At 42.1% G+C, this 65,296-nt stretch overlaps 1 protein-coding gene across 2 annotated transcripts; it reads right to left on the reverse strand.

Moving 5' to 3' along the window:
• Nucleotides 1-21,119: 21,119 nt before the first annotated feature.
• Nucleotides 21,120-60,620, reverse strand: FBXO9 (F-box protein 9). Of its 2 annotated transcripts, XM_051854634.2 has the most exons (14): nucleotides 60,229-60,598; nucleotides 55,471-55,559; nucleotides 55,164-55,250; nucleotides 53,080-53,238; nucleotides 47,794-47,851; nucleotides 46,353-46,452; nucleotides 43,922-44,052; nucleotides 43,073-43,187; nucleotides 25,341-25,459; nucleotides 25,076-25,166; nucleotides 24,351-24,446; nucleotides 23,937-24,030; nucleotides 22,452-22,603; nucleotides 21,120-21,782 (listed from the first exon to the last, which is right to left on the reverse strand). In XM_051854634.2, exons 2-14 carry the CDS (start codon nucleotides 55,537-55,539, stop codon nucleotides 21,674-21,676), a joined length of 1,380 nt encoding a protein of 459 aa, XP_051710594.1. In that variant the 5' UTR covers nucleotides 55,540-55,559; nucleotides 60,229-60,598; the 3' UTR covers nucleotides 21,120-21,673. The 2 variants fall into 2 exon arrangements, with proteins under 2 accessions (XP_051710594.1, XP_017200691.1); XM_017345202.3 differs by lacking the exon at nucleotides 55,471-55,559 and having other exon boundaries at nucleotides 60,229-60,620.
• Nucleotides 60,621-65,296: the final 4,676 nt, after the last annotated feature.

Genomic DNA, 65,296 nt, shown 5'->3' on the forward strand with positions numbered 1-65,296 from the left:
ATTTCTCACTGAGATCATGAATTGTTTTCCTGCTTTTGTTGAATTATTTATTTTATTCTCATGTATCTTACTGAGTTTTCCTAAGATCATTATTTTTTTTGAAATATTATTAATTTTATTGAGAGCTCATTATTCATATTCTTTTTTTTTTATCTTTTATTTAATGAATATAAATTTCCAAAGTACGACTCATGGGTTACAATGGCTTCCCCCCCCAATACCGTCCCTCCAACCCACAACCCTCCCCTTTCCCACTCCCTCTCCCCTTCCATTCACATCAAGATTCATTTTCGATTATCTTAATATACAGAAGATCAGCTTAGTATACCTTAAGTAAGGATTTCAACAGTTTGCTCCCACACAGAAACATAAAGTGAAAAATAATAGATGATTTTTTTTAAATGATGATGAAATCAGATCAGACCTATTGTCATGTTTAATCCCAGTGAGAGTCAAGTTGGGAATTGATAATTTCTTTTTTTTTTTTTTTTACAGAAGATCAGTTTAGTGTACATTAAGTAAAGATTTCAATCGTTTGCACCCCCACAGAAACACAAAGTGAAATATACTGTTTGAGTACTCATAGCATTAAGCCTCAGTGTACAGCACATTAAGGACAGAGATCCTACATGAGGAGTAAGTGCACAGTGACTCCTGTTGTTGACTTTACAAATTGACACTCCTGTTTATGGCATCAGTAATCTCCCTATGCACCAGTCATGAGTTTCCAAGGCTATGGAAGCCCCTTGAGTTCTCCGACTCTTATCTTGTTTAGACACAGTCATAGTCAAAGTGGAGGTTCTCTCCTCCCTTCAGAGAAAGGCACCTCCCTCTTTGAAGACCTGTTCTTTCCACTGGGATCTCACTCACAGAGATCTTTTTGCCAGAGTGTCTTGGCTTTCCATGCTTGAAATACTCTCATGGGCTTTTCAGCCAGATCCGAGTGCCTTTAGGGCTGATTCTGAGGCCAGAGTGCTATTTAGGACATCCGCCATTCTATGAGTCTGCTGAGTATCTCACTTCCCATGTTGGATCACTCTCCCCTTTATTTATTCTATCGGTTAGTGTTAGCAGATACTAGACTTGTTTATGTGCTCCCTTTGACTCTTAGTCCTTTCATTATGATCAATTGTGAACTGAAATTGATCACTTGGAATAGTGAGATGGCATTGGCACATGCCACCTTGATGGGATTGAATTGGAATCCCCTGGTATGTTTCCAACTCTACCAATTGGGGCAAGTCAGCCTGAGCATGCCCCAAATTATACATCTCTTCCCTCTCTTATTCCCACTCTTATGTTTAACAGGGATCACATTTCAGTTAATTTTCAACACTTAAGAATAACTGTGTGATAATTACAGAATTAAACCAGTCATATTAAGTAGAACAGACAAAAAAAAAATACTATGAGGGATAATGTATTAAGTTGTCCATTAGCAGTCAGGGCTATGCTGATCAAGTCACCATTTCTCATAGTGTCCATTTCACTTCAGGAGGTTTCCTTTTTGGTGTTCAGTCAGTTGTCACCGATCAGGGAGAACATATGATATTTGTCCCTTTGGGACTGGCTTACTTCACTCAGCATGATGTGTTCCAGATTCCTCCATTTTGTTGCAAATGACTGGATTTCGTTGTTTCTTACTGTGGTATAGTATTCTAAAGAATACATATCCCATAATTTCTTTATCCAGTCTACCATTGATGGGCATTTAGGTTGGTTCCAGGTCTTGGCTATTGTGAATTGTGCTGCAATAAACATTAGGGTGCAGACCGCTTTTTTCTTTATCAATTTAAACTCCTTTGGGTAAATTCCAAGGAGTGGGATGGCTGGGTCGAACGGTAGGGTTATATTCAGGTTTCTGAGGAATCTCCAGACTGATTTCCATAGTGGCTTGACCAGTTTGCATTCCCACCAACAGTGGGTTAGTGTCCCTTTTTCCCCACATCCTCGCCAGCATCTGTTGTTGGTAGATTTCTGAATGTGAGCCATTCTAACCGGGGTGAGGTGAAACCTCATTGTGCTTTTGATTTGCATTTCCCTGATTGCTAGTGACCTTGAACATTTTTTCATGTGCCTGTTGGCCATTTGGATTTCCTCTTCTGAAAAATGTCTATTGAGGTCCTTGGCCCATCTCTTAAGTGGGTTGTTGGTTTTGTTTTTGTAGAGTTTCTTGATCTCTTTGTAGATTCTGGTTATTAACCCTTTATCTGTTGCATAGTTTGCAAATATTTTTTCCCATTCTGTCGGTTGTCTCTTCACTCTCCTGACTGTTTCTTTTGCAGTACAGAAACTTCTCAATTTGATGCAATCCCAATAGTTGATTTTGGCTTTGACTGTCTGTGCCTCCCGGGTCTTTTCCAGAAATTCTTTGCCTGTGCCAATATCTTGAAGGGTTTCTCCAATGTTCTCTAATAACTTAATGGTGTCAGGACGTAGATTTAGGTCTTTAATCCACGTTGAGTGGATTTTTGTGTAAGGTGTAAGGTAGGGGTCTTGCTTCATGCTTCTGCACGTGGAAATCCAGTTTTCCCAGCACCATTTATTGAATAGACTGTCCTTGCTCCAGGAATTAGTTTTAGTTCCTTGATCAAATATAAGTTGGCTGTAGATGTTTGGGTTGATTTCTGGTGTTTCAATTCTGTTCCATTGGTCTATCCATCTGTTTCTGTACCAGTACCATGCTGTTTTGATTACAACTTCCCTGTAGTATGTCCTGAAGTCTGGTATTGTGATGCCTCTGGCTTTGTTTTTGTTGTACAAGATTGCTTTAGCTATTCAAGGTCTCTTGTGCCTCCATATGAATTTCAGCATCATTTTTTCTAGATCTGCGAAGAATGTCTATGGTATCTTGATTGGGATTGCATTGAATCTATAAATTGCTTTTGGGAGAATGGACATTTTGATGATGTTGATTCTTCCAATCCATGAGCATGGAAGATTTTTCCATTTTTTGGTATCCTCTTCTATTTCTTTCTTGAAGGTTTTGTAATTTTCATCGTAGAGATCTTTAACGTCCTTGGTTAAATTTATTCCAAGGTATTTGATTGTTTTTGTAGCTATTGTGAATGGGATTGATCTTAGCAGTTCTTTCTCAGTCATGGCATTACTTGTGTATACAAAGGCTGTTGATTTTTGTGCATTGATTTTATATCCTGCCACTTTGCCAAACTCCTCTATGAGTTCCAATAGTCTCTTAGTAGAGTTCTTTGGATCCTCTAAGTACAGAATCATATCGTCTGCAAAGAGGGATAGTTTGACTTCTTCCTTCTTGATTTGTATTCCTTTGATTTCTTTTTCTTGTCTGATGGCTCTGGCTAAAACTTCCAGAACTATGTTAAATAGCAGTGGTGAGAGTGGGCATCCCTGCCTGGTGCCAGATTTCAGTGGAAATGCTTCCAACTTTTCCCCATTCAATAGGATGCTGGCTGTGGGTTTTTTATAAATTGCTTTGATTATATTGAGGAATGTTCCTTCTATACCCAATTTGCTTAGAGTTTTCATCATGAAAGGGTGTTGAATTTTATCAAATGCTTTCTCTGCATCAATTGAGATAACCATATGGTTTTTCTTCTGCAGTCTGTTAATGTGGTGAATCACATTGATTGATTTGCGAATGTTGAACCATCCCTGCATACCAGGGATGAATCCCACTTGGTCTGGGTGGATGATTTTCCTGATGTGTTGTTGTATTCTATTGGCCAGAATTTTATTGAGGATTTTTGCATCTATGTTCATCAGGGATATTGGTCTGTAATTTTCTTTCAGTGCTGCATCTTTCTCTGGCTTAGGGATTAAGGTGATGCTGGCTTCATAGAAAGAATTTGGGAGGATTCCCTCTTTTTCGATTGTTCTGAATAGTTTGAGAAGAAATGGGATTAGTTCTTCTTTAAATGTCTGGTAGAATTCAGCAGTGAATCCATCTGGTCCTGGGCTTTTCTTTGTTGGGAGGGCCTTTATTACTGTTTCAATTTCTGTTTCAGTTATGGGTCTATTTAGGTTTTCGATGTCTTCCTGGTTCAATTTAGGTAGATTGCATGTGTCCAGGAATCTATCCATTTCTGATAGGTTTTCCTGTTTGCTGGCATACAGGTCCTTGTAGTAATTTCTGATGATTCTTTTTATTTCTGTGGTGTCTGTTGTTACGTTTCCTTTTTCATCTCTGATTTTATTGATTTGGGTCTTTTCTCTTCTTTTTTTAGTTAGTTGGGCCAATGGGGTGTCAATTTTGTTTATTTTTTCAAAAAACCAGCTTCTCGCTTGGCTGATTTTTTGTAATGTTTTTTTGGATTCAATCCTGTTAATTTCTTCTCTGGTTTTAATTATTTCTCTTCTCCTACTAGATTTGGGTTTGGTTTGCTGCAGTTTTTCTAGGTCCTTGAGGTGCGCTGAAAGCTCATTTATTTGGTACCTTTCCAATTTCTTGATATAGGCACCTATTGCTATAAATTTGCCTCTCAATACTGCTTTTGCTGTATCCCATAAGTTTTGATATGTTGTGTTGTTGTCTTCATTTACTTCCAGAAAGTTTTTGATTTCTCTTTTGATTTCTTGAATGACCCAGTGTTCATTCAGGAGCATGTTGTTCAGTCTCCATGTGTTTGCATACTTTCTGGGGTTTCCTGAGTTGCTAATTTCCAGCTTCATCCCGCTGTGGTCTGAGAAGCTGCATGGTATGATTCTAATTCTTTTAAATTTGCTGAGACTTGCTTTATGGCCTAGTATGTGGTCAATCCTAGAGAAGGTTCCATGCGCTGCTGAGAAGAATGTGAAGTCTGTAGATGTAGGGTTGAAAGTTCTGTAGATATCTGTTAGATCCATTTGGGCAATAGTGTCAATTAAATCTGCTGTTTCCTTGTTGATCTTCTGTCCGGATGATCTGTCTATTTCTGAGAGTGGAGTATTGAAGTCCCCCAGTACTATTGTATTGGAATCTAAATCTCCCTTTAAGTCCCTTAACATATCTTTTAAATAGACCGGTGCCCTGTAATTAGGTGCATATACATTTATAATAGTTACATCTTCCTGTTGAATTGAACCCTTAATCATTATATAGTGTCCCTCTTTGTCTCTCTTAACAGTTTTTGTATTAAAGTTTATTTTGTCTGATATTAATATGGCTACACCTGCTTTTTTTTGGTTTCTGTTGGCATGGAATATCTTTTTCCAACCTTTCACTTTCAGTCTGCATGCCTCTTTGTTAGAGAGATGTGTTTCTTGTAGGCAACAAATAGTTGGGTTGTGTTCTGTGAGCCAGTCAGCCAAACGGTGTCTTTTAACTGAAGAATTCAGACCATTAATGTTCAATGTGACTATTGATACGTAGTGACTTTGCCCTGCCATTTTCCTGGAAATATTTTCTAGTATATGCTTTGAGCTTCCCATGCTCTTTTACTGGTAGGTGTTCTTCCTTTCCCTTCTTTCATATTGATGGCCATGTTTCTGTGTTTCTGAGTGTAGCACATCTTTAAGTATCTTTTGCAGGGCCGGACGAGTGGCCACAAAGTCTTTCAATTTCTGTTTGCTATGAAAGGTCTTTATTTCACCTTCATTCACAAATGAGAGCTTGGCAGGATATAATATTCTGGGCTGGCAATTTTTCTCTCTTAGCACCTGTGCTATGTCTCACCATTCCCTCCTAGCTTGTAGGGTTTCTGATGAGAAGTCAGCTGTGAGTCTGATTGGAGATCCTCTGAGAGTAATCTGACGTTTCTCTCTTGCACATTTTAGGATCTTTTCTTTATGTTTCACTGTGGTAAGTTTAATTACCACGTGTCGTGGTGAGGATCTCTTTTGGTCATGTTTATTGGGGGTTCTATGAGCTTCCTGTACTAGGATATCTCTGTCCTTCTCCAAACCTGGAAAGTTCTCTGCTAGTATCTCACTAAAAAGGCCTTCCAATCCTTTCTCTCTCTCCATGCCTTCAGGAACTCCTAGAACTCGAATGTTGGTTTTTTTAATAGTATCCTGTAGATTCCCAACAATATTTTTTAGATTTCTAATTTCCTCTTCTTTTCTTTGGTTTGACTGTATGTTTTCCTGTGCTCTATCTTCTAAGTCCGATATTCTCTCTTCTGCTTCACCCATTCTGTTTTTAAGGCTTTCTAATGTGTTTGTCATTTGATCTATTGAGCTCTTCATTTCATTTTGATTTCTCTTCACTATTACACTTTCCTGTTCTACTAGTTTCTGAGTTTCATTTTGACTCTTCCTTAAAATTTCATTTTCACGCGAGAGATTTTCAATCTTGTCCATTAAGGATTTCTGTAGTTCAAGGATTTGCTTTTGAAAACTTCTAAATGTTCTTATCATAAATTTTTTGAAATCCGTATCTTGCATTTCTTCTATCTCATCATCTTCATACTCTTGGCTTGGGGTGTTTTGCTTATTTGGAGGCATCATAGTGTCATCGTTGATCTTGCTCCCTCTATTTCTGTGTTTGTTACTCGGCATAGTTAATTCTTCTTGCGTCACTGTGCTTTTTTTTTTTTTTTTTATACTGTGTCCGTGTTAAGTGGACTGCCTGCTGTTGGAGGAGCCTTGGAGGCTTGAGATGGGTGCGGCCTGAGAGCTCTGCCTGGTTCTTCCTGGTTAAGGGTGTGCAAAGGTGACACCCTCAGGTTATGCGTGGTAAATCTCTCTCTTTTTATTTATTTATTTATTTTATTTATTCAGGGGGTAAGTAACACCGCAGGGCAGGGCTGTGCAGAATTGATGGTATTTAGCTTCCAGTCTTTGGCTCCTCTGGACTCCCACTGGGCTGCCTAGGCTACTGAATTGTAGTGACTCAGTTCCTTAACTCTCCCCCATTGATATGTAAATCCAGAGAGGAGGCCTGCTCTTTGTCTCTTGGGAATTCTTCAAGCCTTGCAGCCTTGTAACCTTTGCAAGGTTAGGGGGAAGAGAAACCCCGAAGCTTTTTTTTTTCCTTCTTTCCGGTAGTGAGTTTGCTGCACTTTCCGGCCCCCCTCTAGATTCTGACCCCCGTTTCCCCACCAATGTCTCGGGTTATTGAGCTCACCTCCCCTTCCAGCGCCGATGTGTGGACTCGGAGCCCTGAGCGTCCCAAGTGTCCCCGCTGTTGTCTGTGTGGCATGCACTCCCCTTGGAGCACTGGCGCGCAGACCCTGGGGCTTCTGCGGCTCGGTCCCGTGACTTGGCTTCCGCGCGGTGGGCAACCTTGTTCTCCCAGTAGGTCCTCCGATTCACGGCTGCTCCATCCAGAAGGGTTTCCCCTGCAATTTTTTTTTTTTTGGTTCTTTTTTCTGCGGCTACTGTAACTCCCCTTTTATTAAACTAAATTTTCCCGGACTATCGGTGCGCGCCCTCACTATTCCGCCATCTTGGCTCCGCCCTAAGTTCATTATTGTGAAATCCTTTTCAAACACTTGGAATCTTGAATTATTGTGTTCCTTTAGTGGTACCATTTTCTTTGTTTTTTGTTTTTTGTGTTGTTTTTTTTTTCATGTTTCTTGTGTCTCTATGTTGACATCTAAACATCTAATGGAATAGTTGCGTCTCCCCATTTTATGGAATAGCTTCCAAAGAGAAAGACTTTATCCTGTGGATGTGTCTTAGAGTTTCAATTAGGTGGGATGTGTTGGCTTTGGTTATGGGTGGGTACAATAGAATGGTCTTCATGCAGTTTCTTCAGATGTAAACTTTAGTGATTACCACACATGCCTCAGTGGCTCCAGGAGTTAATGTGGCAGCAATGTAGGGCACAGGACCCAGTGTTAGTGGTTTACAAGCTGAGGGAGCCATGTGCCCAGTCCATTCAATCAGGCTCAGCCTCCCTGATATGCAGAACTGCCTCTTTCCTAGGGGTCAGGGAGGCAGGTGCTTTGTTCCCCCTCTCTACTGCCATCATGAGTGTCTGTGTTTCACTGGCCTTCGCCGCTCCCTTGCTGTACCAAGGCATTCTCCTTTAGACACGCTAATTGAAATGCAGTTGTGTTACCAGAACAAAACTAGGCCCCAGGCTGCTGGACGCAGGATAGTCAATACATGAGAGACCAGAATTTATGCAGGCCATGATGCATTTGTTAGAGGGGCTACCTGGGGGGAACACAGACTCTGTGGTCCCAAATGTGCTCTTCCTCAGATTGTAAGCCATCAGGAGGACTTTTAAAGGAGAAAGGGTAGTTGTGGGAGCTCAGGGAAGAGCATGGGTCTAATGAATTGATTATTGGGCAGATTTTCAGGAGTGTTCTGATTGGGTGAGGTTTCTTTGATATGGGGCAGGGCTGTTTGTGGTGGGAGGTTGTAAGTGTCCTCGACATCCGAGGCATGAGGTCTGCTGCTCTGGCCATTTCCTTGCAGTAGGTTCCTGAACTCCTTGGCAACCAGTGCTCCTCAACCACTGTTTGAATGGACATTTGGTTAGGCACAGGATTAGTAGCTAGTTTTTTTAGGGTGTGATAAAAGGGTAAGGGAAGATGCATTCCTTATGGCTACAATTGTTTATTCACTGTTTGGAGCCTTTAAACATTTATTTATTTGAAAGGCAAAGTGACAAGGCAGCAGGGGTTGGGGGTTGGGGGTGGGGAAGATCTTCCATCCACTGGTTTGCTCCCCAAATGACTAAAACAGCTGGGGCTGGTCCAGGCCAAAGCCAGGAATGCAAAGCTTCACTCAGTTCTGCCACATGGTGGCAGTGGTCCAATACTTGGGCCATCATCTGATTCCTTACCAGGCAGGCACATTAGCAGGGAGCTGGGTTGGAAGCAGAGCAGCCAGGACTCGAACCAGCACCATGATATGAGATGCCGCCATTGCAGGTGCAGCTTAGCCCACTGCACCACAACACTAGGCCCCTTTTTAGGTCCTTTTTGTAGAGGTGGGAGGATAAGTGTTAAGCAGCTCTAGTGAACATCTTACTCACATGAGAAAACTCTAACTTCTTCTTCTTCTTCTTCTTCTTCTTCTTCTTCTTCTTCTTTTTAAAGAATTATTTATTTACTTGAAAGGCAGTCACAGACAGACAGAGGGAGAGATGGAGAGAGAGGCCTTCCATCCACGGGTTCACTCCCCAAATGGCTGCTACAGCTGGAGCTGGGCCAATCTGAAGCCGGGAGCTTCCTCTGGATCTCCTACATGGGTGGAGGGGCCCAAGTACTTGGGCCCTCTTCACTACTTTCCCAGGTCATCATCAGGGAGCTGGATTAGAAGTGGAGCAGCTGGGACTCAAACAGAGCCCACATGGGATGCCGGCGCCACAGGCAGATACTTAAACTTCTATGCTACAGCGCTGGCTCCTCTAATTAATTTCTTTCTTTCCTTTTCCTTTTCCTTTTTTTTTTCCTTTTCCTTTCCTTTTCCTTTTTATTTTAAATATTTATTTATTTGAGAGGTAAAGAGAGAAGGAGAGCCAGAGAGAAAAGTCTTTCATCCGCTGGCCTCAATGGCTGATGCTGAGCTGATCAAAAGCCAGGAGCAAGGAGCTTCTTCTGGTTCTCTGATATGGGTGCAGGGGCCCAGATACTTGGGCTATCTTCTACTGATTTCACACACCACAGCAAAGAGCTGGATTGGAAGAGGGGCAGCCGGGACTTGAACTGGATGCCAACACTCTGCGGGCAGAGGTTTTGTCTACTACACCATAGCAGTGCGCCCTGTCCCCAAGCCAAATTTCTTCTTAATGTCTCTCTGCATTATCCAAAATGGGTATCTTTTTTAAAAAAGATTTATTTATTTATTTGAAAGTCGGAGTTACACAGAGAGAGAAGGAGAGACAGAGAGTGAGAGGTCTTCCATCCGCTGGTTCACTCCCCAATTGGCTGCAATGGTCAGAGCTGCGCACATCTGAAGCCAGGAGCCAGGAGCTTCTTCTGGGTTTCCACACAGGTGCAGGGGCCTAAGGACTTGGGCCATCTTCTACTGCTTTCCCAGGCCATAGCAGAGAGCTGGATTGGAAGTGGAGCAGACGGGACTCGAACTGGCACCCATATGGGATACCAGCACTGCAGGCAGTGGCTTTACTTGCTACGCCATAGCACCGGCCCCAATTCTGCATCAGAAAAAAGTTTTGAAGTTCATATTCCCTAAAAATAATATGGGAAAGAGAAGAGTCTAGGGGCCAGTGTTGTGGCGTAGTGGGTTAAGCCACCATCCCAGTTTGCTCATGTGTCTGAGAAAGCAGCAGACAATGGCCAAACTACTTAAGCCCCTGCCACCTATGCGGGAGAGCCAGATGAATCTTCTGGCTCCTTGCAGCCATTTGGGGAGTGAATGAGCAGATGAAAGATTGCTTTCTCTCTCTGTAACCCTGCCTTTCAAATAAATAAATAAATGAAACTGGAAAAAAAGGTAAAAAAGTAGAATCTAGAACCAACAGTTTCTCAAATTCAGGCTTTGTACATGTTTGTTTTTGGCGATATTTACTGAAAAGTTTGAAAATTCATGGGTGCTTCCCAGTCTGTTGTGCCATTGGAAAATGTAGGAAGAGAAGGCAAAGGAACATGGGCTTTTCTAGAAAGACTAGGGAGTGAGCCATGTGCCCTGTCCCCTCCATGAATGCTGACCCACAATGGGACCAGCAACATGGCAGCCACAAGGACAACTGTTTCCACACACAGAGAAAGCTGCTAAAGGATAGGCCCCGTAAGAAAAGAAGAAAAGCCTGTCCAGAAGTTTTCTTTAAAAAAAAATCTACCTTTTAATTTTTTCCTCATTCTTCAACTACAGGATTATTTTCCTTAACTCAAGGTCTGTTTTGATGCTATTATTTCTTTGTCAAATGTTATTACTAGAAGAGGCAGGAGGTGGGCACAGGTGGGAACAAGGATTTGCTATTTATAGTCTCCATGACCCTTATAAAGGTCTTCTGTATTCCTCTGTTGCATTTTCAGCTTTTTGTTTCCTTAACTAGAGCTTCTTGGGAAGGAAAAGGTTTATTTTGCTTACAATTTGGAGGTTCACAGTTCAAGATTCAGCAGCCCTGTTAGTCTGGAGTCAGGTGGAGACTGGCCATGACAGCGTAAGTGTGGAGGAACGATCACACCGTGAGGCAGGAAGCCAGGCCAAGACCTGTCTCAATAGCTCACCCTCTTGCAGGAAAAGCAAGCCCCCAGTGACCAAAAGACATCTCACCAGGCTCACCCACCAGAGACCATAAGTACATCAACTCTGCACCCTTAACCCATTAACCATTAACCATTAAAAGAGGAATCAGGGTTTAAACAATGCTTGAGGTGCTGAATCCGTTTCAGTCCACAATAACCGTTAAGAAAGAATCAGAGTACACTTCTCTTAATTTATCTCAGAGTCCTCACAATAGATGTATTCAAACATCATTTTGCAAGCATAGCAATGTCATCAGATTTTGGAAGGGGCAGTAAAATTAGAGACATTCAAGACTTTCTTGCTTTTGACCCTTTTGCCTATTTACAAACTGGTGTTTCATAAAGTAGTGTGTCCAATTACAAGATTGGGCCTTTGCTTTACTTTTATCTTGTATTCCTTTTTGCCTCCCCTCTCCTCCTACTATTATATCTGGCTCTGCAGACTTACTTAGGGTTTCCCAATATTCACAAATTTCTCTTAACTCTTCTGGACAATTGCTCAGGCCCTCCTGGGATGATCCTCGTGGAGTTAGGAAAGCACTGACTTTCCCCAACATACTATCAAAGACTTCCCGTGATCTTCTACACGTTTCCTTTGATATAAGCCTTTGGAGCATCATTACCCCTAAGCTTCCCAAAGCCTAAGTATTGCTCGAGACTTCAAGTTTTTATCTATATTAAGGGTAGTTTCAGCCATTGGTCAATGAGAAACAAAGAGTAATTATGTAGTATACAACCTTTGGTCCCCAGTCCTGTGCTCAGAGCAGACATCACTAATCAACCCATCATGACATAGTTCCCTGCTGAGTTTAGAGCCATAGTCAGCATCTTTCCCTACCAGCATTTCATATACTACCAATTGATTAAACTCAGGTATTGATGTGATATCAGTTAAGCCTACTTGACCTAGTATAAAGATTTCTGGTGTAAACTCTATCCAGTTGATATTTGTCACAAGGGCAGCACAGTGCTCTGGTTTTGGTTTTTTGTTTTTGTTTTTTGAGGTTTATATCTTAGAATCTTCTTTCTGGGGACTGTCAGTCATTGAATCCTTTTTAGTTAGAGCTATCTTCTCTACTAACACCAAGTAGCTCTGTTCTTTGCAATAGTTCTCTGTTATATGCATAAAGGGGGAAATGATCATTTTTGTCATTATCCGATGTTTGTAGTTAGGGCAAATTCCAGAAGGAAAGGAGATTGAAAAGAGAAAAAGGGGCTGTTGCTGTGGCATGGCAGGTAAAGCTGCTGGCTACAATGCTGGCACCCCATGCAGGTGCTGGTTCGAGTCCCTGCTCCACTTCTGATCCAGCTCTCTGCTATGGCCTGGGAGAGCACTGGAAGATGGCCCAAGTCCATGGGCCCCTGCACCTGTGTGGGAGACCTGGAGAAGGCTCCTGGATCCTGGCTTCAGATCAGTTCAGCTCCAGCCATTGCAGCCATTTGGGGAGTGAACCAGTGGATGGGTTTCTCTCTCCCTCTCTCCCCAGCATCCATATGCGATACCAATGTCACAGGCAGCAGCTTTACTCACTATGCCAAAACACCAGCCCCGAAGCCAATACATTTTAGTGAAATGATAGGACAAAGGAAAGGAGTCCCAGGCTTCAGAGATGGGAAAACTGTGGGGAGGTAAATTTATGGGAAGAAAGTCTGTCTGCAGATTCCTCTGGTGCTGCTGTCTCCAAGCTGATAAGCAGGTATCCTATTCTAACTTGCATCCTATCTGCAGATGGGAAAGCAGGGGGGAGGGGGAGAAAGCTCATTCTGTCTTGTGAATCTGTGCCCTGCATTTATGCAAACAGGGAAAATAGAGTGTTCTCTGGTAATTTTAAGAAGATTGATTTATTTGAAAAGCAGAGTGATGGTGGTGGTTGGGGGTGGGGGGGATGAGAATATGAATCTTCCATTCACTGCTTCACTCCCCAAATGGCTACAACAGCCAAATGTGGGCCAGGGTGAAGTCAGGAGTTAGGAACTCCATCCTGCTCTCCCACATGGTGGCAAGCGTCCAGTCACTTGGGCCATCTTTTGCTGCCTCCCCAGGTGCATTAGCAGGAAGCTGGATTGGAAGCAGAGAAGCCAAGACTTGAACCAGTGCTCCAATATGGGATGCCAGTGTTGTAAGATACAGCTCAACTTTACCACATCACAATGCCAGCCTCTCCCTTGAGTAGTGATTATCTTCAGCTCAACAATCCTTTATACTCTGGGGAGAAATACTTTGATTTCCTTCAGTTACTTCCAAAGTGTTTGGGTTAATATCTATTTTATTGCAACAGCAACCCTGCTGGTGGTAATCATTGTTCCTACTTTACAAATGAGGCTTCAAATGTTAAGTGATTTGGGCTAAGGCAATCGGTGCTGGGGAGGGTGGCAGTCCAAATCCAGAGTGACCTAACCTCATAGTCAGGGTCTTTCTACTATTTTACACTATTTCCTAATCTTCCCGTCACGTTCTGAGTAGAAGGCCTTCCTGCTTCATGTCTGGGTGGAATAAGATCTGCTCTTTCCTACTCAGGTCCCCAAGAGACCTGAATAAAGGATTCAAAGGAAGCACATTTAAGACTGAAAGGATCTTTAGCTCAAAGAACCATCATCCATAGAGGCCCCAGTGTTTTTAGTTCTCATTTGCCTTGATGGCACTGCCATTTGCAGCTAAATATCTACTGTATTCACAGGAAGAAGTGCGGATATGGAAGTTGTGTGTGGATTTAATACTGACCCGCTAGGGTCTCTGCCCTGAGAAGGGCTTGGGGCTTCCTGAGACTGTCATAAACCAGGCCATTTGCTTATGAAATGGAGACAGGTTGCTCTCTTCTGGTTTTCCTTCCAGCTACCCTATCCCAGATTAGTCACGCCAGGGTCCTTAACTTACTTTTTCTTTCTTTCCTTCTTTTTCTTTTTTTTCTTTGCCTTTAAAATAAATAAATCTTTAAAAAAGAAAGAGTTACAGAGAGGCAGAGGAAGAGGCAGAGAGAAAGGTATCTTCCATCCTCTCGTTCCCTCCCCAAATGGCCACAGCAGCTAAAGCTGAACTGATCTGAAGCCAGGAGCTTCTTCCGGGTCTCCCACACAGATGAAGTGGCCCAGCTCCTGCTGCTTTCTCAGGCCATAGCAGAAAGCTGCATTGGAAGCGGAGCAGTCGGGTCTCAAGCTGGCCACCCATATGGGATCCTGGCACTGCAGGCGGTGGCTTTACCTACTATGCCACAGTGCTGACCCCCAGGGTCCTTTTCTTTTTCATTCTATTCAATTTCCTCAAATAGCCAAGACAAACCAGACATATAAAAACTGGCCAAGAAAAGCGGTTGAAAACTTTCTAGTTGAAAGTTCAGCATGGTAGGAATTACAGCACTATCAAAATGGCATGTCCTTTTGGATATGCACTTTAATTAGATCCTATTAAGGCCATCAAAAAGATTGAGTACATCTTTTATATGTGTGAAAGCCACTCCTCCTGCAACGCTGCAGAGCAGCGAAACATTGAGATGAGAGTGCCACCTGGTGGCAAAAGCTGGCCTTTACTCATTTATTTGAATAAAGCATGTATCAAGAGCTCATGGAATGGGCTCCAAGTACCTCATGTGGATAACTTAACATTCACAACACAGGGGTGTTTTGGAATTGAGGATCCAAAAGGAACCTACAGTTTACAGAGTACATTGATATGTGAAAGCAAACATATTGGAGTGTGTTGACTGCTCAGATAAAGGTAATAAGGATATTAAAAATTGGACATACTAGGGACACCTTCTAGTGAAGTCAGAGAAACTGTATTAAAAGGTACTGAGCCTTAAAACTATGTGGGGAAAGCTCTGTGCTTGCATAACCTATCCTTGTGCCAATTACACAGAGAAAAACCATGAGGGTTGGGCAGGTCTTTGGTAGTAGCTGGGATGTGCCTGGTTTATGTCCTAGCTGCTCCTCCTCCAATCCACTTCCTGCTCGCTGGGAGGTAGCATGTGAAGGCTCAAATGCTTGAGTCCCTACCTCCCTCACGGGAGACAGGGCTTGAGTACTGGGCTCCTGGATTTGGCCCAGCCCAGCCCTAGCTGTTGCAAGCATGTGGGGAATGAACCAGTAGATGGAGAGAAGAGAGACCTCCCTTCTCTCTCCCCTCAACTCCCATCCATCCCTCTCTCTCATAAGCACATTTGAAAAAAAATGAAGGCTGAACTTGGCACACATCATCCACTTACTCACTCTTGTCACTCCATAGTTGAAGGCTGCACTATTACGGTAGCCACTGGCTATTGAGCACTTAAAATATAGCTAATCCAAACTTAAGGTGCTAGAAATATAAATTATACTCACATTTCAAAGCTTTAGAATTTCGAAAAGAATATAAAAACCTATTAATACTTTTTTTTTGACAGGCAGAGTGGACAGTGAGAGAGAGAAAGGTCTTTCTTTGCCGTTGGTTCACCCTCCAGTGGCTGCCGCAGCCGGCGCGCTGTGGCCGGCACATTGCGCTGATCCAATGCCAGGAGCCAGGTGCTTCTCCTGGTCTCCCATGCGGGTGCAGGGCCCAAGCGCTTGGGCCATCCTCCACTGCACTCCCTGGCCACAGCAGAGAGCTGGACTGGAAGAGGGGCAACCGGGACAAAATCCGGTGCCCCGACTGGGACTAGAACCCAGTGTGCCAGTGCCACTAGGTGGAGGATTAGCCTATTGAGCCGCGGCACTGGCCCCCTATTAATACATTTTAATATTGGCTACATGTTTACAACATCTTGGATATATTTGGGTTAAGATAAAATATTAACTTGACCAATTACTGTGGTTTGAGAAACTTTATAAATACACATGTCGTTTAAATTCTATTTCCACTGAGGAGGACTGGTCTAAGCCATTGGTTCAGCTCCAGTGGGATTACCCCATTTGTGAGTTTTGATAGGATTTCTTCAGAGCTACACTCCACTCCTGGGTCTGGCTCTGAGCAAGGGTTCTGTGTGGGGAGCAACTCTGACTAGACTAAGTTACTGGAATTAAGACTTATTCTATGCATCTGCTCTCCCACAATATGGCGCTGGGAGAGGAGGAAACAGCTTCTACACAGCTGCCTCCAGTTCGACCAATGACCTGCAGGAGCTGATCCTGCTCCTGATTGGAGGAGAGCAGCGTACTCGGCGTGTGGGTAGCAGAGTTGGGATTGGTGGAAGAGGACTATAAAGGAAGAGAGACACAACATGCACAGGGAACATCTGAGGGAACACCTGAGGAACATCTGAGCAGCCCCCAAGAGAGCCGGCCGGCGGTGTGCCGCTCCCCCGCGGAAGTGGGGAAAGTGGCAGGGGGAGCCGCCCTTCCACGGAGGTGGAAGGACGGTAGCCAACCTGGGAAGAACCAGCAGCAAACCCGGGGAGGGCCGAGCAGACAAAAGAACAGCGCAGGGTCCTGTGTCGTTCCTCCGTGAAGAGGGGGAGCGACATAATGGTGCCGTGACTCGGATATGAAGCCTAGGCAGGGTTTAGTGTCGTTCCTCCATGAAGAGGGGGAGCGACAGTTCTGGACTAGGATCAGCTCCACCATTTGGTAACCTTGGGTGACTTTGAGCAAATGTAATAACTCAATTTTCTTATTTATAAAATGGAAGCAGTACCTGTGAACATAAATCACTCTTATAAACAAAGCCTTGTCTCATAAAAGCTCTTAAACTTTTGAAATTTTAAATAACTTTACTATTACTCATAGGTAAGTTTTTTTTTTTTTTTTTAGATTTATTTACTTGAAAGTCAGTGACACACAGGAGAGGCAGAGAAAGGTTAGTCTTCCATCTGCTGGTTCATTTCCCAATTGGCCGCATGGTCGGAGTTACGCCAATCTGAAGCCAGTAGCTTCTTCTGGGTCTTCCACAAGGATGGAGGGACCCAAGGACTTGGGCCATCTGCTACTGCTTTCCCAGGCCATAACAGAGAGCTGGATCGGAAGAGGTGCAGCCAGGACCTGAACCGGTGGCCCTATGGGTGCCACCCTGTGGCAGCTTTACCCTGCAATGCCACAAGCACCAGCCCCTATATTCATTTTCTAATTGACAATTTTATGTATTTATAGGACACAACATGTTTTGATGCACGTACACATGGTGCAATGATTGATTTGTGAAGACCCTAGTTTTCCACCTTAATTTCACTTTCCAAGAAGCTCATTTCCACCCTTCCACAGAGAACAGTGGGCCAGTAAGTGACAGGTAACTTCCAGGTTTTACATCTTAGGTTTCATTTGAAATTAAAAAAATTTTTTTTACCTCTAATGTTTACAATATCCAAAGGATCTGTCTTGCCACATTTTCTTCTTCTGCTCTTATTGTTTCATAGATATGTTTTTTCTTTCATCTCTCTGAACGTATGTAATCTTATTTTAAAAATGTCTTCTATTACCTGCATTTTCTATTTCCTCTGTCCTTTTTCTCCGTTTGGTAAATTTGCTTCCCTATCTTCCACGCTAAAGACTTTCTTTTCAAATGTCTAGCAATCCTTGCTTGTCCATTGACAGCCAAGAGTAAGGCGCTAAGATATGAATTGGAAATTGACTGAGAGGCATGGGGTAATCAGTCTCAGATTTTTCTTTTTTTTTTTTTTTAGGGGGAGGGTGCAGTGTTTTCCAAGAGGGAAACCTCCACTTTCCTGTCTGATGGACAGAAGCTGGGCAATCTGAGCTCTGGGATCCTTCCTCTGGTTGTTCCATCTGGGGGTGCTGCCTTGCCTGCAGCTGGAAGCAAGTTGAGTTGGTTTTTCTCTTTTTAACTTCCTGTTTCTGTATGAGGTCTCTGGAACAACAGGAAACACATGGTGGCTGCTACCTACTGAGCATCAACTTGCTCACTGTGCTAATAACACGGAGGTCATCTTTCACTCCTCTCGAAGATGTCTGTCGCAATACATCAGAAGTCACTTGCTCACACTATAACTTGCCTGCTGTTAGCACCTTGCCGCTCTACTTGTCATGGAGGACCTAAGTCTTATTTCTTTACTGCCATTATCGTGGGGTTTCAGGAGAGCATGGAGACAAATGTGCAAGTTTTGCTCACTGTACATCACTGAAGATTGAAATCACTTTTTGCATTAGGTGGCTATCTCATGACAAGTCACTGGGACCAATGTATGGTCACCATGACACTGGGATCCCAGCGTATTACCCTGGCTTGTTTCTGTCCTGATCCCAGTTAGATTCTCTACAAACACAGGAGTCTCAGCCCATGTCATGGTTGCCAATTTACCTAGAGCTGCTGCTGATGCTCTGTATCTCTGGGGAAACGACCGGCCAGGTTGCAAAGCTGGGGCCAGAACTGAAGTGTCTGACCACCTGAGTGAAAAATCGCACACAGATGTGAAGGGTCAAGAGCCATTAGCAGCAAAAGGCAAACAGTGGGTGTTCTTGGGTCAAATGACTACAGGTGATTTATGTTATCTATTTCCAGTTTTTCTGTAACATTTTATGAAAAAATCTGGATTTAAAAAAATCCAGCACTTCTACTTCTTGAAAACCTCCTAAGGAAGTAAAGACTTTTACAAAAATTTAGCCACAGGAATTTATTTCAAAAACATTTGTATAGTCTGAAATGCTTGGAACCAAAGTTTCAGAATTTATTTTTTTGGATTTTGGAATATGTGCACAGACTATAGTCAAGCATCCATATTCCCAAATCTGAAATGCTCCAAAATCTAAAATCTCTAATTGCCATTATTCAAAAACTTTGATTTTTCAGATTTGGGATGTTCAACCTGGACTAGCATTAAATTTGAAAAACCAAAATATCTGAGGATATTGGGTTATGAGGTTGGGTTATGAGGTCATTAAAACTGAACAAAATGATGTACACAGCATTATTATGTCAGGGGAAAGCAAGCTTATAAATCACTGTGTGCAAAATAACCCCACATTTAGGAGATGGACAGAACAGAGTCAAATGATAAATAAAATACAGATGAGTGTGGTTAACAACAGAGCCAGAGATAAAGGATGTAAGGCTAATGCTTTGTCCTGGACGTGGGAGGATTAAACCCACATCCCTTGCCCCCAAGGCCCAAAGCCCAAGCACTGTCTAGGAAGGGAACTATGCTGGTGCTTAGGAAAAGCTCCCTGTGAGGACATCTTAACAGTTCAAACATGATACACAATGAAATTTCTGGCATACCCTTCTGTTGCTTTTTAAGAATCAGTCCAGGTACTGCTGCACTTTCCATAGTATTGGTTTCTATAATGTCCAAATAGAGCAAAGAAAAGATATTCCTGAAGTCAAAAAGCTTCTATGTAAGGATTTGCAAAGAACAGGAGCAAAAATATGACACAGCAAAAACTCCTGCTGGTTAGTTATCTGTGGGCATATTTTTCTTCTCTGTATATGCTAGTCTTCTCACAATAAATGTACATTGCTTTTGTATTTTTAAAAATATACAGAAAATATAATGTAGTAAAATCACTTTGTAGCTGCAAGTAAGTAAAAATTGTTTTAGTGACTGCAAAGAATTCCTAAATTTGAATTTAGTATTCACTAGATGGCTGTAGCCAATCATCGAATCCTGGGATGAGTGGCAAAGCAAAAACTCCTCAAAAATTCCACTTTACTTGGAATATACAGGTATTGTTCTACATTTGACTATATGCCCTAGTCATGTTTTATCTGTTTATCAAAAATAAGTTACACTGGGGCCGGTGCTGCGGCTCACTTGGTTAATCCTCTGCCTGTGGCGCCGGCATCCCATATGGGCACCAAGTTCTAGTCCCGGTTGCTCCTCTTCCAGTCCAGCTCTCTGCTGTGGCCCAGGAAGCCAGTGGAGGATGGCCCAAGTGCTTGGGTGCCTGTACCCACATGGGAGATGGGGAGGATTTGCCTGGCTCCTGGCTTTGGATCGGCGTAGCTCCGGCCGTAGTGGCCATTTGGGGGGTGAACCAACGGAAGGAAGACCTTTCTCTGTCTCTTTCTAACTGTCAAATAAAAAAAAAAAAGTTACACCAAATTACTTGAACCTTCACCACTGCCTTCCGGGGTCTGCGTTAGTGGAAAGCTGGAATCAAAAACAGAGAACTGAACCACCCAAACCCTCTGTGGTGTGGGCACTAAACAGATACACTTATTTTTATATGTTCATGGAAAAAAATTATTATATTTGAGAGGGGTAAAGAGTGCAAGAGCCCCCATCTGCACGTTCACTCCCCAAATGCCCACTACAGCTGGGGCTGGCCCAGATCAGAGCTGAGATCCGGGTACTCAGTCTGGGTCTCCACATGGGTGGAAGGTACCCAAGTACTGGAGCCATCGCTTGCTGCCTCCCAGGGTGCACATTAACAGGAAGCTGTTATTGGAAACACAGCTGAGAAGCAAACCCAGGCAATTCAGTATGGGATTTGGGTGTCTTAAGTGATAGGCCAAATATCTACTCCTCCATGAAATTCTGAACTATTCTCAAATAGCTTTATAAAGGGACTGCTTCCTATGGAATTGTGGGAACTTACAAAAAGTGTCATTTAACATAAGAATACTTGACTGTAGCTATATAATCACCAAAACTGAATCTGATATAGGCCCACCAGATACAAATTCTGAAATTAGGGAGGAGGTGTGCCTTTAAGTAAAAAGGTAGCACACTGGGCCTGCACTGTGGTACAGCAGATTAACCGGCAACACCAGCATCCCATCAGAGTCCTGGCTATTCTACTCTGATCCAACTCCTGCTAATACGCCTGTGAAAGCAGATGATGGCCCAGGTACTTGGGCCCCTGTCACTCACACGAGAGGCCCAGATGGGAGTTTCTAGCTCTGCCCAGCCTGTCTAGGAAGTTAACCAGCAGATTGAGGATCTCTTTCAAGTAAGTCAATCTTACTCCGTGGCTGGCTCTCCCACCTTCCATTCCAGAACAGGAGTTTACATGATCCTTGTTTGATTCTGAGAGAAGAAAAAGGAGTCAATTGGTTGAGCTTATTGAAGAGTTCTAGTACTGAGATTCACTCTTTCTTTCCCCCTTCACATTTGTAAAGTGCCTGGATAAATACAGAATATAGGTGTTGATTGGTTGTGCCTATACATAAAGAATAATGATGAAATGAGGCAATGATTGGTCAGCCTCTGGACTGTTTATTAAATATATTCTGACACTTTTAAAAGGCCATCCAAATATATTTTTCTTCAAAGAAATATTTACTTATGATCTTTATTGGTCAAACAGTTTCAAACAAATCCAGAACAGGTTTTCACATTTTGAGCCTTTAATGCAAAGACACTATGTCATGCAGGAAATAAAATAATTACCCACTGGAGCACTCCCCCTGACACCTTTAAATAGGAGGATGATCAGGCAGAAGGTGACTTATGGGACAAGTATCTGCTCAAAATCTGCTTGAAAAAGGACATGATTCAAACTCATACTAAGGTTTTTTACAACTTAAATGTGTTTAAACAACTTAAAATTAACTGCTTAATTTTAAAACATCCCGAGAATCAACTATTCCCTTAAATAAAAAAAAATAATCAATTTATACTCTCCTTAAAAGAACTCCGACAATTTAAAATAAAGTTCCAATTCCATATATATGTACATTTATAACTTAGGTGCTCTTGCACTATGAACTTTTATTCATGCAACAGTGACAGAGGACTGGACTTGAGGTTCTACAGAGGCCTTTCTGAGAATGCAGTGTAGCTCCTCACCCTGGCGAAGAACAAGGGTGTGTACATCTTGTCAATCTCAAAAGCACTGACTGCCGTCTCACCAGTTGACCTGGAAAGCGAGCATAAAAACTCTTAACCTTCCTGCATGTTTGTAAAGGGAACTTATTTTACGCTTTCACGTTTATTTATGACTTAGTCATAAACTGACTTAGTCAATTCTAAGTAATACAGGCAGGCACATTGTAGAAAACTTAAATTTCAGAAAATATAAATAATCATCTCTTATAATTCCAAACTACCAGAGACACCCCTACAAATACTCTCTAGAGTGTTTCTTTCAAGTGCTTCCACTTTTCTGTTGGGTTTTACTACTGAGATCAGACTTCATTAGTAATCCTGCTTGTTTTCATTTAACAGTATGATATGTGTACTTTTCCTTTTGGAAGGTTTAGGCTGTTTTTAGGAATCTGTTTGAATTGACATACTAAGTCAAAGGCTAGAGGCACTTTAAGGCTCTAGTTAAAACAAGAGTTATACCCTAATTAGAATTTGATTTACTACTCACATGATCAACAGTAAAATTATATGCAGGGGATCAAATTAAGCTATCACAGCCTTTTATACCTCCCTAGCAAAAGAGAAATAAGTGAAAGCAGAAATTCAAGTGACTTGCTTATAATATTTATAAAGTTGTGCTTTGTAATATAATGCTAATTCTGGGGAATTCAAAACATCTGAGTTTCCAAAACTGAATGTAACATTTATTGCATTCACTTACTTGTAAGTAATGTGACAAGAATGATGTATCCAGATGAGTTTGTTGAACCTCTGGTGGCCACTGGAACACAGCTGTAGCCCTACATGAAAAGTCTGTTCTGCTTCTTGTACAGGGACACGACGGAAGTATCTGTATTTGTAGTCAAGTGGCTTCTGTTAAAAAAAAAAAAAATGTGTGAGCTAATGTCATTTCACTTATATATAAATGATTACAGGACGATGTTTTGCAATAATGACACTAAAGTAACATACTGAGTTGTCTTGGATAGCATGAGTATGTACGTGAGTGTCATGAAAAATGTTGTGTACTCTATTCTCTTTCAGGTAACTCCCAATACATAAAACTAAAAAAGATGTTTACTTTGGAGTAAAAAATTTGAAATCCATTCATAGCACACATGTTCCATGAATTTTCTAAAGCTTGCTCACAGGCATGGATTTCAAAAATTTCTTACACCCCCAGTAAATCTTTTAATTCCATTTTTTTTTTTAATTTTCTACCCCTAAGCCAACTGTTTTCCTTCTACTAGGAAACCCTGGGGAATTTTTTTAGAAGACAAAGTAATAAATTGGTGAAGGCCACAAAGAGTAGGACTTGTCTTTTGCAAAATAGTCACTAGAGAAGCAGATGTGACAAGCTTCAGTAGAATTACACTTCTACAAATCCTGCTGTTAATGTGAACACATGAACAGTTTTATACTCTGACGAGGCAACTGGCACTCTGAGGGAGCTCTTAAAAACTGGTGCTAGATAAAGCCTCACCAACTAGGCACTACCATTTCCCCAGTTTTGACCTCAGGAAAGCTCATAGTCAGCCAAAGCAACTATCTCTGTCCCTCAGCCTGCAGCCCTCGACTCTAGGAGCCTTACTGAGGGGGGAGGAGGAGAAGCCAGTGACAGGTGGTCACAGGGAGATATGTGTGACAGATGACCCAGCCCTGTCTCAGTGCATGATACTAGGGAAAGGCAGAGGTTTTCATGCAAGAGAAATTTATTTTAAAAATTCTAATGAAAAAGGCTATGAAAAAAACAGGTCCTGAATCTGAGAATTTGAAGCACTCTAGAGTATAATATTAGTAGTCACAGTTGCTTGGCGTATTTTTCCTTTAGAAGAAACAGGAAGAAGGAAATTACCATTAGCGCATTTTCAGTAGAAGTCTTTCACAAGGATAACCGTGTAGAACTGGTCTACGTGAGCTACTTTAGGAAGGATAACACCCCCGTAATTCAAAATAAGAGCCACATGCATATGCAGGTGTGCCTTTACTTGTTATTTCCCAGGAGTTGCTGGCTTTACATTTTCACATGTTAAAACACTGGACCAGAAAGGAAACCATTCAGAGAAAAGCAAGCTTTTAAGTAAACTCTCTGGTTCTCTTCAACATATTTTGTGAAATACTATAAATAATGAAACAGCATTTCTTATTCTAATTGAGAATGCTTGAAGAGATTGAAATAAAGGTCAGTTCCACCTCACATACTCACTTCTTCTTTTTTCTTAGTTATTACAGCAAACACTTTAGTCTGATTGTCTATATCTTGTGCCACACGATAATGACCCAGAAGAATTGCATCGGTTCTAAAAAATAAAAATACACCTTGAATCTATTAGTTATTATATGTATTTAAGTCATCAAGAAAGTAATGACTAACAACTGTTTTCTCAACTTGCCTGAAAAGAATGAGCTGGAATGTGAATAAAATTTGATTCCAAGGCCCTGAAGATCTACTAAAGCAGACCCTCGTGGGAGAGGCCCAGGAATTGGTATTCTTCACAAGTGCCCCCAGTGCCTGCTTGTTAAATCATCCACTATTAAGTCAAGGAAGCACTGGGTTACATTAAGCTGTAAGGAATCATTCAAAATCTGGACTAGAGAGAAGGCTATAGAAAAAAACTACCTGGTATTCCGAGTTCTTAAGCGGGGAACAATGGACTGAGGTTCCTCAGGGGTTGTCAACATCATCACATGGCCATCAGGAAAGAATCTTAGGTACCTATATAAACACACCAGGATACTGTTCACTACCTCAACCTATTTCAAGGTATGAACCCACAGATGAAATGGCAAGTACCACAGGCCAAAGAACTGATAAAATACTAAAGCAAACATGACTGACAACCTGTAACTCCAGCAACAAGGCACTAAAGGCATTTTATTATCTTCCTTAGGGGGGAGTCAGCTTTTGGTTTCACTCACTGATTAAAAATTGGATTAAATATTGTCCTATTAAAGTTATGTTTTTCCTAGAGCACTGATTCATGTTAAAAATCCAATAATACTCAGTGGTTAATATAAGTACTTATTTCTCAAGGACAGTAATATTTAGTAAATGATAAAGCTGAATAAAAGCAAACTATTTGAAAAGGCAAATGAGTATACCCTAGGCAAAAAGACAAGGAGAGTCTGAAGTATAAAGTAACAGAGGCTATAAGGAACTACAAGAATCTAACTGACATTAACCAATTGGTTTCTGGAAAATAGTTTGTATGTTATAATACTGGGTGAAAATATTGAGGGTCATTGTGTCAATGAGTCATAAGCAACAGAGAGTAGATGTCTACATAACTAATGAACCAATACTTGGAGAGAATTTTCCACTCACTCAGTTTACTACAGTTGTACCTGTAATATTCCACTTGGTGCCAGGCTCTATAGAAACCATCAAGAGACTGTTCCCCCTGACGAATATATGTGGTCTTACTGATATACACTCCTACAGAAAAAAAAAATTTAAACATAATAAAAACCTTTTAAAATATCTTTATTGTGATTTCCTTTAAATATGCTCATATCACTTAGGTCAACTACTGAAAATCAACACTATGAGTTTATCTAAATGAGTGTGACAGATCATGATTTCTCCCATGTTCTAAGGAGTCCAACTTACCATCAAAGCGAACACGAGGCCGCTCTAAAAACATCTCCCTCCAGGATGTGTATGGAACAAGTTTAACACTGCTTCTGCCCCAAACTTTCAAGCAAGCCAGACGCCAAATTTCAGGGTCTCTAGATAATACAAACACATCAATATATATGTGTATGTGTGTGTATATATATATACATATATATATAGCCAAGTCCCCAGCATAAGCAGACATATATAATATTGCTACCAGTCATATTATATTCAGCAATTATCTGATGAGCATCTGTGATGCATTGTTCCAAGGACTGGGAAGAGACTAATCAACAAGACTCTGCTCTTTTACTGGTGGGACAGCAAATCAAGCCACAGAAAAAATTCAGGTTGCACACTCTGCAAAAACCAGCCAGCAAACAGACAAGCAGAGGAAACAGACTTCTTCAGATAAGGTAGCCAGAAAAGGCCTCTCCAGAAAGGCGACCATAGTGATGGGGAAGAATATCCAGGGCAACAGCCACAGCAAGTGCAAAGCCCTGAGGCAGGAGTCTGATTGGTGGGCTCGGAAGATCCAGGAGGAGCATATGGCTGAAGTCAATTGAACAAGAGTGGAGCATATGCTTTGAGAAGCAGTAAGGGTAGGAGGGAATGACTATTTAAATGAGATGGGTACCCCCTGGAGGGTATTAAGCATGATTTAGGCTTTTACAAGATCACTCTTGGAGACAGGACAGAGTAAGACAGTGGATGAGAACTCTCTAGTAATTGCCACACTGTAGAAACACCAATGTGAATTATTTATAGATATAATTACATTCATAACAGTTAGGGAAACCAGACGAGGGACCACAGGACCCAGTCACAGCACAGTAATAAAACACATACTGAAGAGGATAGGAAGGACAAGTTTATATTCTTGTCACCTCTCTCCACCCTGAGGCAGAACAATGCAGAGAGGTACCTTTTCCCTGGGAAAAAGAGGAAACCGAGCACAGGCTTTTGCCTTGGATTCCAATACCAGGCCTGCCATAACGAAGCCCCGCATTGGGCCAACCCTTACAGGCTAAGACTCTATACCTGACCCTCCTCCAGATGAGATGGGCAGAAGTTTGGGCCCACATCACTGCCAGCTGACTGCAGCAGCCTTGGATTTCCAACAAAGCTCAGTGGCAGAAAAGCCTCAGCAGCAGTGTCCAATGGATGTCTTCAATTTTGAGCTGCTTCTGGCAGCCACAGGATTCCAGCCTAGACTGCACTGCTTGTGGCAGTTCTAGGGAAAACATGGTCTGCTACAATCACTGGGCAGATTTACTATTGATAGACATCCCAGACAAAACTAGATAGCCAAGACTGGAGTAAGTACCTACTTTTTCAATGTACAGATATTAATGCACAACGCAAAGATCAAGAACAACTAGGGAAATGTGGTATCACTGAACAAATAAGCTATTTAAACTCGTTTAAATGACAAACTCTGAGGAGGCAGATGTAGTAGACCTACACAATTCAAAAAAGCTGTTTTAAGAAATTTTACAGGGGCCAGCGCTGTGGCGCTGTGGGTTAATACTCTGGCCTGAAGTGCCGGCATCCCATATGGGTGCCAGTTCGAGACCTGGCTGCTCCACTTCTGATCCAGCTCTCTGCTATGGCCTGGGAAAGCAGAAGATGGCCCAAGTCCTTGGGCCCTGAGGCCACGTGGGAGACCAGGAAGAAGCTGGTTCCTGGCTTCGGACTGGCACAGCTCAGGCCTTTGCAGCCATCTGGGGAGTGAACCATCGGATGGAGGACCTCTCTCTTTCTCTGCCTGCCTCTCTTCTGTGTAACTCTTTCAAATAAATGGGTAAGTCTTTAAAAAAAAAAGTTAACAAACTTCAAGAAACTACAAACAATTCAGAAACTTAACAGAGACTGAAACAATCACGGTTGCATAATGATGCTTCAGTCAACAATGGACTGCATATGCATATGCAGTGGCTCCCTTATTACATTGCTGGCAGAAGAGGCCCTCAATTCAGCTGTCACTGAAGCAAGAGTACAGACAGCCCTGGTGGTTTTCCAAGATGGAAGATAGGGAGGGAGCTTACTGCTCTAGTCTAGAGAAAGATAGTTAAAAAAAAGAAAAGAAAAAAAAAAAAAGAAAAGTGGAGAGAGTAAAAAGTAGAGAGAGAGTAAAATGTGGAGAGAGTGCAATCTCAGTGAAGAATTAGGGAGAAAACTCCAGAGGCAACTCCATACAAATTAGAGGGACACTGTGGACCTATGTGGAGGATGTGGATGTGCACAACTCAGGACCCCAGCAGCTGAGAGCCTCAGTACCAGCTTTGGAGTGAGGTGAGACCAGACAGTAGCAGCCCAAGCCACTGGCAATAAAGCTGACAGAAAAGCCTAGATTAGAGTCCTGTGGGCAACAGTGTACCTTACAACCTAGAGGAAATAAAAAGGGGTCACGTTTCTCTCTCCCCAACCACATAGCACCAGCATCCTATAACGAGACGAAAGAGGGTGGGTGCCATTTTGGACATACATAACAGCTGCACCAGCTCACGTCTCTACGCCCAGCAACCAGCAGAGAGGAGATGCCCAAGTCTGGCTGAGAAAACTGGCTGAGTGCTCGTGATTGTGGGAGGCTTGTGTGTTGGAACTGTGAAAACACTGTGGCTGCATTGGAAGGTGTGATTGGGACTTTGGGCAGTCACTGTGGGTGGCTCCACATGCTTGGGGGTCCCTGATTCCCTGGTGAGGGAGGGAATCCTCCTAAACTCCTTCTCTGAAGCCAGCATCACCTTAATATCTAAACATGAAAAAGAGATAACATAGAAAGAGAACTACAGAACACTTTCCCTGGTGAACATAGATGCAAAACTATCCACAAAATACTAGCCAATTGAATCCAACAAGACATCAGAAAGATTCACCCAGACGAAAAGGGATTTATCACTGGTATACAAGAATGGTTCAACATTCACAAATCAATGTGATACACTACATTAACAAATTGAAGAACAAAAACCATATGATTATCTCAATAGATGAAGAGAAAGCATTTGATAAAATACAACACCCTTTCATGATGAAAACTCTAAGCAAATTGGGTATAGAAGGAACATTCCTCAACACAAGGCAATTTATGACAAACCCACAGTCAGCGTCCTACTGAATAGGGAAAAACTGGAAGTATTCCCACTAAGATCTGGTACCAGACAGGGATGCCCACTATCACCACTGCTATTCAATATAGTAGTGGAAGTTTTAGCCAGAGCCATTAGGCAAGAAAAAGAAATCAAAGGGATACAAATTGGGAAGGAGCAAGTCAAATTATCTCTATTTGCAGATGACTATATAGGTAGAGGATCCAAAAAACTCCACTAAGAGACCATTGGAACTCACAGATGAGTTTGCTAACAAGGCAGTATATAAAATCTATAAACAAAAATCAACAGCCTTTGTATACACAGACAATACCTCAGCTGAGAAAGAACTTCTACGATTAATCTCATTCAGAATAGCTACTAAAATAATCAAATACCCTGGAGTAATTTAACAATTGATGTCAAAGATATCTATGATGACAACCACAAAACATTTAAGAAATAAAAAGACAGAAAAGAAAATGGAAAAATCTCCCATGTTCATGGATTGGAAGAATCAACATCAAAATGTCCATCCTACCGAAAATTTACAGATTTGATGTGATACCAATCAAAATACTAATGACATTTCTCATATAGAAAAAAAAAAACACTGCTGAAATTCATATGGACACACAGGAGACCCCAAATAGCTAAAGTAGTCATAAACAACAAAAACAAAGCCAGAGGCATCACAATACCAGATTTCAAGACATAATTCAGGGCAGTTATAAGCAAAACAGCCTGGTACTGGTACAGAAACAGAGGGACAGACGAATGGAACAGAATAGAAATGCCAAAAATCAACCCATGCAACTACAACCAACTTATCTTTGACAAAGGAGCTAAAATCAAACTCTGGAGCCAGGGCAGTCTCTTCAACAAACGGAGCTGGGAAAACTAGATCCCCACCTGAAGAACTACAAAACAAGACCCCTATACCTTACATAGACCTTACACAAAAATCCACTCCAAATGGATCAGAAACCTAGAGCTATGACCTGATACCATCAAATTACTACAGAACACTTGGGAACCCTGCAAGACATTGGCATAGGTAAAGACTTCTTGGAAAAGCCCCAGAGGCACAGGCAATCAAAGCCAAAATTGACAAATAGCATTATATCAAATTAATAAACTTGTGCACTACAAAATGAATACTCAGGGAAGTGAAGAGGCAACTGACAGAATGGGAGAAATTATTTGCAAATTATACAACTAATAAAGGATTAATAACCAGAATATATACAGATCAAGAAACTCAACAAAGAACATCCCAGTTAAGAAATGGGCAAAGGACTTAAACAAGCATTTTTTAAAAGAGGAAATCCAAATGGTTAATAGACACATGAAAAAATGCTCAGGATCACTAGTCATTAGGGAAATGCAATTCAAAACCACACTGAGGTTTCACCTCACCCCAGTTAGAATGACTCTCATACAGAAACCAACAAATAACAAATGCTGGCAAGGATGTAGGGAAAAAGGTACCCTAATCCACTGCTGGTGGGAATGTAACTGGTAAAGCCACTATGGAAGACAGAATGGAGAGACCTCAAAAATCTGAATATAGACCTACTATATGACCCAGCCATCCCACTCCTGGGAATTTACCGAAGAGAAATTAAATCAGCAAATAAAAGTTATCTGCACCCCATATTTATTGCAGCTGAATTCACAATAGCTAAGACATGTAATCAACCCAAATGCCCATCAACTGAAGACTGGATAAAGAAATTATGATAGGTACACCATGGACTACAACACAGTGGTTAAACAATGAAATCTTATCATTTGCAACAAGATGGATAATTTTGAAAACATCATTCTTATGGGGCTGGTGCTGTGGCACAGCAGGTTAAAGCCCTGGCCTGATGCGCTGGCATCCCATATGGGCACCGGTTCCAGTCCCAGCTGCCTGCCCATCTTCCAATCCAGCTCTCTGCTATCGCCTGGGATAGCAGCAGAGGATGGCCCAAGTTCTTGGGCCCCTGCACCCACGTGTGAGACCTGGAAGAAGCTTCTGGTTTCAGATCAGCACAGCTCCAGCCATTGTGGTCAATTCGGAACTAGCGGATGCAAGGCCTTGCTCTCTCTCTGCCTCTTCTCTCTCTGTATAACTCTGACTTTCAATATATGAATAAATACTTAAAAAAAAAAAAAGGTACATCCGTTAGTAAAAATTTCAAAAAAGAAGTGGTAATATGATCATATGGATAGGATTAAGGGTCTGGCAATAGTAATAGAATTAAAAAGGAGGGACTGCTCCAACATGGGAAGCAGTCCACACAGCAGACTCACAGAATGACAATTGCTTTAAGTAGCACTCTGACCTCGGAATTAACCCTTAAGGCTTTTGATCCAGCTGAAAAGTGCACAAGAGCATTTCAAGGCATAGAAAGCCAAGAAATTGTGATAAAAAAATATACTCCATGAAGGACCTTGGTGGGTGAGACCCCAGTGAACAGAAGTGGTCAAAGAAAGAGGTACTTTGAAGGGAGGAGAGAACTTTCACTTTGCCTACGGCCTTGTCTAAATACTGAAAGAGTTTGTATATTCAAAAGGCAGTTCACGTCAAGAGCCTCAGGTGATCACTGACATACATAAGAGTGTTAATTGTTAATAAGAGTCACTATGCACTAACTTCCCATGCAGGACCTCTATCCTCAAAGAGCTGCATTATGAGCGTTAACAGTAAAACTTGCTATCAAAGATTTTGTTTTAGTGTATTAAGTGGAGGATATTCTTATGTCTTGTAAGTTATAGTATGTCTAAGTGCTTGCAAAATATTTATAATTCTTGGGTGCTTCTTTAATTTTTTTTTTTTTTTTTTTTTTTTTTGACAGGCAGAGTGGATAGTGAGAGAGAGAGAGAGGTCTTCCTTTTGCCATTGGTTCACCCTCCAATGGCTGCCATGGCTGGGGCGCTGTGGCCAGCGCACCGCACTGATCCGAAGGCAGGAGCCAGGTGCTTCTCCTGGTCTCCCATGGGTGCAGGGCCCAAGCACTTGGGCCATCCTCCACTGCCTTCCTGGGCCACAGCAGAGAGCTGGCCTGGAAGAGGGGCAACCGGGAAAGAATCCGGTGCCCCGACCGGGACTAGAACCCGGTGTGCCGGCGCCGCTAGGTGGAGGATTAGCCTATTGAGCTGCGGTGCCAGCCTAAAGTTAATTTTCTAAAAAAATTTTTCAAGATTTATATATTTGAAAGTCAGAGTTACACAGAGAGAGGCAGAGAGAGAGAGAGAGGAGAGGCAGGCAGGCAGAGAGAGAAAAAGAGAGAGAGAGAGAGGTCTTCCATCCATTGGTTCACTCCCCAATTGGCTGTGACAGCTGGAGCTGTGCTGATCCGAAGCCAGAAGCTTCTTCTTCTGGGTCTCCCATGTGGGCGCAGGGGCCCAAAGACCTGGGCCATCTTGTACTGCTATCCCAGGCCATAGCAGAGAGCTAGATCGGAACTGGAGCAGCTGGTCTCAAACTGGTGTCCATATGGGATGCCGGTATTTCAGGCCAGGGCATTAACCCACTGTGTCACGGTGCTGGCCCCAAAAATTGAAATTAAAATTGAGATGCAATGACTTCGAACAGCCCTTGTCTTGACTGTTGAGGAACAGTTTTTTCTCATGCAAACTGTTTAATCTCTTTACTTAGTACAGAGTCGGTCTTCTGCGTATAAAGTTAATTGAAAATGGATCTTAGTGGAGAATGGGACTGAGAATGGGAGAGGGAGGATAAGGAGTAGAAGTGTGGGTGGGAGGGGAGGTATGGTGGGAACAATTACTATATTCCTAAAGTTGTCCTTACAAATTCATGAAGTTTGTATTCCTCAAGTACAAGTTTTCTTTGGGGGGGGGAAAAAAAAAACAAAAACTAAAAAACCAAACTACATGCCTTTTTTTTTTTAATCACTAAGAGAGATGCAAACCCCTTCCAAAATACTGCCAAACTGAACTCAACTATAAATTTGAAAAGTATTTACAATCACAAATATGATCCATCATATGGAAGCAAGGATGGTTCAATATACATAAATCAAAAACGTAGTACCTCACATTAATAGACCACAACACAAAAATAAATGCAGAAAAAGCATTCAGTAAAATTCAATACCCCCTCATAACTAAATATATATATATATGTACTCAAACAATCTGTTTTAATACAACAAAGGTTATTTATGACAAACCAACAGCTAACATATACTGAAATGGAACAAGCTAGAGGCTTTTCCTCCAAGATCTGGAACAAGACAAAGATATCCACTTTTGACAATTCTATTCAACTGGTACTTGAAGTCCTAGTCAACATAAAGTCCTGGTCAACATAAAGAAAAAAGAGCATTACATTAAAAAGGAAGCTACACTGTCCTCATTTAAAGAACACATGATCTTATATAGGAAACCCTATATAAAAGGGCCCAGCAAAGCACTGGACCTTCTCTTGGGGCCTCCCTTCCAAGATGGTAAAAGGAGGAACAATGGCCATGCCAAAAATGACTGTGGCCACGTGCAGCCTATATCAATGCATGCCAAGGACAAGGCCATTAAGAAGTTCATCATTTGAAACACAGTGGAGGCCTCAGAGACATCTCCCAAGCTGTATGTGAAGCTGCATTATGCCATTCACAGCAAGACAGTGAAATGGATCTTGTGAAGCTAAGAAGATTGAATACCACCACTCCAATTTATACCTACCAGTGCTGTCCCACAGCCTCCATCAAAGTCCACAAAAGGAAGTTAGTTTTTGAGAGCTGAAGAAAAACTACCCTCTTAAAAAGTAGTATGGGGGGCCAGCATCATAGCACAGCAGGTAAAGCTGCTTCATGGAACCTGGCAGTGCCAATTCATGTCCCAGCTGCTCCACTTCCAATCCAGATCCCTGCTGGTGGCCTGGCAAAAGCACTGAAAAATATGAAAAGTGCTTGGGCCCCTGCAATCCACATGGGAGACCTGGATAAAATTCCTGGCTCCTGGTTTTGGCCTGGCCCAGTGCTAACCATTGTGGCTATCTGGGGATTGAATCAGTGGATGGAAGACCTCTCTCCTTATCTCTGCCCCCTACCCACCCTCTGTAACTCTTTCAATTAAATATTTTTTAAAAAGTAATGCGGAAATTAATACTTAAAAATGAAAAAAAGGAAGAAAACCTAAAGACTCTAAAACCACTGTTAGATCTCAAACAAATTCAATAGTCACAATATATAAAATAAATACCTAAAAATTCACAGCAATTTTTTTTCTGTGTATGTGAAAGGCAAAGTGACAGAGAAACAGGAAGAGAGAGAAATTTTAATTCCGTGGTTGACTCTCCAAATGGCTACAGCTGGACCACACCCACCTGGAACTCCATCTTGGTTTCCCACATGGGTGGCAGGGACCCAAGTACTTGGGCTATCATTCACTGATTTCTCAAGAGCATCAACAGGAGGTTGAATCAAGTAGAGCAGGCAGGACAGGAACTGGTGTTCCAATTGCAAACAGTGGCTTAACCCTCTGTGCCACAACTCTGGCCACAATCTGTAGCATTTCTATACACTAACAGAGAACTGTCTAAAAAATAAATTTAAAAAATCCATTTATAACATGTAGGAATAAATTTAGCCAAGGAGGCAAAATAACTACATTGAAAGTTATAAAATGCTGATGAAAGAAACTGAAGATGACACAAATGGAAAGATAGTCTTCAGTCATACAGGAAACACTATTAAATGTCCATAACTCAGAGCAATGTACAGATTCAATGCAATCCCTACCAAACTATCAATGACATTCATCACAAAATAGGAAACAAATCCTAAAATTCATGTGAATCCACAAAGGACCCCAGATACTCAAAGCAATCTTGAGCAAGAGAGAGCCAAGTTGCAAGCAATACAATACCTAACTTCCAAATATACTACAAAGCCATAGTAGTTTCATTAGTAATCTTTTTGTTACTTTAATTAAAGTATCTGAGAGAAGCTTCTTAGGAGGGAAGAATGTTTATTTCAAGCTTATGGTATACAGTTTCACAATCCAAAACCAGGCAGCCCTACTGGTTCAGGCAACTACTGAGGCTGGACATTGGCAGAGCTATGATCACATGGTAAGCCAAGAGGGAGAGAAGCCAGGCTAAATAACCAACCCTCTCTGGGGGCCAGCACTGTGGCATGGCAGGTTAAGCTGCTACCTGCAACACTAGCATCCCAGACGCTGGTTAGAGTCTCAGCTACTCCACTTCCTATCCAGCACCCTGCTGGTGCACTTGGGAAAACAACAGTAAACAGCCCAAGTGCTTGGGCCCCTGCACCCACACAGGAGACCTGGAAGAAGCTCCCGGCTCCTGTCTTTGGTCTGGCCCGGCTCTGGCCATTGTAGCCCTTTGCGGGGGTGAACCAGCAGATGGAAGATCTCTCACTCTCTACCTCTTTCAAATAAAATAAATCCTAAAACAAAAACAACAAAACTTTTACAAGTACCTGCTGAGGGCTCATGTTATAGCACTGAGGGTTAGGAGACTGTGTTGCCCGTTAATCCTGACTGCACTGTTTCTGATACAGCTTCCTGATTAAGTACCTGGGAAAACAATGGAAGATGGCCCAAGTATAGTTGGAACCCTGACTCCCACACAGGAGATCTGGATGGAGTTCCAGACTCCTGCCTTTAGCCTGGCCCAGAATTGGCTGCTAAGGACATTTGAAGAGTAAACAAGGGGATAGAAGACCTACTTCTGCCTTTCAAATAAATAAATCTTAAAAAATAAAAAACTACTGAGGGGAAGCCCCCGATGATCTGAACACATGCTATTAAACCCAGTTCCCAGATACCATAATTACAAGTCTTTAATTCTCAGCTTTTAATTCTCACCTTTAATTCTCAGCTAATTAACATGATCCATGAATTTTTCACTTAAGTTTTTGGGGTTCAACATTTACAGGAGTTTGAAGAACCAAATTCTGTTCAAACCATGACAGTAACCAAAATAGATGTGTAGACCAATGGAACTGGAACTAAATCCACATATTTATGGTTAACTTATTTTTGACGAAGGTGCCAAGAATAGGTAGTCTCTTCAATAAATATTGTTGGAAAAAGTGTACATCCAGATGTAATTGAACCCTTATCTCTATGTACAAAAAAGTCAATTCAAAATAAATTAAAGATTTAAATATAAGAGCTGTAACTATGCTAACTACTATAAGATCACATGGGGGAAAACTCCAAGACACTGATCCAGGCAACAATTTTTTTAATATGTACTCCTTTGCACAGAAAGACAAAAATCCCATGACCTCAACTCATGCATGTAGAGAATCTAAAAAGAAGTATACCTCATAAAAGTAGAGAGAATGGTGATTACCAGAAACCAGGGTGGTTTGGGGAAAGGAAGGTGGGAAGATGTTGGTTAAGGAATATATAGTCATGCAGATGGCTTAGTAGGGAGGGAGCTTACTGCTCTAGCCCATAAGATAGTTTTTAAAAAAGTGGATATAGTGTAATCTCAGGGAAGAATTAGGGAAAAAACGGCAGAGGAAGCTCGACCAAAATTAGAGTGACATGGTGGAACTACAAGGAGGGCGTGGGCTCCCACGGCTCAGGGCTCCAATAGCTGAGAGCCTATGCACCAGTGCTGGAAAGTGAGGTGAGACCAGACTGCAGCAGCCCAAGTCACTGGTGAAAAAGAAGCAGGAAGAGCCTAGAGGGAACCAGGCTTGAAGCCCTGTGGGGCAAAGTGTAGCAGCCAAATTAGAGAAGGAAAAAAAAAAAAAAGACAGGACGAACATGTTTCTCTATCTGATCACTTTACAAAGGCAGACTAACAAGCAGATAGAGCAGGCGCCATTTTGGACATATGTAACAGCTGTGCCAGCTCGTGTCTGTGCCTGGCAACCAGCCAAGAAGACACTACTGACTCTGGTGGGGAGAACTAACAGGGGCCTAGGAGCTCATGACCGTGTGAAGCTTCTGAACCTGGACTGTGAAAAAAACCAGGGTGTGTAGGAGGAATCACGATGTGGCTGGGACTTTGAGCAGTCTTAGTGGGAGATGTCACAAGCTTGGGGTTCCTGGTTACCTGGTGAGAGACAGTGCTGGAGAATCTGAACTTACACTGAAGACTGCACAGATCCTTTGTGTGGTCCTTGGGACAGAGCGGACAAATAGTATACCCATTGGGATTATCGCTCAGGCTCTGGTCTCCATTGAGAGCTCAGCTGCTCAGAATATACCTTCCTTCTGATTAAAAAAGATTTACCATGCCAAACATGGTTATATCATCTTAGGCACGCCCTTAACCCTGGAGAACTGAATAGAGATCTCTGGCCACATTCATTACAAGCCTCTAGAGATTTACTGAAAGCAGACATTCCACTTATCTACACAGTCACAGTACAAGTACAGTGCAGGGCAGGTATAATCAAAACAGCTTGGTACTGGTACAAAAACAGAAGGATAGACCAATGGAACAGAATAGAAACACCAGAAATCAATCCAAACACCTACAACCAACTTATATTTGATCAAGGAGATAAAACCAACCCCTGGAACAAGGACATCTATTCAACAAATGGTGCTGGGAAAACTGGATTTCCATATGCACAAGTATGAAGACCCTCTAACTTACACTTTATTAAAATATACTCAAAATGGATCAAAGATCTAAATCTATGATTTGACACCATCAAATTATTACAGAACATCGCAGAAACCCTGCAAGATGTTGGCACAGGCAAAGACTTATTGGAAAAGACCCCAGAGACACAGGCAGCCAAAGTCAAAATTAACAACTGGGATTATATCAAATTGAGAAGTTTCGATATGGCAAAAGAAACAAGAAAGTGAAGAGGCAACTGACAGAATGGGAGAAATTATTTGCAAAGTATGCAACTGATAAAGGATTAATAACCAGAATCTACAAAAAGATCAAGAAACTCCACAACAAAACAAACAATCCTGTTAAGAGATGGGCAAAGGACATACACAGACATTTTTAAAAACAGGAAATCTAAATGGCCAATAGACACATGAAAAAAATGCTCAGGATCACTAGCCATCAGGGAAATGCAAATCAAAACCACAATGAGGGCCAGCGCCGCGGCTCACTAGGCTAATCCTCTGCCTAGCGGCGCCAGTACACCAGGTTCTAGTCCCGGTTGGGGCGCCGGATTCTGTCCCGGTTGCCCCTCTTCCAGGCCAGCTCTCTGCTGTGGCCAGGGAGTGCAGTGGAGGATGGCCCAGGTGCTTGGGCCCTGCACCCCATGGGAGACCAGGAAAAGCACCTGGCTCCTGGCTCCTGCCATCGGATCAGCGCGGTGCGCCGGCCGCGGTGCGCCGGCCGCAGCGTGCCGGCCGCGGCGGCCATTGGAGGGTGAACCAACGGCAAAGGAAGACCTTTCTCTCTGTCTCTCTCTCTCACTGTCCACTCTGCCTGTCAAAAAAAAAAGAGAGAAAAAAAAAAAAAAAAAAAAAAAAAAAAAAAAAACACAATGAGGTTTCACCTCACCCTGGTTAGAATGGCTTTCATACAGAAATCAACAAACAAATGCTGGCAAGCATGTGGGGAAAAAGGTACACTAATCCACTGCTGGTAGGAATGCAAACTGGTAAAGCCAGTTTGGAAGATGGTTTGGAGATACCCAAGAAATCTGAATATATCCCTACCTTATGACCCAGCCATCTCACTACTCGGAATTTACCCAAGAGAAATTAAATCAGCAAATAAAAGAGCTATCTGCACCTCCATGTTTATTGCAGCTGAATTTACAATAGCTAAGACCTGGAATCAACCTAAATGCCTGTCAACAGAAGACTGGATAAAGAAATTATGGGATATGTTCTCTATGCAATACTGCACAGCGGTAAAAAAAAAAAAAAAATTTAAACCCGGTCATTTGCAACAAAATGGAGGAATCTGGAAAGATCATACTGAGTGAAATAAGTCAATCCCAAAGGGACAATATCATCTGTTCTCCCTGATTGGTGACAACTGAGCACCTAAAAGGAAACCTGTAGAAGTACAACCGACACTATGAGAAGCAATGACTTGATCAGCCCTTGTCCTATTACTATGTTATTCTTTTTAGTATTTTCTTTTTCTACTTAATACCACTGGTTGAACTCTTTGCTTAGCACAGAATTATTCTTAGGTGTTTAAATCCAATTGAAAATTGATCCCCATAAAAAGTAAGAGTAAGAATATGAGAGGGAAGAGATGTACAGTTTGGCACATGTTCCACAGATTCACACCTAAGGGTAATTAAAAATTTGGGACTCCAAATTCCATTAAGTTGGCAGGTAATAATGCCATCTTACATATTAAAGTGATATTAAGTGTGTAACTGATCACATACAAAGGAATAAGTGTCAAAGGGATCACATAAAGAAGACCAAGTGTCTGCTAATAACGATAGAATTAAAAAGGAGAGAATGATGCAACATGGGAAGCAGGCCACACAGCAGACTCATAGAATGAAAATTGCCTTAAATAGCACTCTGACCTCAAGATCAGCCCTTAAGGCATTGGGATCTGGCTGTAAAGCCCATGAGAGCATTTCAAGCATGGAAAGCCAAGACACTGTGGCAAAAAAATGATCTAAACAAATCCCAGCAAGTGAGATCCTAGTGGAAAGAAGGGACCATCAATGAAGGATGTACTTTTCTCTGAAGAGAGAACTTCCACAATGCTTATGGCCCTGTTCAAATACTGATGGAGTCTGTGGACTCAAAAGGCTTCCATAGCCTTGGCAGCTCCTGACAAGCCTCAGGTGATCACTGACATCATAAATAAGAGTGTCAATTGTTTTTTTGTTTTTTTTAAAGATTTTTTTTTTTTGAAAGTCAAGAGTTACAGAGAGGAGAGACAGAGAGCGAGACAGAGACAGAGACACACACACACAGAAAGAGAGAAAGAGAGAAAGAGAGAAAGAGAGAAAGAGAAAAAGAAAGAGAGAAAGAGAGAAAGAAAGAGAGAAAGAGAGAGAGGTCTTCCATCCGATGGTTCATTCCCCAATTGGTCACAACAGCCGGAACTGCACTAGTCCAAAGCCAGGAGCAAAAGCTTCTTCCGGGTCTCCCATGTGGGTACAGGGGCCCAAGGACTTGGGCCACCCCAAGAGTGTCAATTGTTAAATCAACAACAGAAGTCACTGTGTACTTGCTCCACATGTAGGACTTCTGTCCTTAATGAGTTGTACTATGAGAATTAATGGTAAAACTTGAGTTCAAATGGTACTTTATACTTTGTATGTCTGTAGGTACAAACTGCTGAAATATTTACTTAGTACAGAATTGATCTTCTGTATATAAAGATAATTAAAATTGAATCTTAATGAAGAATGGGATGGGAGAGGGAGTAGGAGGTGGGACAGTTTAGGGGTGAGAGGGTGGATATAGGGGGAAGAACCACTATATTCCAAAAGCTGTACCTATGAAATTTATATTTATTAAATAAAAGCTTTCTTAAAAAAAAAAAAATGGGATGGGAGAAGGAGTAGGAGGTGGGATGGGAGTGGGGGAGGGAGGGTGGGTATGGGGGGGAACCACTATATTCCTAAAGTTGTACCTATGAAAATTGTATGCATTAAATAAAAGCTTTAAATATATATACAAAGAAGGAACAAATTTGAAAGATTTACAGTAAAACAATAATTAACCATAATATATTAACTTCTTCAAAAATGCAAGAGGGGCTGGTGTTTAGCCTAATGGTTAAGTGGCCTATATCCCATATTAGATGGTGTGCCTGAGTTCAAGTCCTGGCTCCACTCCTGAATCTCGTTTCCTGCTAACTTGCACTCTAAAGGGCAGTGATGATGGCTCAAGTAGTTGGGTCCCTGTCATACATCTGAGTGCTCTGGATTGAGTTATCAGCTCCTGGCATCAGCATGGCCCAGCAGCCCTAACTTTGATCTATTGGCTCACTTCCCAAATTCCCACAAAGACCTCTCTCTGCCTTTCAAATTAAAAAAAAAAAAAAGCAGACAGTGGATATTAAGTGCTCTCACCACAAAAATGGTAATTGTGAGTTAATATATTTGTTGATTAGCTAGATTTAACCACTCAAGAAACATCTAGTCAAAAACATCACATTATACAATTTTTCTGGCATTAAAAGAGTAAAAGATATATTTTAAAAGAGCAGGTGTTTAGCCTAGTGGTTAAGATGCTTCATTGCACCCTGAAATGCCTGGTTTGATTCATGGCTCCAGCTCCTGATTGTAGCTTCCTGCCACTGCAGTCCCTGGGAGGCAGTGGTTCTAACTCAAGTGCCTGGGTTCCTGCTTCATACATGGCATACCTGGATTGCACATCTGACACCTAGCCCAGCCCTAGGCCACTGCAAGCATTTGGGGTGTGAACCAATATAAAGCAGCTCTTGTTTGTCTCTCATCTTTCTCAAGAAAATAAAATTTAAAAAGAACAACCAAAAACATTCCGCTAGCATATGCTACCCATATGCTCTGGGGTTAAGTGTGGAAGCAGAGCGAACACAGGGGATGCCACCACATCACCCAGACCAGACAGAATGGTGGGTGAATGGCAGTTACAAAAGAGGTAAAATGGTCAGACTGGAGGTAGCAGCAACATAACTCTGTTATGGAATTTGTACAAAAAGTTAAGGAAATGATGTAAAGCATTAATATGATTCTGACACTACTCAAAATATTTTTAACTCCATCTATAACTTAAAATATTTAGTGTTTAAGAAACAAAAAATTGGGTCCAGCATTGTGACACAGATTAAGCCCCTACCTGTGATGCCACCATTCCATATGAGCATAAGTTTGAGTGACAACTGCTCTACTTATGATCCAGTTCCCCTGCTGATGTGCCTAGGAAAGCAGCCCAAGATGGCTCAAGTGCTTAGACCACTGCCACCTATGTGGGGAACTGTCAACTTCAGGAGTGTACCAGCAGATGGAAGATAGGTCTCTCATCCTGTCTCTAATCTTTCAAATAAATAATTCCCAATTAAAAAAAAAAGTGAAAGACTGTATCAGTGTCAGACAGCAAAAGATAAACCCTTCAAAATTTATGCTGGAATGTACATTCAACATTTTTTTGTTGGGCCGGCATTGTGGTGCAGTGGGTTAAGTTGCTGCCTGCAATGCTGGCATCCCGTAAAGTGCCAGTTCAAGTCCCAGCTGCCTCAGTTCTCAGCCCCCTGCTGACATGCCTGGGAAAGTACATTAAATAATTTTTTTTTCTTTAAAGATTTATTTACTTATTTGAAAGTCAGAGTTACACAGAGAGAGAAGGAGAGGCAGAGATAAAGAGGTCTTCCATCTGCTGGTTCACTCCCCAGTTGGCCGCAATAGCTGGAGCTGCACAAATCTGAAGCCAGGAGCCAGGAGCTTCTTCTGGTCTCCCACACAGGTATAGGGGCCCAAAGACTTGGACCACCTTCTACTGCTTCCCCAGGCCATAACAGAGAGCTGGATAGGAAGTGGAGCAGCCAGGACTCAACCAGCGTCCATGTGGGATGTCGGCACTGCAGGCGGCAGCTTTACCCACTATGCCACAGCGCCGGCCCCAAGAAATCTTTAAAGAAATATTTTTGTTATCACTTTTATGACACATGAAGATTTCTGAAAATGTCCTCCCATCACCAATTACTTCTTTATGTTTTCTCATATGTAATTAAAAGTTATCAGAGTAATTTCAAGAGCCTAGCAGCAATGCAACAGGTGCTCAATCAGTTCTTGTTAAATAGAACAGCATAAACAATCCCGCCTCCCCAAAAAAAAGCCTTTAGACAATCCAACTATTTTATACAAAATACAAGATGCCAAATGGAATTAGGGTATTTTAAAACAATGCATTCAAATTTTAAGAACTAAAGTTACAAGAAAATTCTTGATACAACAAGTATGTAAGCTACTCATCAAAGATCAGTCACAAATGACTTTACATTAAACTGTGATTATTCTTCATGGAACAGGATGTTAAAAAGTACAGCATTAACTTTTAATGGAACAAAAGAACATCTATATAGTGCCATCAAAATGTAATGGGTTGGCTGGCGCCGCGGCTCACTAGGCTAATCCTCCGCCTTGTGGCACCAGCACACCGGGTTCTAGTCCCGGTCGGGGTGCCGGATTCTGTCCCGGTTGCCCCTCTTCCAGGCCAGCTCTCTGCTGTGGCCAGGGAGTGCAGTGGAGGATGGCCCAAGTCCTTGGGCCCTGCACCCCATGGGAGACCAGGATAAGTACCTGGCTCCTGCCATCGGATCAGCGTGGTGCGCTGGCTGCAGCGGCCATTGGAGGGTGAACCAACGGCAAAGGAAGACCTTTCTCTTTGTCTCTCTCTCTCACTGTCCACTCTGCCTGTCAAAAAATTAAAAATAAAAAATTTAATGGGTTTAGTTAATGTAAAAATTAAATATTTTTCTAATATATAATTTCTCTTTTCTAAATCAGTTAAGTTAGAATGCAAACCCTACAGAAGTAGTATGTATTACATCTGTTCTATTATTCTATACCCTGGAAACTAAGCAACTAACCTTTAAATCACGTTAAGTACAGCTTAACAAAACTTCTGTTCATTTTAAGCTTTTATACTCAGAACATCAATCATATCCTCTCATCAGAGCTTACAAGAAGACCCATAATCTTTTTTTTTACCATTGCTTCAGCTGTTTTCAAAACAAGCAAGTACCTGGCACAGATATAGAATCCTCTGCATACCAGGGACAACTGCTCCAATGATCGCAAGTCCAAGTCACTGGATACCACCCATCGGAAGATATACATCAGGACCTCCATTGGCAACACTGCAGAAGAAAATCACCTTCAGTGAGTCTCCCCTAAGTCATTCCATTGTCACAGCCACACTCCCGGTGCATTGATGCATTCCTACAAATTCAGAAACTAATAAGCCATACCCTCACTATTGCTCAGAACCACAGCACAAGCAATTACCCAACAGTAATTAATAGTTCCTAACATAAAAAATCTTTTTTTCAGTATAGATTTGATGCTTGCTTTTATAAAGCAGCTTTTCATATTGCAAGATTATTTTCCCACTGGCACACGTTACAATGTGTTAGAAAAATGTTACCATATATGTGTATAAAATTCATATCATTAACACTTGAAAGCTATTTTTATCTCCTTGAAATTTTTAAATTTCCTTTCTCTGATAAATTTCAATGTAACATACAAAAAGAAAATATATATTTGTGTCTAAATATTCAGGCTGTTTCAGGACTACCGTCCAACTGAAATGCTTTACGGTAACCGAATTCCTTTGCTTTCTTAGGGCTACCTTACCAATTCACCCAGCCTCTGAGATCTTCACTGAAATACAGCAACCCTGAACCACTGCAATACAAATCATGCTGCTTTATATTTTTTTCCAAAGCATATCAGTACAATCAGTAATTATACCTTGATCTCCCACCATATTCTGAATGAGGGCAGCAACCACCTGACCATATAAGTTTGAAAAATTTCAATCTACAGTAAAAGTATTTCTCACGGAGTTAGAACCACCACAAACTCATACCTGATATGTGAGTCTGACTGCTCTCCAGCTCTGGCTGACACAGTTTGAGCACAGACTCCTGAAATGTGAGTTGCTGCTGGAAGTAGGACAAGAGATCTGCCATCTTGCTGTCATCATCATTATCTTCAATGCTGAAAGAAGGAGAGCAGTGATGACATGAAGCGCTTTCTCAGTTTAGAAACCTATTTCTCATAACACTGTTAAATTTGCCTTAAAAAATTCACTTAAAAGCAAATTTTCTTGCTATTTAGAAAGAATGTGGTAACAGTTTATCCTGCCTTACAAAGGAGTATCACAATAAAGTTTTTCAAACAAAAAAGCTTCAGGAATTACCACCCAGAAAGAAATTAGGATTTGGGGTACAGGTATTGAGGTTTAGTTTTGTTGTAGAGATTTCATGAGTTATTAAAAAAACTAAATAATTTTAAAAGTTGATACAAACAAGTGATCATAATCCAATCCAAAAAAAACTTTTTTGGGGGGCCAGCATTGTGGCGTACTGGATGTTACTGCCTGCAGTGCTAGCATCCCATATGGGGGCCAGTTTGAGTCTCAGCTGCTCCACTTCTGATCCAGTTCTGGTATGGCCTGGGAAAGCAGTAGAGGATGGCCCAAGTGCCTGGGCCCCTGCACCTGCATGGGAGCCCCAGAAGCAGCTCCTGGTTCTAGGCTTCAGATTGGCTCAGCTCTAGCCATTGCAGCCATTTGGAGAGTGAACCAGTGAATGGAAGACCACTCTCTGTCTGTGCCTCTCTATAACTCTGCCTTTCAAATAAATACAATAAATCTTTTAAAAAATGTTTTTCTTTTGCGTAAAAATATAGACAGGTCATCTTAGTTACTTACCAATGGTTTTCTAATAGATGTGACTTATTAACTTATCACCCCACCTTAAGAAAGGAAAATATCTAATTTAAAAAATCTTAAGAGTCCACAAATCATCTATCAACACACTTAAGTGTATAGTTAAGAGTTCTTAAAAAAAAAAAAAAAAAAAGAAAGAAGTATCTAGCTTCTCATTTTTGCTTAAGCTAACCCTGAAGATGATCACTTTAGAAAAAGCCTTGGATTAAGATGAAGTTAGAAAACTAGGAAGGGCTGTTTATAATACCACAAAAACCATATAAAATCACAGAAACTTTCAGAGCTCATCAGATCTGGTGGGGGGTGGGGGGGGAACAATATATCCTTAAAGAAGTTTCACAGCATCTGGGTTTGTTTAAAGGAGTGGGAGAGAAAGAAATGCTTCTTTAATGCTTTTTAGTACAATCTTTCTTAACAGTACCTAACACCTACCTACAAAATTGGCCAAGAGCTGGATGTAAATGAAAATGACTCTACCCAAATTTAAAGAAGGTTTAGGAAAAGTCCAAATGAGCAATTTGACTGTGAACTACCTCAGAGTGTTAACTCTAATTTGGTGAATAACATTATTAGCTGAAGAGTTCAACCAGGCAATTAAAATTAACTTTATTGGGATGTTTACAATATGGTTTATGAAAAGTTTAATTGTTAATACTGTATGCAGTTAAAAAAACATACTGGCAACTAAGCATATTATGAATGTAACTGACTTCACAAAATTATAATAGCTAATGTCTCCTTACCAAAACTATTTTTCTTGTATTATGTGCATTTGATCTGACATTTTCTCATGGGTACAAACTCCCTCCCATTTAATATCAGCAAACAGGACTTTTTAGGATAGAGGGATTGAAGCAAATTTTCTAACTCTTACAGTTTCAAAAGTACTGACTTAAAACTATGTCCTCTTGATCTTTTCTATATAAAACCATCAATGCTACTTCATGACTTTGATTCAAGTGGCACCCATGAAATGAAACATGATTCCCTTTAAGAGTGCTTATACCCTGTGCTTGCACATTGAAAACAATGTTATTTTAGAACTTTAAATGTTCTGCTCACACACATTAAGTCTTGTTATAATTCAGCATAAACCTAATAGAATTAAAAGCCATTTTATTTATTTTTTTAAAAGCCATTTTAAAATATAAACCTTAAAATATATACAAAAGCAGAAACTAGTATAATAAAATTCCATGTATTCAGCACTCAAGTTCCACCACTATTAACATTTTGTCAACTTTAACCTAACAACATTTTAATATTTTTTACTTGAACTAGGTTTCAGAAAGTTGAAACATGTTCTTTACTCTTTTCAGGAATCACTGCTTGTATTTAAAAACCGACTCATCATTTTATTTTTGTTGTATCTATTTAAAACGTGCATATCAATTTTTTAGACTTAAGATTTCCCTACTTAAAATATTTCTACAACTTTATAAACAAGGATATACTAAAGACTATGCAGCTTAACAGAATGAACATCATCTTTTATCACGTTAAGGGTCAACAGGGCAAAGATGCTTAACTTTAATATGCATTACTGTCTATCAAATTATATACGCACTAGCTGTTTCCAACGCCATCACCATCTGGAGACCGGGAATAAGTAATCTTGAACTCTATATCAGGTACAAGTTGCATAGCCCTACGATAAAACTTGATGGCTAAAAGAAGAAATAAAGCTAAATTAGCTATGACCACACATTTCTATATAATTTCCTTTGATTATCCTTAACTGTGGTTTAAGTTGGTAACTTTCTAATAATCAAATTATTTTTCTACATGCAACTCAGTAACTGTTCAATGAACAAACTAATTTCCACATCTTACTGTTCAGACAGAAACTTTCCTAAAGGCTAACATGTTATAGAAACTTAAGATGTTATATTTTAATCTTCTCTTTTAGCTCTTCCCCTCATTTTCCTTACCCACTTGCATATAGAATTTTATGTGGCTGCCTTTCTTTGGTCTCTGAAAATAAAATGGTCATCACCCCAATAAAAATAGTTCTATACAAACTTCTTTCCATGACACAGAGTTGAGGAAAATTAACGCTTCTCCCAGGTAGAATAAAGAGAAAAGTTTTTCTGGAATTTACCCTTCACATCCAAGTTTCTTTAGCCAAGGTACCTCTATACTTAGCTAAGCTGTAATATTCAATGAACTCTCCTCATTGGGATATCATTATAAGCCAGAGCTGTCGTGGCTAATTTTTCTCTCAGAAACAGTCTACTCAATTCCATATTCTTGCATTCTGTCTATATTCTATTTTTCTACTATAAATATTTTGTTATTCTGGGTAAGTTACTATATGCTAAGTGGAGATGGAACTCTCAGAAATAAAGTCTGCACAGACGCTTGACCAATTGGACACTTTTAAAATCTGTAAAGAAATAGCACTAGAAGAATCTTGCAAATAGATGCAGTAACTCTGAATGATCTTACTTTAGGGATATTTTCAAATCATTTAAGCACAAGCATTTTCCCCATGCCCCAATTATCTTTTACTATCATAAAATAAAAGCGTAATACAAACCTAACAAGATAAATAGCCCCATCATCTTGTTTACTAACACATTTCTATTGGATTAATAAAAGTAATAAAGGCCAAAGTGTATTCCTTTGGTAAAACAAACTAGAACTCAGAAAGCACATACATGTTCATTTTATGAATTATTTCCCCTTTCCTGAAATAATTTCCACCTATAAAAGGAAGATATCCTATTTTAAAATGAATAAAATTTAAAGTATTAATGAAAAATACTAAAAATGTAGAAAAACATTATTTTACTCATCCTCTGAACATGCTTCCCAGCATTATTATTTAAAGAGACAGGCTATGTAGAAATACAATTTTTACTTTTGAATTTTTTGAGAAAACAATTTTAAACTATAGGGAGACTACTGTCCTGTGCCAAATATATTCTAGTAAAAAAAAAAAAAAGTAGCAGCAGGGTTATTCAGAAATGCTATGACTACCGGATTCCTAAGCACTGGGTCTTTACCTTCATAGAGAGCTCCATTTTGTTCTTCTTCTACTGCTTTTAGGAAGAGTTCTCGAGCCTATAAAAATTGAAAAACAATTTTTGAAAATCTGTGGTAACAAGGAGTATGGGGCCTCCACTGTGGCTCAGCAAGTTAAACCACCACCTGCGACGCCAGCATCCCTCGGATCCAGCTCTCTGCTAATGTGCCAGGGAAAGCATCAGAAGATGGCCCAAATACTTGTATGCCCACCACCCATGTGGGAGACTGGGAAGGAGTTGCAGGTTCCTGGTTTTGGCATGGCCCACCTGGCCATTTGCAGAGTGAAACAGCAGGTATATAGAAGATATCGCTAACTCTCCCTTTCAAATAAATAAATCTTTTGTTTGTTAAAGGAGTGTGGATGGCAGAAAGAGCCTTTCTAACAAACTATCCTAAAGCTATTGGACATTAATGGGCAAAAATAATTCACTCCAGGGGTGGGTACTTGGCACAAAGCTTAACATGCTACTTAGGCTGTCTGCATCCCTCATCACAGTTATCAGAGTTCAAGTCATAGCTCTGCTTCCAATTCCAGTTTCCTAATAAGCACTCTGGGAGGCAGTGGGTAATGGGTTGGATAGTTAAGTTGCTGTCACCTATATGGGAGACATGGATTGAATTCCCAGTCCCTGGTGTCTGTTCCAGCCCTGGCTATTGCAAGCATTTGGGAGTAAAGCCGTGGATGGGAGATCTGTGTCTCTCTGCCTTCACAAACAAAAATCCCCCCCCCCCCCAAAAAAAAAAAACTCACTTTGACCTCACATAAAAATTGAAATGGATCATGAACTTAAAATGTAAAATACACCTGGGGCTGGTGCCATGGTGCAGTAGGTTAATCCTCCACTTGCGGCGCCAGCATCCCATATGGGCGCCAGTTCTAGTCCCGGCTGCTCCTCTTCCAATCCAGCTCTCTTCTGTGGCCTGGGAAAGCAGAAGATGGCCCAAGTGCTTGGGCTCCTGCACCCGCATAAGAGACCAGGAAGAAGCTCCTGGCTCCTGGCTTCGGATCGGCACAGCTCCGGCCATTTGGAGAGTGAACCAATGGAAGAAAGACCTTTCTGTCTGTCTCTCCCTCTGTCTGTAACTCTACCTCTCAAATAAATAAATAAAATAAATCTTTTTTTAAAAAAATGTGAAATACACCTATAAAACTTTTAGAGAAAAAAACAGAAAATACTGGGAGATATAAGACTTAGGCAGAGTTCTTACACATGACAGAAAAATCATGATCCATAAAAGGAAGAGTTAATAAATTGAACCCCATCAAAATTAAAAACTTTGCTCTGTGAAATGCCCTGCTAAGAGGATGAAACAGGAGCTGGTACTATGGCTCAGGGGTTAAAGACCCGACCTGCAGTGCCACCATCCCATATGGGCGCCAGTTCAAGTCCCAGCTGCTCCACTTCTGATCCAGCTCCCTGGTAATCTGCCTGGGAAAGCAGCAGAAGATGGCCCAATTCCTTGGGCCCCATACCCATGTGGGAGACCTGGAAGAAGCTCTTCGCTTCTGGCTTTTGATCAGTTCAACTCCAGCCATTGCAGCACTTTGGAGAGTGAACCAGCGGATGAAAGACCTCTCTTCCTCTACCTCTAACTTGGTCTTTCAAATAAAATAAATAAAAAGGATGAAACAACAAGCTATATGCTGGGAAAAAATATTCACAAGCCTGATTTTCAACACAGTACTTGTATCTAGAATATAAATCAACTTTCAAATCTCAACAGTAAAACATAATTAGAAAAGCACAGATATTTCAGAGAAGATATGCATATGGAAAATAAGCACATGAAAAACTATTCATTAGCCCTTAAAGAAGTACAAATTAAAATCACAATAATGTATTACTACACACAGATCTAAATGACTAAAATTATAAAGTAGTGACAGCACCAAATGCTGATAAGGATGCAGAGAAACTGGATCATTTATACACTACTGATGGGAATATGTTACATTCGGAAAAACAGTTTGACAGTTTATTTCAAAACCAACGTGCATCTGCCATAGAATCTAGCAACTGCACTCTTGGGGATTTATCCAAGAGAAATGAAAACTTACATTCACCCCAAATCCTGCACACAAATATAATTACTTATTCATAATAGCGCAAAATTAAAAACTCAAATGCTCTTTAAACAAGGAATGGTTAAACAAAGTACACTGTATCTATCTGCATTATGCAATACACTCTATGATAAAAACAAACAAGCTGGCCAGCACCGTGGCTCAATAGGCTAATCCTCCAACTGCGGTGCCAGCATACCAGGTTCTAGTCCCAGTCGGGGCGCCAGATTCTGTCCTGGTTGCTCCTCTTCGAGTCCAGCTCTCTGCTGTGGCTCGGGAAGGCCCAAGTCCTTGGGCCCTGCGCCCCATGGGAGACCAGGAGAAGCACCTGGCTCCTGGCTTCAGATCAGCGCGGTGCACTGGCTGCAGCGTGCCGGCTGCAGCAGCCATTGGGGGGTGAACCAACGGAAAAGGAAGACCTTTCTCTCTCTCTCTGTCCACTCTGCCTGTCAAAAAAACAAACAAAACAAGCCAACACACAACCTGGATGGATCGCATGGGCTCTATGCCAAGTGAAAAAAATCTATCTCAAATGGTTGCACACCGTAGGATTCCAGTGATACAATACTACATGTGAACATCATGACTACAAAATGGAGAACACATTAGTGGCTGCTAGTAGGAAGGAACATCTGGGGAAGGAAGGTAAAAGAAGAATAGAAATCTGTGAGAGCTGTCTGAATTAAAATGGAGTCAATGGGGCCAGTGTTGTGGCACAGTGGTTTAGATTGCTGTTTATGATGCCAGCATCCCATATGGGCACCAATTTGTGTCCTGGATGCCCCACTTCTGATCCAGCTCCCTGCTAATGGCTTGGGAAAAGCAGTAGAATGTGGCCCAAGTATCTGGACCCTGGACCCATGTGGGAGAACTGGATGAAGATCTCAATTCTGGCCTTGCCCAGTGCTGGCCCTTGCAGTCATCTGGGGGAGTAAACCAACAGATGGAAAAACCTGTCTCTAAGTCTTTCAGTTAATTAAAAAACAAAAAACAAAACAAAACAAAAAACCTAAAACAAAATGCAATCATCCATGTCAACTCTAGCAAAAGCAAGCTGGGAGATCATGAAGCATGATTTATTTGCCGGGTGACAAGAACTATCACTAGAAACTCAGCAACCTTGCAGAGGCCATCACAACATGGCAAAGGATATGCTTGCAGGGGCCACCTGCAGTGCCAGCATCCCACCTGGGACCCGTTTCAAGTTCTGGCTACTCCACTTCCCATCCAGCTCTCCGCTACAGCCTGGGAAAGGAGTACATGATGGCCCAAGTCCTTGGGCTCCTGCACCCTCACGGAAGACCCGGAATAAGCTCTGTCCTGGCTTCGGATTGGCCCAGCTGCAGCCTTTGTGTCCATTTGGGGAGTGAACCAGCATACGGAAGACCTCTCCGTGTGCCTTTGCCTCTAACTCTGCCTTTCAAGTAAATAAATAAATCTTTAAAACACAAGATATGTCTGCAAGGACACCTGCCCAGCAACTCTTGTTCAACCTTGAGCTGATGCTACCCTTGTTACTAACCCAAAAATAACTGTTTCAAGATAACTTACGTAATCTTCTGCATTTTACCTTTGAAAACCTGTTGAAAATCTCTCACTCTTGGGGCCGGAGCCTGTGGCACAGTGGGTTAACGCCCTGGCCTGAAGCACCGGCATCCCATATGGGCACCAGTTCTAGTCCCGGCTGTTCCTCTTCTGATCCAGCACTCTATGGCCGGGGAAAGCAGTAGATGATGGCCCAAGTCCTTGGGCCCCTGCACCAGTGTGGGAAGACCCAGAAGAAGCTGCTGGCTCCAGATCAGCACAGCTCTGGCCGTTGCAGCCAACTGGGGAGTAAACCATCGGATGAAGATCTTTCTCTCTGCCTCTCCTCTCTCTGTGTAACTCTTTCAAATAAATAAACAAATCTTTAAAAAAAAAAAAAATCTCTTTGCCTCCCTCAATCTAAGATTTCTCATGGCATGCATACTCCAGATTGCACCTTTTGCTTATTTTCAAATAAAAACTTTTTTCTTTAGTCACTCTGTTGTGATTTAGATTGACAAGTTTTGCAATTCGATTGTGATAGTTATGCAGCTTCACATGTAACAAAACTGCATAGAACTACCAACGCACATACACACAGATACATAGTCATAAATTATAAACTCATGAATGTGAATAAGCTCTATGGATTGTTCCAACGTCTGTTTCCTAGTTTTTGACATTGTACTGATTTATGCCCAATATTACCACTGAGGGAAGACTAGGTGAAGAGTACATGGGATCCCCTGTATCTGTGAGCCTGCATATATCTTGAAATAAAAATTAAAACAAGTCTGGAAAATCTTAGTCATCATAGTAATGTCAATTATTTGATGACTAAACAAATCTTGGATCTGATGATGTAAAGATGACAGCTTCTACTGGAAGAATAAAATGTGAAAAGGTGTGCTGTGCCTTCAAGTACCAGGATAGAGGTAAAACAGGCAGCTTCCAAAAATATTTTCAGAATTCAAGCTTTCAAAATTTTCCAAAATAAAGATTATATCACTGGGGCTGGCACTGAGGTGCAGTGGGTTAAGCCACAGCCTGCAGCATCAGCATTCCATAGGTTCAGGTCCCAGCTGCTCCACTTTCGATCCAGCTCCCTGCTAATGTGCCTGGTAAAGCAGTAGAAGATTGCCCATGTGCTTGGGACCTTGCCACCCACACGGGAGACCCAGAAGAAGCTCCTGGCTCCTGGTTTCAGCCTGGCCCAATTCTGGTTGTTGCGGTCATTTGGAGAGTGAAGCAGTGGATGGAAGATCTCTGTCTCACCTTCTCTCTGTAAATCTGCCTTTCAAATAAATAAATGAATCTTTAACAAACAAAAAGAAATATATCACTACAATATGTTCAATGCAAAACATAATAAAATGTGCACTAAGTTAAGGCCTTTGGAAAGGCATCCTTTGAAAAGGCTTCTGTTAATAAGTTCAGAGGCATCAATCCTTTACACATCAAGTAAATCTCAGAGGTGTGTAAATTAACAAAAGACAATTCCATGAAGGTAGTACAGCTACAAGCAAAGAAGCTCATGGTAGCAGTATCATCAAAAGGGATCTACAAACTGGGCTATTAAGTCAAAATTCTTCCATATGTAGACAAACTTTTACTTTACAGATCATGTGCACACATCACTGGAGCATGGTGGTATGACAACGTCTTTAATACTTAACTTTTCTTCTTTTGCCAGTTCTTGTTTTCCTTTGGTATCTGCTGCTGCTTTCAGTAGGGAGCCTCTTGCTGCTCTGCAAGGTCGGGTATCTAAGTTGCTAGTGCCCACACCTGGGGCAAGTTCAAACATCCACTGAGCTCGGAACATCTGGAGTTGTGCCTAAAGGGAGACAGGTGTTTCAGGACTCAAGGAAGAGCGGCTCAAGTTTGGAACAACTCACTGATGTGCCCAACATCCACTCTCATGCACACATTCTAAGGCCAGAAAACAATCTCTTAAGTTACCAAATATACATTAAACTTTATTTCTCAAAAAATTTCTAAGACTTTCAAGAACCATGAAAATTAGCCTAAAATAACTATCTATACAGCAAAAAAATCTAATGGTACTGGAGAATTAAATTTTACTTAGAAATGCATGTGAGCTACCACTCAGATCTCACTTTATAAGTTCTAATAATTCATTAATGAATACATCATCTAGTAGACATTAACAGTGCTGCTACTACAGGTGAGCCCAAAGTCTTTCTTTTAATGAAGATGTAGTTCAGAAAGGAAGTATTTTTCCTATAAATACGATTTAAAAATTTTAAAGCACAGAGTGACGGATCCTGTGTAGTAGACTCTGATGTGCTGCCTAGATTCCCCTTCAGCAATAAAGAACCTGTGACCCCACCTTCTTGGAGTTCTGCCTGAAAACAGCCCTGACTTGTCAGCCCTTCTGAGTACTGCCTCAGCAAGATCACCGACTTCCCAATCCCCACCTTTTATTGATGGCTGATAAAGGCCTGGCTCTCTTGGGTCTCTCATTGCCACTCAGGCCAGCTCTAAAAGGCTACTCCAGCTTCAGAACTCCCACAGGACTGTGAAGGCAGCCCATTAAGACTGCTCTGCAGCTGGCCTTCTCCCTCTGCCCACTCCCGCCCTCGGCCCTCGGCCCTCCCCCCTCCTCCCACAGCACTGATACCAAGCGTGTTCCCTATTCAATCTTGTGCACTGCAAGCTACTTGGTCAACCAAGCAGAGGCAGGTCTCCATTCAAAGAGGGCCGTGGCTAATGGGGCTATGTATATTATTCCTAGCTTTCTGGTTTATAAAGGCATAAATAAAACAGACGTTTTAGAAACATTTTTTTCTCTGTATTCTGTATACTGCTTTGGTTCCCACACTCTTCTAAACAGGCTATACATGTACCTCTGACTTAGCCAATCTTGAGCAGCACGCAACATTAAACCATGCATTCCAAATAAACAGTAGGATAGTTTCAGTGAATTGCACTTAATTACAGTAAAAAATTTTTTACCTCAATACACAAAAGATGTACCTCATCCTTTTACAGTCTATTTCATGGTATGGATGCATCAATAGTGAATGCAAGTTATGGACATTCAAATTGTCTAATATTTTCCCATATAAACTATGCTATAATAAACATCTTTATACATGCACACTTAGTCACTTTACCCATCCCCTTAGGGTTAATTTCCTGGAAGCAGAACTGCTGTGTCAAATGGAATATATTTTTCACTGGAATCCACACTGCCAGCCTGCCCTCCAGAATGCTGCAGCAATTTACACTTCATATACAATGCATGAGTGTTCTCACAATCAGACAACAAAGGACATTATTCATCAAATGATGACATTATTGATGAGACTAATTATTTTTTCAAATGCCTAATGGCCAATCCCAATACTTTTTCCATTAACTGTCCATCCATAGCACTCTTTACTGTGTTCCTCTAGAGTACTCTACATGCTAAGAATTTCTATCTTCTGTCCCGATGTGGTAAGTAGTTCCTTCTAGCTGACTCATTCTCTTTATTTATGATGTCTTTTCTTCTATATAGATTTTAAAATGTTTACCCAAAACTTGTGATTCTTTTTAAGGTTATAGGGTTTGAGTTATGCATCAGCCTTAGTTTGACACTTTAAACCTTTGTATTAAGTTATATAGTACCAATTAGATATTCCTTTTTACCACAAATAATGTAAGAACTTACATAATGATTACATAATTATGACCAATTTCTGCAAATGTATGAGAAGCAATAGAAAAAGAAATAATGTGACTGAAGAAACATGCCTGCAGATCTGTTTCAGCAGGACTCTCATTTTCATCAGCATCTCCTGCTCCGACAGTATCAGAATGACAATCTTCCTCAGCTTCTGCCTGCCGGAGAAAAACCCAGACAGTATCAGAAGTACGTACACATCAGTCTCCTTTCACTCAGGGGCTTGCTACTGAGAACCTAATGGCAACAGTCTGTGGAACCCACTTGGTGCAGCAGGGCTGTAGGATGCATTTGGGATAGTCCTGTTTACATCAGAGGAAAATGAGTATACAAAGCATATTCTCTGCTTCAAATCACAGTTTTAATATCATTACCAACCTTGACATTCTCCCCAAATTTCGCACTTCTCTTCATCCAAAAATTATATGTAAAGCAATTCAAGTCCATTACTGCTCATAAATGATTTGCTACAATTAAGTGGATAAACAAAATCAATTCTACCATTATCATATGAGTATTCACTTATAATCTATAAGAAAAATGTTCATTTTAGAAAAGTTGTTAGTTCAATAACAAAGTAAGTGAATTTTTAAACCTTTCTAGAAGAAAAATATTTAAACAAATTAATCCCTAGGTACTGATGGTCCAACTACGGTAATTATCAATGACTTATTTGATAGTTTATGAAATATTCAAATAAAGTCTATGTAATGCAATTGGTTGATATGTCTCAATTCTTTTTTAACAGTCTCCTGTTTTGTAAAATTTATTTGTGATGAAACCAGGTGGTTTTTTTTGGGGGTCCATATTTTGCGAGTAGTCAGTAAATATATTCCTCTGCCCTCTTACTTTCCATAAATGTGGCTGGATCGATAGAGAGGCTTAATTACATCCTGGTAAGTTTTGTTTTTGGTAAAATTACATCATAGGTGATGTTGTGTCTTCTATCAGGAAGGGAAGTGTTCTGAAAGGAAGTTGAGGGTTGAGAAAGTGGTGTGGCAGATCTTCCAAACACAACTGAGTCCAACTGAGGTCAGCAAAACAAAAATTAAAAAAAAAAAAAAAAAACAACTAATAATTTTAGTGTCCATAAACTCTAGCAAGTCCAAAACAGAACATACCGTAATGTTTCAGGCCAACGCAATACAAAGTTGCTTCTCTCCATGTATTTTCTCCACAGGTTTAGGTTAATGATACCAAAAAGATAAATCTCGATTTTTTTTTTTTTTTTTAAGCAGTGTAGAATTAAGCAACCTCACTGGGCTCCAGTTTAAATGTTTTGATAGGTGGTTAAAAAGAAAAACCTTGTTTCAGAAAATAGTAACATTTTCCGCAGTTTTTGTTTCAGGATCACCTATAAGACCAGTCCGCAGAGAAATGACCCTCCTTTTAAATAACTAGTATGTTATTAAGCACATTCTACATTCTATCTATGACTGCTATCTGTTCATTTATATATTAAACATACCAGGAAGCCTTGGGAATGAAATGGTTCTAATAGCAAATGCTTTTATAAACTATTTTATCTGTGGAATAAATCCAGTTTTTGTATATTGGACAGGCTTAAGGTGGAATAAATCTGGGCTAGAATTTGTGTGGCCTGGGACTTAACAGTGGTCTCAGGTCAGATTTTTTCTATTTCAACCTTTTATTCTCAGTGTTTATTAAACTGAATCCTACCTTCCAGTGAAAATGAAATATTACTTCAGTGTAATCTGTTAGCTAATAGACTTATTAGCAAACGGAACTTGCGCAACACTAAAGGTGTTTAGAACATATATACAGGGATGTGGTAATCAGGGAAACAACCTTGAAAGTTAGCTAGAAATAAGAAAACCCACTTGATTTTACTAATTTCAAAGATGTTAAGTGTAAATTTAGCTCTAAGTTATTTTCAGGAAAAACATGTCTGTCTCAACACAGATCACAGAACGTGCCAACCAGATACGCTTGCAGCACAGAGCAACGTAAATAAGCCTTGGTTCCTAGCTTATCTCTGGCAACCAGATTCAAAGCAGAGGTACCTTTAACACACTGGAAAGGATAAATCAGTAAAAAAATAAATGAGCGAGACCAAGAATTCAAATCAATTTCCAGAAAACTGGAAAATTGAAGAATATATTGTTAAATACATTTTTTTAAAAAAATCTCTTGAAGTTAGGAGCTTTCCCTAGTAACAACACTGCAGGCAGAAAAACACATAACGATGGACTCAACGTATAGATCACATGAGAAATGGAATTCCCGTGTCAAGTAAGCATCTGCTTTATTACTGTAAACACTCTACACCAAAGGGAGGGGACCTGCATTCTACTGGGTGTGCTCTGAGCCTCCCAACTCTGGCCTAGCGGTGCTACTACATGGACCTCCCAAGCTCTACCTTCTCCCTCCAGCCTGTACTCCTGCACACACTGCTCACTCTCTCCATCTGGATCCCTCTTTCTTCCTCACTCACCCTTCAAGACTCAGCTCAGGGACCATCCTAGAGGAATTTTCTGATCCTTTCTAAGTGCCTCTTCCTTCTTCCAAGACCTGTACTGAGGTTCTTTTGTTTCCTTCAGGGTTTAGTGCTGTGAGGACATCATGTCTTAGTCATCTTTGAAACTTTAGGGCCAACATGTTTTGCTTGGTTCACAGTAAAAGCCTGACCAGGCCTCTCTTGTCTCCTTTGTAAAGACATTTGTAGATTTTGTGACTCGGGGCCGTCGCCTGCAGTGCCAGCATCCCATATGGGTACCAGTTCAAGTCCTGGCTGCTGCATTTCCAATCCAGCTCTCTGCTACGGCCTGGAAAGGCAGTGGAGGATGGCCCAAGTCCTTGGGCCCCTGCACCCGCATGGGAGACCGGAAGACACTCCTGTCTTCAGATCCACGCAGCTCCAGCCGTTGTGGCCAACTGGGGAGTGAACCAGTGGATGGAAGACCTCTCTCTCTGCTTCTCCTCTGTGTCTCTGTAACTCTAACTTTCAAATAAACAAGTCTTTAAAAAAAAAAAAAAAAAAAAAAAAAGACTTTGTGACTCACAAGGTTCCTTTCTGTAGGTGACATTTCACAATAAAGTTTCTAGGGGCAGGAGTACCACCTGGGTTTCACACCCAGTTCCAGTTCCCGACTCCAGCTTCCTGCTAATGCAGCCCCTAGCCAGCAGTGGTGGTTGGCTCCAGGAAATGGACTGTTGCCACCCACATGGGAGACTCTGAATTCCCAGCTTCCAGCAACTGGGGAGTATACCAGTGGTTGGAAGCTTTTTTTTTTTTTTTTTTTTTTTTTTTTTTTAAGATTTATTTATTTGAAAGGCAGAGTTATGCAGAGGCAGAGAGAGGCTACAGCTGTGCCCATTCGAAGCCAGGAGCTTCTTCTGGGTCTCAGACATGGGTGCAGGGGCCCAAGCTCCTGGGTCATCTTCTGCTTTCCCAGGCTACAGCAGAGAGCTGGATCAGAAGTGGAACAGCCAGGTCTTGAACTGGTGACCACATGGGATCCTGGCACTGCAGGCAGTGTCTTTACCCGCTAAGCCACAGCCCCGGTCCCCTTCATTCTTTCTCAAACAAGTAAAAACTGTGTGACTGTGTGTTGCGGGGTGTTATCATAAAAGTCACCTTACAGGTGGCCGGCACTGTGGCTCACTTGGCTAATCCTCCACCTGCGGCGCCGGCATCCCATATGGGCACTGGGTTCTGGTCCTGGTTGCTCCTCTTCCAGTCCAGCTCTCTGCTGTGGCCTGGGAGGATAGCCCAAATGCTTAGGTGCCTGCACCCGCGTGGGAGACCAGGGGGAGGCACCTGATCAGTGCAGTGCGCTGGCCATGGCGGCCATTTGGGGGGTGGACCAATGGAGGGAGGAGCTTTCTCTCTGTTTCTCTCTAACTCTGCCTGTCCCAAAAAAAAAAAAAAAAAAAAAAAAAAAAAAGTCACCTTACAGGTTTGGTTATATTAAAGGTCTAGTGCTGTACCAGAGTCTACACTCTGTCGGGCTGGTAAGAGGTACTCTAAATTGGTTAAAAAGATGCCATGCAGACATTTAATGCATACCCCGAGGATGCAGAAGTAGGAAACCTATAATACAGCATATTCTCTCCCGAACTCTGAGTTCTAATCCATTATTCCTTTGATTTTTGGCAGTACGATCACGGAAACATCACATTTGGGGTTTTACTGCATTTGCTCAACGTAAAACCCATCTGCAAAAAGCAGGTCCTCAGCCATCACCCAGAGCTTTTTGTTTTTCAAAACTGAGTTTGACCTAAATATCGCCTGTTTGCTTCAGCAGCTCAGATCATCACATTTTACTATTTCACGGGTGGAATTAATGAAATATAAAGGTAAGTTGCTTAATCCTGGTCAGATAATTAGCCCCCAAAGTTCAGGGGCAGAGTCGATAGGTGCTTTTCCCATCCTTCAGGTTAACGAAATAAACGAAGTCAGCCATCTCTTGGATACAGATTTGAGCAAGTAAGTTTGGAATCATTTCGTCCTGGATTCATTCAGCCCTACAAAAGATTAGTTTCTCAAGTGCAGGAAGTACTTACTAGAAGCCAAAGAAAGGCACAGGGCCGAGGACTACTTATTCTAGAATTGCTCGCGCTGTCAGAACCGCGGCGCTTAGCTCAGCCTCTCCATTTGCACCGCACAAACGCCGCTCCGGCCCTCACCGCCCTGCAGTCGCATCCTGCCAGGACCGCCTGCCAAAATCCTACCCAGGGCACTGACGCCTCACGGGCTGCAGGTGCGACCCGCACTCAGGACTCCTTAAGGGGCCGAAACGGACTTAGAGTGGGGCCGGCTTTCCAGGAGAGAAGCAATCAACAAGTGTCTCTGTTTGCCAGGGTTCCTTCCCCAGTTCAGATACTGTTTTTGATACACGCCCTCGAGAGACGCCAGACCGATTCAACTTCCCCAGGGAGCGGAGAGGGACATTTTTCTCCGCTGTCCAGTAAATCCTCCTCACTGCGAGCTCGCCTGGCACGGGGTCCAGCAGGACGAGCCTGGGGAGCCGTCGGGGCTGGCACCCCCTCCACTCCCTCCAGGCCCGGCCGCTCCACTCCTCCCAGCCTCTCGTCTCCCCTCCCTCCAGGCCCGGCCGCTCCGGCTCACCTCACCCCCGCCCCTGCAGTGCCCCCCGACCCTCCCCAGGTTACCATGCTGGCGGGGCCGCCGACCGCGGTCGAGGGGCCCTCCGCGCCCCCTCTGCACCGTCCCCCTGGAGGTGGGTGCTGGGTGTCCGGGTCTACTCCTGCCTGCCTGCTGCAGCGAGGCTTAGCAGAGTTCTCGGTCGGAGAAGCGCACCAGGCAGCGGCAGTAACTACGGGCCCGGCGTACGGCAGCCATCTTCGCGGGGCAGGGGGCCAGATCTGGGCGCGCTGGAGCCGCCGGGTACTCGGGGAGCGGAAGAGCGCCCGCTGCCAGCCGAGGCAGAGGACTACGAGGAACAGCGGAACGTCGACCCTGCTGAAGACCCCGGACGCCGCCGCGGAGATGCCCGCTTATCTGCGGAAACCTGCGCGACGCACAGAGCATGCGCAGTGTTGTCGCCGACCGTGCGCACGGCCCTGACTCCTCCACCCGCGTGCTGCCCCGTGGTGGGCGAGGGGGCGTGGGCCTCAGGTGCGCGAGGCCGGGGTGGGGGTGGGACTGCTAGGTCCCGGTACCGCAGAGTCGGCGTTATGCGGCGTAGTGAACACCGAGGCAAACTTGAACACGCGTTATCTCAAGAATGTAATCCACATTTAAGGTTGAACCCCTAAGGCAAACTGTCCTGAGGCGCAGCGAACTGGACGCTCCGGATGTTGTTTACACTGTCCTTGGCGACTCTGGCTAGAGTCCTGCGCTAGTAGTAAGGGAAACTGTGGAACTCCGCAACAATCACGGCAGTTACAACGACGAAGCTACCTAAAAGCAGAGATAGTCTGAAAATTGAGGCCAGAAAGCATGTAGGTACGCAGCAGGAGTAAGGGGAAAATATAGCCAACGCAACGCAAGTGGCACTACAGATCCCGTCATGCAATGCAGGGAGGACGTGCAGTTCCAAGGCCCTGAAACCTTGGCGGGGCGGAGACGGCGCTCGCGGGGCACTCTGGGATGTGTAGTTCGCCGTTGCGTGTTGCGTGCCGGAACTTACACAGGGGCTTTGCCCCTCCTTTTTAAAGTGCAAACACCTGATTTCATTTTAAGTGGAGGCGCTCCTGTTTGTCAGGCGGTATTTAATTTTGCCACACTTTAAATCCTTTTAACTACACAAGTTTGCATTTTCAATGAACACCTACAGCCTTTATCGTCTCTTACCTTCATTTAACAAACTTTGAATTTCTAAAGTTAATAATACTCGTTGTCATCAGGATTCTAAGACCCTATAAACTCACTACCTAAATTTCTGATCCATTGTTTTATTCTGGAAGTGTTAGAAAGTCTACACATCTTCGGAGAAGTGAAGGCAAAAAAGGGGGAAAAAGAAGGAGAACAGTGAAGTAAGAACATCTAAGTGTCATGGTTTGGTTTTAGGAGCCACACTTTGAAGAGCGTTTTTACTTATATCTTAATCAGCTCCCTATTTAAAAAAAAAAAAAAAAAAAAGTACCTTCATGTTGAATGCAGGCCAACAATTTGGTATTTTTCTATTTTAAAGGAGTCTCCAGGATTTAGATTTTGTAAGGATGAGTTTTCCTCCCTATGACCTTTGTAAAATTGGATTTTGAAATTTAAGTTGGGGGAAAGGGTTAAATCTAAGAATTTATGAGAAGAAAATGATAAATGATGTTCTTGAAGGCCAAAGATCAGTTCTGAAAATGAAGTATGGATATTGAAATAGTTTCAGTGGCCAAAGCTGTGGCATAGTAGGTTAAGCATAGTAGATTAAGCCTCCACTTGTAGCACTGGTTCGGATCCCGGCTGCTCCCCTTCCGATCCAGCTCGCTGCTACCGTCTGGGGAAGCAGTAGAAGATGGCCCAAGTGTTTGAGCCCCTGCACCCACGTGGGAGACCTAGATGAAACTCCTGGCTCCTGGCTTAATATTGACACAGCTCTGGCCTTTGTTGCCATTTGGGGAGTGAACCAGCAGTTGAAGATCATTCTCTGTCACTTTCAGTTAAAAGTGAAAAATGAACTAAAAGATTTTTAATTAAAAATACAGCTTTTCATGATAGTATATGATTTATTAGATTCCTTCTTTATTTTCCCTGATAAACATTTTCCATTTTCATTTGCCAGATGGCTTGGCCACTTTATAGGTATATATAAAAGTAGACGCATGCTATAAATGTTACTTGCCAAGTGGCCAAATTGACCTTTCTCATAATCTAGGAGAGGAAATTTTAGAAAATTTGACTATTCTGTATCTTGCAGCTTTCTTCAAGAGACACAAGAGAGGGATTCAGGCTTTTTATGTAGGGATATCATCTTCAGCTCTTAGAATTCGAAAATAAAAATATAGAGAAAACTGATATGGAAATTTAAACTTAGAGTGGGAACCACAGTGTGTTAAGGGATTACTGACTTAGTGAGTATTAGTGCCCTGACCAGTGGCATCAGCACCAAAACCTCTGGGGATGCAGCCCAAGAATTTGTTTTCACAAAGCCCTCCAGCTACTCTTTCAGAGACAAGGGCTTAAACAGCAGTTACATCAATTTAAATCAGGGGGCTGGAAGCCACTTCTTTCTCAAGTGCTTCACAGTCAGATGATTTAAGGCAGTGCCCACAATGTAATTTGTGATAGAACTGAATGTGTTTTGAGACATGCAATTCCATGTTACATTTCGTATAACTAGTGACATAAAAAAGACAGCTGAGCAGAGAGTGGCTGGGCAGTTGTCCACTCGGTTAAGGATCCATTCTTTCAAACTACAGTTGCAAGCAATCTGAAAACTTACAAGTCTAAATGAATGCTAACAGGTCATCAGCTGCGTTTTTACTTTAAACATTCCTCAACTGTGGTAAAAGATAACACAAAATCTGCCGTTGTAACCATTTTGAGTGTCTACACTGGTACCTCAGCCCCTTTTCCAAAAATCAGGAAAGTGGTTTTTCATCATGATTATAGTTAATTAACTGGACTCGGGACACACTCCGACAGCTTCCACCTGTGAATCATGACAGCTGTGGAGCCGAGCTGTAACCAAGCACGCATTTGGTGGTCAGGGTCGGAGTCGGGGTCAGCGCGCGACCGGGATCCCCCACCTCCACCCCAGCCCCAGCCCCAGCCCCGACTCCGTGCGGCTCGGTGGAGGCGGCCCGGGCGAAGCAGCCGCGGTGCAGGGCCGCGCAGGGCCAGCGAGGGGAGCTGCAGGGTAACTTTTCCCAGGGAAAGAGGCCGGTCGTCCCCCACCGGCAGCCACCCTGCCTTTTGTTTGTTTTCCTGCCGGAGGCTGGAGAGCGGCCGGGTTCCTGCTGCACTGCCATGCGCCGCGCGGCCCGGGCCACTCGCCGGACCTCCCGGGCGTCCCCGCACCGAACCCTCGGCCCGTCCTAGCAGGGATCGCCCGCATCTCCAGTTCCCGAGCGGGCGGCTGCGCCCCACTCGCCGCCGAGCTGCGCTCACCGCAGGGGCGGGCCCCCGCCTGTGTTCGCGGCGCCAGTAAGTGGGGCTCGGGGACTTGGGGACTTCTGTCTGGCGACCTGTCACTCGGGGTGCCGGCCCGGGATTGCGGGAGGGACGGGCCCGGCGGCCCCTCGGAGGAGCGGAGGGCCAGGAAGAGGCTCATGGGCTGTAGTTCCTCTGCCTCCTGGCGAGAAAACTCGCGTTCGTCGGAGTCTGGAGGATTCTGCCGGTGCTAACCTTTCAGTTCTCAGCAGAGGGGAGCCCCTGGGCTCTGTGAAGCCCCTTAAGGGGCATTCGGAGTACTTGCTTCTGGAATTTCCTGGCTAGGCCCGTGGGTGTCCCGACAAGGATCCGGGCTAGAATCCTCACATACTTATTCGCAACCATTTTTCATTGGATTTCTTTCTGTTGTGATTTTTTTTTTCTCCTTCCTGGTCTGAGTAGATGTTATGAAGAAGGCTGTCGAAGGATTTTCCAGAACAGTCGTTTCTTTTGTCTGGTCAACCTTTTAAAGTTTGTCTTGGACACTTACATTGAGGGCTTGTAGGTCGGGTAGTTTGAACGCATCATTCTGCAGGAAAGAGTGTCCATTTCCACTTAGAACTCAGTCAAGACTTGCTGTTTGCTACAGCTGTGCTAAGCCGGAGGGTTGGGATACAGAACGCAGCATAGAGAACTGAATTTCTGGAAGGTATTGGCACTTGGGGTTTTGAATTCTGACCTGGGGCACTCTGTAGTACTAGAAGTTTGATAGTCACAGGTTTCGTGTCTAACATTTCTTAGTGAGTGGGGGTTCAGAGTGTGCCCCATTGGTGAATGGTACCGTGGGCCAGTGTAAAATCTGATTGAGCTTTACATCTGTGTAGTCAACACATACATTATTAAGAAGAATTTGTGTCTCAACCATATGCTTGGCTGTGCTAGCAGCTAATATATGCATAAATATGCACATTTGAAATAGCTTCTGAACAAAGCGCTACAATTTGATGAATCTTTAAGGCCTTCCTGTCTGAGGACCAGGTTTTGTAAAACACTAGGAAGTGGGTGTGGAAATGAGAGCAGTTTGAGGATTTTTTATACAGTGACCCACCCCGCCCACTTTGTTTTTCCTTTTCTTGGCTCTGTCCCCTTCCCCAAAGTCAAAACTGGTAGCTGAGTGGAGAGAGGGGCTAGTTTCAGGCCATGGAAGTGTGTGTTGGAGAACTGATGGAACCTGAGTAGGCAAAACTCTGCCACCCTTGCCAAAGGGAATGAGCATTTGTTGTAGCCCCCTCTTTATCCATGGTTTTGCTTTCTGTGCCTGTAGTTACTCTCCATCAACTGTGGTCTGAAAATATTAACTGGAAAATTCCAGGAGTATGTAATTCACAAGTTTTTTTTTTTTTAAGCTTACTATGGTATACTGTTATAATTGCTCTATTTTATTATTGTTACTCTCTTAATGGTGCCTGATTTGTAAATCAAACTTCATCACAGGCATCAGAAAACATAGTGTATGTAAAGTTTGGTACCACTAGCGGTTTGGGCTTCCCGTGAGGGTTATCCCCCTGGATAAGTGCGGGACAACTGTAATTCACAAAGAACTGATTTGTCTCACTAAAGTGTCTTCTCTACAGACTATGTCTAAACCAGCTACCAGGATAAGGAGCAGTCCACTTGGGGTTTTATTTATTG

Source organism: Oryctolagus cuniculus, chromosome 5 (genome assembly GCF_964237555.1).
Source record: "Oryctolagus cuniculus chromosome 5, mOryCun1.1, whole genome shotgun sequence".
In the NCBI taxonomy this organism is placed as follows: domain Eukaryota; kingdom Metazoa; phylum Chordata; class Mammalia; order Lagomorpha; family Leporidae; genus Oryctolagus; species Oryctolagus cuniculus.

Excerpts from the sequence above, each read along its gene's own strand:
- FBXO9 (XM_051854634.2), bottom strand. The coding sequence starts at position 55,539 with ATGGACTTGAATTGCTTTACATATAATTTTTGGATGAAGAGAAGTGCG. Across the intron at positions 55,251-55,470 it reads AATTTGGGGAGAATGTCAAG|GCAGAAGCTGAGGAAGATTG; the intron begins GTTGGTAATGAT and ends TTTCTCCGGCAG. Across the intron at positions 21,783-22,451 it reads TCTTGTCACATTACTTACAA|GTCAACTGGTGAGACGGCAG; the intron begins GTAAGTGAATGC and ends CTCGCTTTCCAG.